Genomic DNA, 53,828 nt, shown 5'->3' with positions numbered 1-53,828 from the left:
TAATTATTAATTATTATTTATAAATTAGATACTACTAATGACTAAGGAAGCAAAAAATATATTAATTTTTAATAGAAAGTATACTTATAATTATACTCACAATTTGAATAGGGTGAGTCTCTTTAAATTTATTTATAAGGTCCACATTATCAATCATCTTCTTAACTTTATAAGAAGGTGAAAAATGTGGATTATCAGATATTTGAACTTCAATGATGAAGAGAAAGGTCTTATCAATTAGGTTGAGCAAAAGTGTAGGTGTATCCGATAGATCTCCTTTCTGCAGGGTATTACATAATATATTAATAATAAATAATATAAAAATTAACATTAAAAATATCTCCACTAATATTTTTAGAAATAAATATTGGTTAGAACTTACCAATAGGGGTGGATCAAGTAAGCTCTTTCCCAAAACGTATTTTGCCTCCTTGTCAAAAACTACGAAACATGCACAGTCAGAGTCACCAATGACACCAAACTTTATTCGGTACCTGCTTAATAAAAAAAAAACATCATAAAAAAAAGCTAAACATAGACTTATTCAATATCTAATCAATTCTGATTAGACTTTAAATTAAAAAAATAAATAAATAACCTTGGAGTTATGGATAAAAGGAGACGGCCACAACTTGAACATTTGAAAATTTTTGTAAAAGCATATGTGGACCTGTTGCATTCACATTGGCCGTACCACCAGTCTGGAGTATCCATAATATGACTTATAGTAGCCAAGACAACACAAATAGAATTCTGAAAAAAAAAATAATGATTTAAATTCCCTAAATTTGGTGAATTTTTTAAATAAATAAGATGAATAAACAAAAATAATCTATGTACAACGGATTTCAAAAACAAATAAAAGAATTTAAAATTTAAAAAACAACAACCTAAGTAAAACAACCCAAACTTAAAATTTGAAAATAACAACCTGAGCAAATAATAATTTATAAATATAAATCTAAAAATTTCTAGTGACGACACCTAAGCAAATAAACTCTCAGACTCAACGTATGAGCGCCACGTCAGCATATGAGCTTCCCATTTGTATACTATAAAGATTAAAAGATAATAACACATATAAAGATTATTTTTTTCTCATTCAAAAATATAAGACATTTTATTGTTTTTATTTCATCGAAAATACAAAACTATCATTCTGATGAACATTTAAAAGAAGGAAAAGAAAAAAAAAATCTTTAACCAAGATTCTATTATAACAAAATTTATTATGGCAATCAATCTAAAAATAAAAATCACAATTTTTAAAATTTTAATTAATTAATACTTCCACTTAAATTAAGTTTACAAACCTGTGAAGGAGTAGCGTGTGTCTTCTCCCCTAAAACTAAGAAAAACATCGTACGCTAATTTATCGGGATCATAGTCGTTGGTAATAATAGTTCTATCTTGATTTGCCATCATCGAAGACGGTAGGAAAATTAAAGTGCTGCAAAATTGTGGACTCTGATCTTATGAACTTGTTAGGATGCTATCTTGAGAATTGGTCACTGGTCAGAATAAGTTAAATAATGAGAACCAAACTTGTACCTTAAGGTATCCCATGTGTTAACAATGATATTCAGTCACTTTCCTCTCACCATCCAAGGCTTTGCGTTGATTAGCATAGAGTAGTTGAAATATAATTAAGAGTTCTAAGTTATATATATTTAATCAATGATGTTACATGCTCAAATTATTTTGATAGCTAAGTTCAACTAAGTTGATTTAATAACTTAAAGATTAATAACAAAAAATTTTAATTAAAAAAAAGAGAAATGCATAAGAAAAAAATAGACTTAATTAGACTTAGTTATAAAAATAATTTATTTACTTAGTAGTTAGTATTGTTTAAAAAAATTATTCATTTAAATATTAATAAAAATTTAAAAATATTCGAATTATTATCCTGTATAGTTAATTAATGAAAGTATGCCGAGGGAAATATAAAGGGATTATATCTAATAGTCATGCTACACATACAAACATTTTTGACTTACAAGTCTTATAAATTGGGCCAAGTCTAACAAAAACTACTCTCACCCAACTCAAGCGTGTTAAACATGCGCATTACCCAACCGTTTCCAAGGCGAGCTACTCACCAGTATGAACGACTCTTTTTCTTCCTCAATCAAATCCACAATTGTCCAGATTCAAAGCACATTCGAAAATACTGAAGAAACTTTCAAACTCCTCGCCAACAGTCAACAAAATCAACAAGCAAACATCAAAATCTCCATAAAAAAATACCAAAAAAAAAGAAGAAACATTATTGAATGTACTATTTCACTGATCTTCTAGGTTTTTCATATTTCTCTTTCTGATTTCAAAGGTGAAGCATTTTATCCTCGTATTTCTCTCTTATTAAGTAGATTCATCATATATTCTTGGTTTAAAGTTGATACTACTGTTTTGGTGAAACTGTTCAAGTCGTTTATACTGTTTTACGTAATTTTGGTGAATGATTTAACATATTTTTTTATCTGTTTTTGTGCATGTTTTGAACTGAGTTTGTATACATATAAACTTTGTACTGTATATATTTGGGTGTATATGGCATATTTTTTGGTGTATATCAATCGAATTCGAATGTGACTGTACTTCTAGTGACATTTTCAACTTAAATTTTATTTTGAACTCATATAATGTCATGTAATCCAAAAAAAATACAGGTGTATGTGACTGGTATATATATATAAAGAGTATTCAAGTGTAACAAGTGATGTTGTGCTTGTGCTGGTGTATTCAAGAGTATGCATATAATATTATTGTATGCATGTTTGGTTGACTTGAATATCATTTTGAACTCATATAATGTCGTGTAATGGAAAAAATAATAAATGTGTATGTGACTGAATTTAGGTGTATGTTGCTGATTTTTTATTCCTTACAGTAAAAATGACAGGTAAGAGCCAAGGTGAAAAAAAAATACAATATATATATATATATATCTTAGACCAAGTCAATTTTTCTTAGTATAAATATAGCTCATTTAAATGACTCTTATTTTGCTTTGTTTACAGCAAACCAAGGATTTGAGGTGCTCCACGCGACTATTGAATGAAAAGTTTGAAAAAATGAGGGAGGCAAAGAAGGACATCATTTGGGAATTGGGATTTGGTGGTCTGATGTATATCCCGTCAATGAATATGTCACATAAACTATTAAAAGAGTTAGCTAATTCCTTTAATTTGGACAAAAACAAATTGGACACAAGGCATGGTTCGTTGAAAATTAAACCCAAAAAAATAGAAGATGCTCTTGGCCTCAATGCATCAGGTAACTGATTATAGAAAACCTCTATACTTACATTCTGTGTAACCTATTCTTTCTAATATATTATTCTGATCTCATGTAATCAAAAAATAAATTTAGCTGTATATAGCTGATATTTGGGTGTATTTTAAGTGATTTGGAGTGTAATTGATTTTTTTTATAGGAGACCTATTTCCTAAAAAAGTGATTTTTAAGGAACTTTCTGAGGAGAACAAAGAGATTTTTAGAAGGTTTCAGGAAAAAACATTAAAAAATCTGACCGATCAGATGATGGGTATCGGTGTTGACAACAATCAAGATCGCATAATGTTCAAGAGGATTTTCATCCTCTATATTCAAATGGCGTTCTTGTTGCCAACTACGATAAACAAAGTTTCTCCTATCCACTTTGCTCCAATTTTTCGAATGGACAACATAACGGAGTGCAAATGGGGCAGCCATGTCCTCAACTTCATCATCAAAGGCCTAACCAATTACCATTTGAAAAAGAAAAATTGATCGATGGCTGCCTCTATGCCTTGATGATAGTCTATTTTCATCTAACAAAACACACAGACAAGAAAGGAGAAACAATCTCTGGACTGTCCTGAGTTAGCCATTGGAATATAAAGCTACTGGTTGTGAGGATCAGAGTAGAAATTGACCATATGGTAACTAAACAAAATACCTTCTCTAATTTGGGTGTATTTTATTTATGTAGATGGTGTAAAATAACGTTTTCGACTGTTTCAGGGCATTGTCAAGAAAGAGGAAGTGAAAAAGAAATTGAAGGAAATGAAAGAGAAAGAAAAGAAAGAAAAAAAGAAAAAGACAAAAAAGAAGAAGGTAAGTTCATCCAAGAGTGATTCATCGGAGAGTGAATTTGCTTTTTCTTCTGAGTCTGAGTCTGAACAAGACTCAGAGGAAGCAACAAAAAGAAGGAAACAACCCACCTGGACAACTAAAAAGTAAGTAATATTTTTTGGTGTATTTTATTATTTTTAGGGTGTTTTTTTCTAATGATTGTTTGCTCTCCAGAATGGTATCCAGAAAAAGGAACCAGATTTTGGAGGATTCCACTTCAGAAAGTGAAAGTGAATCCGATGATGAGTACGATTATGAAATTGTGATTGCATTGCTTTCTTTTCTGCTTGTTATCAAAATTTGATGTATTAACAGAGTGTTTCTAAATTAATTTCAGAAGTGACGAATCGTCACCAATAATTAAACAAAAATCAAAGAAAAAAATTCAGACTCCACCCAAAAAGTATGCACTACTTTCCGAAGTATTTTATCATCAGTTTTATTGTGTTTGTCTGATTCATACTTTTTTTATTTTCAGGATGCAATCTAAAAAAAGAAAGCACATTGTTGATGATTCGTCTTCTAAAGAACAAATTGAATCATATGATGTGTAAGATACGTTATAAAGCTATCTAAACCTTCATCATCAAAATATTATTTGTTAACATACTCTTTTGCATGTACTGTCATAACTGGTGTAAGAACTGAAAAAATAGAAGAATTTTTCAGAGAATCAAAAAAGAAGAAAATCAATGAAAAGGCTGCACAAGGGTATATTGAATTTAGGTGTATATTGCCAATTTTAAGGTGTTTGTTGCTGATGATAATTATTTTTGCTTTCTTAGGATGAAGGAAGGTGGTTAGGTGGACTCCCATCGACGGAAGGTCACTATGACTCATCCGAAATGTAAGATCCTTTATTTGATAGAATTTTGAGATCCTGATTTAATTAAATTGTATTTTTACTGAATGATGTTTATTCTATGCTTAGAATGCCGGAGGTGAACTTAGAAAGCGAAAATGATCCTTTGTTTCAAACACAAACGGATCAAAGCAGTGTAAACAAATTCATGAATAGCATGTAATTTCTGTTTCTAATACCATTTGCTTAATTCTTTGGTTACCATCTACTTCTAATTCTGTACATATTTTTTTTAGAGAAGAAAGCCCTTTAATGTTTTATTCAAGAAAAAAAGGCAAGAAAAAAAAGAAAAATCTATAACTACATAAGTTCTAAAAAAACAGAGCATGTGTTTCTTTTCAATGCTTCAAGTATATGTTGACATTATTTTCGTGGATTTCAAGGTGGGTCTGGAAGAAGAATTGGTCAGTGACCCAACTCAACAAAAGATGATCATTGTTCGGATGGAGACACATTCACCATCTGAACCACTTGATATGTGAGTTTTACAACCAAATTTCAACCTTCTAATAATCTATTTTAAGGGTGTTTTTTTACTTTTTTATTTTTGTCTTGTTTAGAATTTCGATTCAAGTATGCATGCCTCCGTCGCAGTCAACAGCAGCAAGCCCTATACAAGTTGAACCATCCCCACAAAGTCTTCGAGCAAGAAAATTAGCAAAGAAACAATTAAAGGGTGAGGACTAATATTCGGGTGTATTTGATTATTATTTGGGTGTATTATTTTCTTATTTAGGTGTATCTCATCTGGATTGAGGTGAAATTGGTTTTTTTCATAATTTAAATCCTTTTCTCTAACCCTGCAGCACTCCACAACCCCAGCAACCTGCTGAAAGCACACCCACAGTGCCACCAACTCCTTCTAAAATGTAAGTTCTACACAATATAACTCTTTTTCGATATCATTCATCTATTCTTATTCTTATAGTATCTTATATGTCAACACACAGTAATCCACCCCCTAAAGCCACTGCTGCATTGATGATGATCGCCAACACGGTATCCTATGAACCAAAATAATTTTCAATGCCATCATTCAGCCTCGGCTTCACTGATTCAAGTCAAGAAGAAACGCTAACTCAAGAGGGGCGACCAGGATCTGAGAAGGGAAAAAGTTCTGAGACACCAATACTAATTGAAGAATTAGAGGAGCTGGTAGAACAAATTGTAAACACTAGGGTTAAGGCAGCATTGAATTTTGCAGAGGATAAAAGTCTTCCGCTCAAAAAGCAGCCTGCCGACCAAATCTTTGAAAAGTTCAAAACTCCTGCAAGGAGGAAGGAATCGTCGGCCGACTTGAAAGAAAAGTGCTACCTTTGGGCCACACATGTAAAGACCTATGGTGATGGAGGTACTAATGACTGGGAGCCGATGTGCATCCTCAATGCTCAACAACCAATACAATTGTCAAAAATCCACTTCACATCTCTAAAAGCTAGTACACATATCGAAGTTGAGGTAATATTATAAGATTAATGATTTTATTATGAGCTGTGATTGCAATATTGATTGATATAATTAATTTGTGTTTTTTGTTTTCTAGATTGTAACTGCTATGTGTTTGATTCTAAACAAACAAAATAGACTTGAAGAAGAAATTTACTGTCTCCTGCCTACTATTGCAGTAAGGTGTATTGAAATCAATTTTGGGTATATTTATGAAATGTGTTGGGTGTATTAAATATTACGTACACAAATGCTGCAGAACATGGCTATTAGAAATCATGAGGGCGGTGAGTTCTTACATCCAAAAATAAAAAGCCATTTAACATTGAAGACTACAAAATGTTTATACCTTTTTTGGATCTGAAAAAATTGGCATCCCATCCATATGTAAGTTTTTGTTTCTAAAACTTCTTATCGCAATTATTTAGTTATGTGCCAATTAAACTAAAACACTGTTCAATATGGCCATGCTTCAAATATTTGCACATGTTTGCTATGCGAAGCATTGGTGGTTATGGGTAGCTGATGTTAGAAAAAAAAAATTTGTATCCTTGACCCGTATCACAAGACGTGTCCCTCCTAACCCAGAATGAAACTTAATAAATTTGTTGTAAGTTGATTCTGTTGTTTGTATTTTAATATTTGTGTGTATTTCTGTTCAAAATAAGGTGTATTTTGCGATCCTTTGGGTGTATTCAGGTATTAAATTTATTCTTTCTTATATTTTGCTTTATTTTTTATTTTGGGAGTATGTGATTTCTAGAATGAGAGTATATGTCGGGGGCACCTCTCAAAAAAGATGATCGTGAAATTGAACTGCCGTACATCAACATTGCAGGCCAAAAAATGCAGTATAAATCTTTCTCTCTAAAAATTGTGTTTTCTCTTACTGTCCTATTTTAATTTACTAATTTATTTTTGGTTTTCAGCTATGATTGTGCGATTTATGTAATGAAATGGCTTGAAATAATCGAGTCTCAAAACATTAAAAATGGGAGATATAACTGCGAGAATTGGAAACAAGTAATTGTGTTTAAAAGTATATACCTCTCTATTACTTTACTAAATTAACGAAGTTCAGTAAAAGAATATTCATTTATACTGTAGGTGGAGGTGGACCACTTTAGAGTTGAGTATGTTTCAAGGATTTTGTTTCATGAGATGAATCAGAATAGAGATACAACGATCAAGGAAAGCGAAGCAATAAGATTGTCCAAACTATCTGCAGTGTTATTGAGTCCATATTGTCAAATAGATTCAGATGAAATTAACAGTGATTAGTTTGAGTGGTGTATAGTCTTGGGATAGTTTGAACACTTTTTGTAAAGTTTATGTATATTTAATCCAATCTTATTATAAATTGTTTTTGCATAAATAATCTGTCTGTGCTGTATTCAAAAACTGTCAATTACAGGTTCAAAAAAATCTACCAAACATACTAATACGCCAAATTATTTTCATAATACATCCAAAAATAACTGGTATACACCCAAATTGAGTGCTTATATATTTCCATGGAAAAACCAACCAAAAGTTTTGGAAATTTAGAAATTTGAATTGTTAACCTCTTTAGGAATTGAATTGTATATGTATTGTAAATTTAAAACAAACAAATATAACTAGGACACTAATTTCCAACACAAACAGCAGCATATGAAAAATATATATATATAAAAAAGAAAAATGTCAAAAACAAGATAATGCTAAAATACATACAAAAAAATTGATCGTTACACCAAAATACCGTCACTATACACCCAAAAACCTATCCCCTACTGCTGGATCTCTGAATTGATAATTCATAACATGTTTATGATATTGGCTGGAATTTGATTGTACCACTGATACGCCATCAAAAAGGTTCAACTGGAAAAAATAAACTCACATATTAACAAAACTATTAACAAAAAAATAAACTCAATTACCCTCTGTTCAAAGAACATCACTTTTACCTCGCTTAGAGATTTCGTTTTCTTTTTCTTTGAGACATTTGCAATTTGTTTGTCTAACTTTGAACCTAGTCTATTTTTCGGACATCCTCTTGTTCTCACCCTTGGAGGGCTTTGAAGCTCATTAACGGATTCTAAGTTAGCATCTTCGTGAGATAATGAACATATTCCCTTCCTTTTGGCTTTCAGCTCTTGCATCTCAACTACGACGTTATCATAGGCGCGGTACAAAATGGCAGTGAGGTCATCAGATTCTGATGCAAATTTGCATATATTTTGTGAACGAAATACCAATTCATCAAACCTCTAGCTCCTTGGCTCCAACACTGGCTCGTCGTGGCTGCTCTTGATGTGTGTGTGTCTCCTCTTTACGTTCTTGCTCCATCGTTCTAATATGTATCTCGATGACACTTTGTTTACACGTTCAAAGATTAACATGCTTAGGGTGTGACGACACAATATCCCTCTTGACTTGAATTAAAAGCACTGGCATTTCACTTGGGCTGCTACCGAGTCGTATGTAACCACAAACTTGTTAAATGTTAAGTTGGAAATTTGTTCTACAACTTTGTATACCAAATGGCCTAGAGTGGAGTTCATTGATGTTGTGATGCAATTCACATTCCCTCTGAATTGTGCTTGGACTTCCCTAAACTTCTGGTGAGTGTATACCTGTTGAAATTGAGCTTCTATTGAGAATTTTGTTTCACACGGTATGACGGTGTAAAAATCTGTAACATCCGATTCTCTCTCTCTTTGCTCCCTGCTTCCAAGGCAATTATTGTATTGTTTGACTAATTGAATAAGTGAACTATTCCGCGTAATGAACTTATTAAAAAAGGCATGCATGCTCTCGCTCCTTTGTGTGCTTCTCATCCCGACCTAGAAGTGATGATCGAGATAAATTGGAATCCATATATGACGGTCTTCGTAAAGCTCTGCAAAAAACACCTAAATCAGAACTATAATACACCAAAAAACATGCAATTTACACCTCTGCTGCAGATTTTGAAAGACATTACCTAAAAGCCACTTATGTTCCACAAGACCATACTTCATCAGAAAATCATTCCAATTCCTATCAAATGATTATTTGGTATGAGAGTTCCAAACAATATGGCTCATGTCTTGTTCGATTTCTAGGTGTCTCTTGTAGCCGTTTAATTTGCTTGGAATATTCTTCACGATGTGTCAAATACACCAACGGTGAATTATTGTGGCCATACAAGCCTCGACAACCCTTTGCATTGATGCACATTGATCGGCGAGAATCCCTTTCAGAGCATTTCCTCCCATGCAACGAAGCCAACATTCAAATAACCATTTGAATGATTGAATATCTTCCTTTTTCATCAAAGCGCATCCCAGAAGTGTTGACTGACCGTGGTGATTTACCCCGACAAAAGAACCAACAACCATATTATACCTGAAACATATTACGACAAAACAGAATTGAAGTCGTTAAATACACCCAAATAATAACCATCTACACCCAAAAAAGTCCAATATACACCTTTGTTGTAGATTTATAAAATAACATTAATTCAACATCATAAACTAGAATAGCATATTACCTGTTTATATTGTAGGTGGTGTCAAATGAAATAACATCTTCGAAATACTCACAGGCAGCTCTGCTCCTTGCGTCCGCCCAAAAAGCAAGCTTAATCGACTGATCGTCCTCGAGTTCGATCTCGAAAAAGAAATTCTACTTCTTCTCTTTCATTCTTAATAAGTATTTTTCGAATTCTTTTGCATCCTCTAGTTTCGAAACATTCCTCACTTCTCTCGTGATGTAATTTCTCACGTCTTTTTTGATAAAATTTAACTCGTGGTAACCCCCAGCTGTTGCCACAAATGATTGGTGAGTTTTGCTTGGTCGGATACCGGCTTTCTCGTTATTCTCTATTGTACAACGCATGAATATGCTTAGTATCCTGTGCTGTTTAAGCATCTCTGCTTGATTTGTACAGTAAGGATGTGAATGATACAACACAACCTTGGAAATGATCCAAACACCGATGTCCTTCAATTTGTGTATATAAATTCTTGCGGGACAATTTAATCCTGCTGATGGGTTTGTCTTCTCCGTCGAATATTTTTTCGATTTCGATTTTCCATCTCTGCTACATGTAATCAATTGATACTTAATTTTGTTTCCCTTTTTATTTGTGCTCCAAACTCTTGTAGAAAAACCTGCAGGTTTCGAATAATCCTTGTAAAATTTTGCAGCATCTTCAAGGGTATTAAAAGTCATCCCAATCTTGGAAACAAACTGCTCATCACCATTACAAAGGGGCTACAAAATACACCCAAAAAAGTCCAAAATACACCATATTAAAAGAAGCATAAAGTATAGAATGCAAATACAAAAATCAGATTCATGAATCATCATCAAACAGAAACTAAAACAATTCAACTAAAAGAATAAGACAATTCACCCTCAGTCAAATGAAAAGTCAAAACTTGTAAATACACCCAAACTTTTCTAAGGTACACCCAAATATTCCTGATTTACACGCGAAAGTCTGATATAAAATGCATAAAATTCATCAGAACTAGTACATTACATTCAATTCAAACAATGAACAATGAACAGCAAATATCACAGGCAAGGTTCACAAAATTATTCAGCTCCACAATCATAAACTACTAACAAAAATATTAACTGGAATTAAACAACACCTCAGAAACTTCATTGGATTCAAATTCAAAATACACTTCGCTCTGGTTCAGCTGACAATCTGAAGTTGAATCATCTATTATCTTCAAAATGATTTCAGAAACAATGAAAATCGAGAAAATCAAACAAAAAGAACGGAGAGAGAAACGCATGTAAACGCCGAAGGAGAACGCAGAGAGAAACGCACGAAAGAGATCGCAGAGAGAAGGCATGAAAATACAGAAGAACTTCGAAAAAGGAAACGAAATCCTTTCGAAAAAGGAAGTTATATATTCGTGCGTTGATTGATTCAAAATCTGTTAAGAGCCGCGTGGGCTAGACGTGTTAGAAGAGGAGCATTTTAGGAGTAAGTGATTTTTAGGACTTGTAAGACTTGTATAGTAAAAAAGTTTCTATGTGGAGATTAATTTTATACTCTATTATAAGTCTGACCTGTTCTGACGTGTTTTCACTTTTATTTCTGATGATGGAAAAGAAATAGAAAATAAAGGATTTGACAAATTTAAAGATAAAATGATACGATTCACTATGCAGAACTATTGAGTACAATTAGAACATGACAGTTATGTTGCTAAATATAGGAAGGTAACCGAGACCATAATCTATTTTGGAGTTGTAACGAAATCAATGAGACAATTTATTATAATTATTTAACTAGTTACCCATCTAATACCTAATCCCTAAATCCTAAAAAATGAGAATATTTAAATTTTTTAAAAGAATTGATTAATATTGACTAAGTAAAAATTAGTTTTCTTATTTTTTCTTACCTAAAAACATCTTTTATACAATAAATTTATGAATAATGCTAAAAAAATTATTTTTTTAAATTAATATCGGCCATTTTTTTAAATTATTTTGTTTATTTTAAATTATAAACCTTAAATAATAAATTTTTGTTTAGTTAAGGATTAATACGCAGTGAATTTGAGTTCTATTTAAGGATTTATTGCTGGTCAATAAATTATTGCATGGATAAAACAAGATTCGAATAATCAATATTGTTTAAGTAAACTAGTGAATTAATCATTAGATCAACCCAAATTAATTAAATCATAAATAAAAAATCATAGAAAACTAAGTTAGTTTAGGATTAAAGAATTTTAAATCATAAATATTTAATCAGCTAACTTAGTTTCCTATTTCTGTAAATTTATTTATTTATTTATTTTGGTTTCCGCTGTAAATTAAATTTTTTTTTGGACTTGGACTGTAAATTAATTTTTGAAACGTTTTGTTTTTGCTTTTTTTTGGACAGGGTCTTGTTTTTGTTTCGTTTTTTGGACAAGTAGGTCTTGGTTTTGCTTGAAATATTGCATGGGCCTTCAGTGAAGAAAATGGGCCTTTACCCGAGTCCATATTGGCCCATGTTGATTAACACGATAATACCCTAGTAATAAGGTTTGGCTTTTGCTATATCAGAAACCCTGAAACACCCTCCCTTTGCAGCTGCGCAACCAAAAGTATCAGCGTCTTCTCTTCTCTTCTCTTCTCTTCTCTCATCGTTTCTCCCTATCCTTCCAAGATGGTACTCTCTCTCTCTCTCTCTCTCTGCAATAATTTTCTCATGCTCATTGTTGTTTTATTATTTTACACGTGTAGACGAAGAGAACCAAGAAGGCCGGTATCGTTGGGAAATACGGTATGGCAAACATTCGATCTTGTCTCTCTCTTATTTTTTTCCACTTCAATTTTTGGATCTTTTTAGTTTATTTTTCAAGAAGAGAGCTGCTTCTGTTTGTTGTTGTTCTTATTGGACGGTTGGAAATTAAGGAGGGAATAGTTAAATGTGGATATTTGAATGCATTAAGCTTTTGGGGTGGTAAACAATAAGATGGTGTCTGGAAGTGCCAATGCTGCTGGTTGTTTGCGTACATTAAGTATTGCAGTTTTTGTGATTGTTTATCAACTCATTTATAACCACAAATTTCTGCCTTTTTTTATAATATAATTTTTAAACACTATAAATGGAAATGATTGGTTGTGGATTTGCATTGAGCATGCATTGGATGCACTCTGCATGCAACTATTTTTCATTTTTTAACTGTGTTAAAATTGATTGGTGTACTGATTTCAATAATACTGTTTTTCTTACCATTATGGAAGAGGGCTCCGATAGAAAATGCATTTCTTCGGGAATGAAAAAAAATAATCGTACTTTGATTTGGTATTTTGGTTTACATTCTTTGACTCCTTGTTCAAAAGTCATATATTTAGGAATTCCTGAATTTTGTGTTCTCTATTGGAGATTGTCAAAATGAGCAAGAATATTTCTTCAAAAAGTACCATCAATATGTATTTCAGCAGAATACATTAGTTTTTATTAGGGTTAATTGAATGGAAATGGAATGATCAATCTATTCTGTTATCCCTTTGCCAATAAATCCAAAGTTATCGGTTAATAGTGAATTATTTCAACTGTCAATGATACTCTATCTTTATGTGCTTTTTAAGTTTGCTCTTTGTGCTCTTTTATGTGTATATGATGTCATATTATTTTGAGTGACATGCTAATGGTCTCGAATTGCAGGCACTCGATATGGTGCTAGTTTAAGGAAGCAGATTAAGAAGATGGAAGTCAGCCAGCACAGCAAATTTTTCTGTGAGTTTTGCGGAAAGGTAATATTTTATTTCGGTCTTCACGATCATTTTATGATATATATTAACAAAAAACCTAATTCGCTATCAATCATGTGCTCATTCTAAACAGTATGCTGTTAAGAGAAAGGCTGTTGGTATTTGGGGATGCAAAGACTGCGGAAAGGTGAAGGCTGGAGGTGCCTATACTTTGAAGTAAGTTGGTCATACCATAATGTTTTTTTCCTATTGTATTATTTTGCTGGCTTAAATATATCTTTGGTCCCTATAAATATAAGTTATATTGGTTTTGTTTCCTTTGGATTTTATTAAACTTTGGTCTCTAAATGCATACTTTAAAAATACTTTCTAGAAGTAAAATTTAGACATGGACTAAAAAATAACTAAGGGAAAATTAGGGACTGAAATGAAAGCAAAATGTTTATAAAGATCCTAATCAAATGATATATTTGTAGATACTAAATGTATATTTCAGCCCAATAAGCCTATTTTTCTTTATTCAACAATGGTAGACTATATGAGCAGTTGACTATATGATTTGCTCATATTGTTCTTTACAGTACTGCGAGTGCCGTGACTGTTAGGAGCACAATTCGGAGGCTGAGGGAGCAGACTGAGAGTTAAACACTCGATTATGTTCCAACTTGTTTGCAAAATCTATACAACTTTTGGAACTTCTTTATAATTTGTCAATTTGGTTTGGATAGCTGATGGGGGAAAAGGAACTTTGCAGATTTTTCCTAAGGTGTATCAGAACTGTTACTCGAGAGTCTTTAGTGTTATTCACTTTTGTACTATGTTGGTGGATACTGATTTCATTTCTGTTTCAATTTATAATAGGCTAATAGCACCTTTACTATTCAATTTATAATATATGTTTTGTTGATACCTTTACTATTCATTTTTAAGATTAACCTAACTATTATGAGTTGATATATTTGAATTAAACCATATCATTCATAGAACAACTCGTTGCATTTCTTTACTCTTATGCCGTTTAGCACACTGACCTTCATGTTATATTCTAGCCGTGGCGTAAAAGCCACCTTTATACACTAAAGCACACTTTCAATAGTCATTTGAATCATGATTACATGCACATAAATGGCTGAAGGAAACCGAAAAAGACCCAAGACCCATTTACGCCACTCCCAAATTTCTAGGAGCATTATAATTACCAACCCAACAATTCAATTCTATCTCCATGGCCTATTTTCAATGGAAAACCTGTGATGCTTGTTTGGCTGATTTTGGTGCATTGTTGACTAAGTCCACACTAGTTGTGGCAGCAAGAAGGCCTCGAGGTAGATTTAATATATGCAAAGAATAATTAGAAGGTGCAGTAGATCAAAGTGAGTATTTTTTTTTTTTTGTGATCGAACATAACACAAAAAAAAGGACTTAAGAAAAAAGAGCGGTACATTCAATTATGTTAAAGCATTTCTTTACTTTTGTCAGATTAGAGTCATTCCTAATCATGTTAGTTGTGTCTCGCGAAATAAGAAGAAATGCATCAAGATTATCTATTTCACATATGACCTCTTTGCATTTGCAGTCCCAAACCATAGCAAGCCCTCTCCAAATAGCATGAAGCTCATGGCAGAGAACACTAGAAAGAGGTATACTGGCAGAACAACCTTTTATCCAAGTTCCTATGCTGTCTCATTTTCAAAAATGCTTGCTGTCTCATTTTCAAAAATGCTTGCATCACAGTTCACTTTAAAGACATTCATTGGAGGTGATTTCCAGTTATATTGCAAAGAAGAAGGAATAATATATTTTTGGGTAGTAACGATATTGGAAAAATCTCGAGCAGCATGTTTAGCCAAGTGAACAATTTTCTCCTTACTCCATAGATCATCTTGATGGAAGATATCATTGTTCCTATCCTTCCAAATCCACCAAAAGGCCGCTGCAAAGAGGAACTCATTTTTATTGAAGTTAGAACGAATACAAGACGCAAAATCCAAATTAGAATCCACAGCGGTCATTCCCAAGTTTAAACTAATCCAAATTTGACGAGCTTTTTGGCAAGTCCTAAAGCAATGATTAATATCTTTTAGAGTAAGATAACATCTCTGACAAAAATCAGAAGTAACAAGACCTCTTTGAAACCGGTAGCTACCTGTGGGAATTCCGTATTCTCAAGCGCCAAAGCCAAAGCCAATTTTCATTATCATTCCAGCCAAATTTCTTCTTCAATAGCCATTCATACCCGCTTTTAGTCGAGTAGGTGAGAGTATTTGAATTTGTCCAAAACAAACCTGTTTTATCTCCAGCTTGCTTGATAGGATCAAAGAGTCTCAAATCAAGTTTAACTTCTTCCGGAATCATTGTGCAAAGAATATCCCACCGCCAATGTCCATGATGCCAGACATCTTCTAACTTCAAGTGAGAATCAGAAATGTGCACAAAAGGAATCAAAGTAGCTAGTGTTCCACATGATCGCCAAGCATGATACCAAAAGGATTGAGACATCCTGCCTGTACACCAATCAAAACCATCATGAAACTTTTCTATTGTCTTATAAATTGCTCGCCAAGTGCTTGAAACATTATTAGAAAAATTGGGTGAAAAGCAAGAACTCGCAGATAAATATTTTGCTGACATAATTCTTACCAAAAACTTATCTTCATTATGTAGTAATTGCCAAACAAATTTTCCTAATAAAGTAAAATTTACACATTGAGTATCTCTAATTCTCAAGCTTTCCTATTTTTTTGGAGTGACAACTTTGCTCCACTTGACCAAATTTAAGCAACGCTCCCCCACCTTTTCCTTCCACAAGAATTGTCTAAGCACAAAATCAATCTTTTGACAAACCGAAGTAGGAAAAAGAGTCACTTGCATCTGATAAATAAGAAGAGAAGAAGTAATAGATTTAATTAAGTAAAGCCTGCTTACTCTGTTAAGGAGCCTACCTTTCCAACTAGCCAGCCTATTCTTGATCTTCTTTAAAGAGTCCAAAAAAATAGACCCGGCAGCTCGAGGATAATTAAGGTTCTCCTTCAGGTATTTGTCTAGATCACTAGTAAAAGGAATATGAGAAACACCAGACAACATTTCCTTCCTTCTATTAGAGATTTTTTTAGAACAAATACTTTTAGATTTTTCGATGTTAACCTCTTCATACCTGAAGATTTGCAAAATAACTCCAAGGTGTGCACAACATTCTGAACTTGATTTTTCTTCACTTTACAAAAAAGGAGGAGGTCCATCTGTAAACATCAAGTGAGAAACTCTAGATCTCCTTCTAGAAACATCCACATCATTCCAAATATCCTCGTCAACTTGTTTGGAAATGAAGCACGCCAATCTCTCAATGCACAAAACAAATAAATAAGGAGAAATTGGATCTCCTTGCGTGATCCCTCTGCAAGGTTGGAAGCTGTCCAATCTATTCTCATTCCAAAGGATGGAAAGATTTGAGGCCTGAACACAATTCATTACAAGTCGAATAATTAGAGAAGGAAAGCCAAAGAATTCAAGAGTGTGCTGAAGAAAATTCCAATCAACTCTATCATAAGCCTTTTCTAAATCAATCTTAAAAGCCATAACTTCTTTTCTAGACTTTGTCCGCTTAAGAAAGTGAAAAACTTCTTGGGCGATAATAATATTATCAGGCGCTCCTTTACCATGAATAAACCCTCCTTGAGTTGGGCTAACAATCTCATCCAAAAAAGGTCGTAATCTATTAACCAACACTTTAGTCACTAACTTATAAATTACATTACAAAGGCTTATTGGCCGAAAATCCTTCAATCTAGTTAGAGGGTCGCATTTAGGGATAAGAACAATCAAAGTTTCCAACAAAAAATGGCTTAACATCTCCCCTAAGAATGCTTTCTGAACAGTATGCCACACCCCATGACCCACCATATTCCAATATTCCTTAAAGAAAAAAATTTGAAAACCATCCGGCCCAAGAGCTTTGAACGAGCTCATATTATCCAGAGTTTCTTTAACATCCAACATTGTCACTGGTTTAGACAAATTATCACAAGCATATTGGCTAAGAGATGGCATAAGAATTTCTCCTATGCAATTAACCTCAACAGGCTCAGTAGAGCAAAAAATATTTTTGAAGAAATGAACAACCTCTCTTTGTAAAACTTCCAGATCATCGGATTAGTATCCATCACTGACCAGCAACCCATAAACCTTGTTAGATTTTCTTTTAAGGATGGTTTGCATATGAAAAAAGCTAGTATTTCTATCACCATACCGAATCTATTGATCTCTTGACTTCTGGTACCAAAGCAATTCTTTTTGGGCCAACATTAGATTATACTCAGCTCTCAATTCCTCCTCTTTGTGCTTCAAAATCGGATCATCATCAGCTTTCATTTTTCGTTGAATACAATTCAAATAAGCCTCCAATTCCCTCTTTTTAATAAAAATATTGCCGATGAGTATGATAAGAAGAGAATTTTCCATCGAAAAACATGTCTAGGATAATAAAGTTTGCCATTATGACTCAATTAATATAATTTTTTCGAGGTAAATACCAATTCGATATTTAAAAGATTCTTACGCGGATAAAATAGTATCTTAATAATATTATCGACAAAATAGTTTTCGAAAGATTTTAAAAATTGACAAGCGTGTTTCTGAATTTGTGGAAGCACATCTCCAATGGCAATCATATTTTGTTAATATGACATATTTCTTCAACTAATTATTGAGTTGGCTTTTATAATTAATTTTTAACAATTACAAGCTAGATCCCTAAATTTTAACAATTAATTTTAATCCTTTTGTTTCTTCCATCTTTCTCCTTCTCTTCCTCTTTTTTTTTTTATCATTTTTCTTCTTTTCTTATTTGATTTTTTTTATTATTTTTTTCTCCTCTTCCTTGTTATTATCATTATCATTATCATCTTTTTTTTTTAAGTTCAATATCACATAATTAATTTAAGGACAACAAAAATGACCAATAAAAAAGCTCTCATTCTAAAAGTCAACTTGCGTGGCTCGCCGCATTGTCGTCGGCAATGAAGTCGGGTGCAGCTTGGACAAGGATGAAGGGTGCATGTGTTGTGACTCTGGATGTTTGTGTCAAAATCCTAAACCCTATATGGGAAGCAGCTTTTTATTAGTCTAATGCTGCACATTCTCATTCACTATACTTTAATAACATGACAGAAATCCTAGCACGTATGATGTACGAGGATTGAGTTTAACGTGAATGGAGTGAATTAAAGTACCTGCAGTTCGGATTAGTGTTGCTACCTCCACACCTAGTTGGTAGAAGATGGAGCTTAAAGTGTGAACCACCACAATTAATCTGGTGTAGTGGTGTATCACAACCATGCTGTCTTACAACAATGGTAATTCCCACGAAACCAAAGATTATGAAGCCAGACTCACAAGAGTAGAATTTACGATCACCTGGAACTAATTTTTAAGATTCACCTACCTACTACTACTCTATGAGTTGATATGTTTTAATTCCACCGTATCATTCATAGAACAACTCATTACATTTCTTTCCTTTTATGCCATTTAGCACAACACCTTTGCGTAAAAGCAACTTTTATATACTAAAGCACACTTTCAACAGTCATAAGTCATGATTACATAAACACAAATGGCTGAAAGAAACTGAAAAAGATCCAAGACCCATTTACACCACTCCCAAATTTCTAGCAGCATTATACCAACCCAAACTTGAAACCAACTAATATTTATCTGGGAAAAAAACCCATTAAGATAACAGGAAATATACTTGAATAAATCACATTTCATACCAGGGTCATTGAAGCAATTTATATAAAAGTTGTGGGACAAAGAAACATTTTATGGTTCATATTTCTTTTCCCTTTACCAAAAGATTTACAACAACAGTAGCTGGATAAAGGTTTCACCTTCAAACCAGCATTTACATCTACAGACATTTACAAAATGTGGAGAAAGTAAAAGAGGAGATATCTATAGTTTTAGCATATGGAAGCTATTACCCTTCCTTTCTATACAAGACTCATGGCAGATAAGGTAATAAAATCCGCTTGCTGCTTAAACAGCAATCTTATGATTCTCTGCTAATATAAAAGCAGCCTTACACAATGGGGACTCTAATGCTCTCTGTGTTAACATTGGGGTGCATTTGTTTCTGCACAGCCTTGAGCGCAGCTAGCCTAGCTGCATTGGCTGCTCTATTCGCGGCCGCTACTGCTCGATTCACCCTTTCATCTACCTTGGCCACATCGTATGCCTTCTCAGCTGCCCGCCTTGCTTCCTGTGATCAAACAAAGAATTAGTATAGTTTTCCACTACCGGTTTATCATCCACAAATATCATTGAATTCTGTCAAATTCAACCCTTTTTCCCCTGATGTGTAGCTCTAGATACTGTTCTTTCTTTCCTTGTAATTTAAGTCGAAGGATCCTTCATATGTGGTGATTAAAAGCAAATTTGAAAATGTACTTTTAAACAAAATTTGTGGCAGTGCAAATACACACACACACACACATTATATGGGTTACTACTTAGGATCAACTTACCATAGTAAATTTAAGCAGATTTTACACCCTTATAATAATTTTTTATTGCGAATTTTTTACGAAGTTGAAGTTTATATCCTGAAGATTATAGCTAAAGTTTTGATATTAATTTAAAATCATTCATCGTAAAATGCAGCTAATGTAATACATATGTTAACATCTAAATACAACAATTGTTTGATCAGATTGCTTTTTATACTCTTTTTTTTCTCTTTCTCTCAAAATTTGGCATAAATATTTTGCATAGATAACTATAATTCAATAATTGAATTAATAGAAATTTTAATTTCCAGAAACTTATTATATTGCACAACTTCGAATAAAATTATAATGCTGCAACTTGATCTTAACCTTACAAGAAAAATGTAGCAACAAATGCTCACAAGAAAGCACTGCCACACCAATAAGAATTTTTAAAAACCCAAACACAATATGAACACAAATTAATCAGATCAAATCATACAATTAACTGTGGAATGTTAAACAAAGAAAATTGACATCAACCTGCCATTGCCATAACATAATCAAAGAAATTGGGAATGATAATAATTTAGATTGATAATGATAATCAATAATCAAGACCAATGTGTGGACCCAAAAGACAAAGCATTCAAAATCATTCATCTTTATCCTTAAACTATTTAACGAGAAAAGAGCACTTATCAATAAACCGAGGTTAACAAAATCATAAGCAGAGTGTACCTGCACTGCATTAAGTATTCTAGAATGATTGACACCAACGGGAGAAACTGGATACATGGCATTCTGTGTGCTTGGGACATCAAGAACTCCATTTTGCCAATGACCAGATTGGGTTTCCCCATTTCTGAACGTATACATTCCAAGTCCTTGCCTTCTACCCTCATGCCAGGTTCCTTCATAAAGATGGTCGTTCGCGAATCGATATACCCCAAATCCATGCATTTTGTCCGCAAAGTATTCACCAGCATATGTATCCCCATTTCTGATGAAACACACAGTTAGTTCTAAATGTATACATAACCTGCATACTTTTATCGGTGACAAAAAGAAAAAAGATGCTATTAACGCTCTGAGCAGTTCAGCTGACAGGTCTTCCTTAGAAGAGATGGATGCCAAATCTGAGAGAAATCAGAATGATGCATGCACAGTAGGATTAAGCTCCAAGTTTCGTTATAGGCATACCGATTAGGATTGTACTCACTGATACTGACAGCACAGTCTAGTTTGCATTGATAAAGCATATTGTATCTATCTAGATGTGGAAAAGAGTATATAACAAAGTGCAGTGGTCAAAGAAAATATAGTCATTTTGCTTTTCTTAATTGTCTTAATTAAGTAGACCTACAAGGGATAAAAGAGAACAACAAAAGAATAGTCACTGCATTTTATGTGGCAGTGAATAAAATTTCGGTATTATAAACCACAGTGGTATGATGAGATCACATTCTCTAGTCATCAAGTAAGAATATTGCAGTGACATCGTACAACAGACCATGGAGGAACTTTACAGCAGATGGCTGCTGCTATTAACATTGTAAGGGACTTTAAAATGGCAACTGAGGTACATAAATAGTTACAAAGATCTAATATGACATGAAATCAAAAAGAAATCAATCCCAAATGGATTACAATAAGCCATGATGTAAGGAACATAATAGATCATTTTCCTTTTAGGCATATCCTAAAGAGTTTTCAAGCTTTGATGTGATATAAGGCAGGCTACGCCGATATGAAATTAAAATTTGGTAAGTACTAAAACCATAAATATTAAAAACTGGGGTATATAAATCTTCACTTTATAATTTTATTGTTTCATTTTCTATACTTACTGATTCTATTTGTCAGCTATGTTCTTAATGAACAGAATAAAAAATGGCCACGTTTATCAATCAAGTGACCAAAACCAGCAAGGAATTGGCAAAATATCTGAATCCAATGACACTCAAAAGAACGATCAAAAGGCTATTAACATGATTTACTTGGTCAGTTTCTGCCTTAATTCATCATGTTTATGCTTATATTCAGCTGATTACTAACCAGTCAAAAGACAAGGAAACCAACCCCTTCTATATCTAAAATATAACAATCAGTAGCACAAAATGCTTTATAATCTCTATAGCCTTCATTTCCTTTCTTTTTGCTACCCTTTATTCAACACAAATAGACAACAAGCACACATAGGAGTACAAACACTAGTATGGCATATCCATCAATTTTGTTTCACTCCGATTTTATGGATCTTAACAAGTTCTGAAATTATAGCTCAAAATCAAACAATTCAAATTTTCTTCCCACGATGAGTAAATTGAATGGTTTGAATTTATGAAGGATCAGTTGTTGAATTTCAAGTTCAAAATTTGGTAAGGTGAATATCAAGGAGTTACTGCTCTGTTTGTCCCTAGGAATTTGTTCGTAAGTAAGTGGAATATGGAATTCCAAAGGAGGTAAAGAGGAATTTCTTAAGCTTGCACTATTGAAACTAAGCCTCGGATTAGTATGGGGAGTCTATTCTGAGTTTCCTCTTTTCCCATTTGTTACACAACAAGATTCAGCCAATGGCTGTGTTCGCCATTCTTCCCAGAAACCTTCTCCATTACTGGTAGAATTGTAGCTAGACTCTATGTCCTACATCTTGAAGTAGGTCTTAAAACTCCTGTTTATTTTAAGGCCTGATATCATTCACATGTTTTCTTTTCGGATCTCTTAGCGTATCTCTACATATGTTGTCAGATTAAATATTGTATTAATCCACTTTAAGTTTATTCCTACATCTCATTCCTAGAATGGAAATGCTTAAGACAGGTTAAAGTTCAAACAAAAATCATCCTGAAAAAGAAATCAAAACACTATCTCTGCAACAACCTGCACAAAATTCCTCACAATTCTGTGTGCCTATATCGAATTACATGATCTAAGCAATCAACAAGAAAAACTAACTAACAAAACCAATCATCAAACATATGCAATTTGTCCTCCTAATCCTTATGCCCTATAAAAGAATTTTACACTATCAGTCCATCGAAATTAAATCCTCCAGAATTAAAATCAAGAAACACGACAAGGAATTACCTGAAATGGTAGTGTCCAAGACCATGCTTAACCCCCCACTTGAACTCCCCAACATACTTGCTCCCATCATCACAAGTATGAACTCCACAGCCATGGCTCTGCCCACTCGACCACTCCCCGGCATAAACATCCCCAGTGTAGAATCTATAAACCCCGAAACCGTGCCTCAATCCCATCTTAAACTGCCCTTTATACCTGCTCCCTCTGGCCCATGTCTCCACCCCAAAACCCTCATACTTCCCATCCACCCAATCCCCTTCATACCTCCCACTCATACTATAATAATAAACCCCACTCCCCCAACACTTCCCCTTCCTTATCTCCCCCTGGTAAACGTCGCCGTTCGAGAACACCTGCTCCCGAAAACCCGTGGATCCACCGTAGGAGGAGCCCTGCTGTTTCTGTTTCTTTCTCCCCACGGCCCAGAAGACCGGCAGCAGCGGCCGCGGCCTGAATCGGCGGATGGAGGATGGGAGGCGTGGGAGGGCTAATTGAAGGGAAAAGAGCAAGGCCCCGGCGGCAGAGACGGCGGAAACGAACTCAAGAAGGAGCAAGAAGCTGTCGGGAAAGAAAACGATAATCAGATAGAACACAAAGAACGAGAGGATAACGATGGTGACGTGGAACCTCAGGCCGCGAATCGAAGGTAACTGAAACTGAATTCTGTTAGCGACTAACTGAATCCTGTTAAGCAATAACTGAATTCTGTTATTGTTATCACTTTTGGATGACGACGACGATGACGAGGAGGCCGCCGCCGAAGACGTTGCTAGTTGGTAGAGGGTTGGGGATTTGGAGAGGGATTGGGTCAAGAGAGACGCCACTGCTTTCTTTTCCGATCTGAACTTCGGATTTCTTATGATGCATTACATAATAATGAACGGATTCACTTCTAGGGTTGATTTCTTCAGTTTTGGGGCTAGTACAGTAGTTGTTCAAGTACAGTATAATAATAATAATGTGGGGTTTATTTGTGTGATTTTGTTTGTGCCAATGGGAGGGAGGAGTGACTTGTATTTATTGTTGTTGAGTTTGTTTTGTGTTTGTATTGATGCCGTACATCAAAAGCGGCGTGTGCGAAGAGTTTAAGATTAGGGGAGTGAATGGATATTTAATGCTAGGTTTGTTTCTTGCTGTACCTTCTTAGCGAAGGTGCAATACGCCCTTAACTTCTTCTGAACCGTTCATGCAAATGCAATTCACTCGGTCCTTGAATAAGAAGAATAATATTGTTCTAGATTTGGCTTGTCTAAAAATGCATGAATTTGTAGGGGTTTTGGACGGGGATTCGGATCATCTGATATCCGATTAAATCCAACTCAATCTGATTATATTAGGAATTCTATCTTGGCCAATAATTGGACAAAATCTGGTTATACTTAATTTTAATCGATTTGAGTAGTGAATTTGGAATTACGAAGTTCAAATCTATTGTGTCCTAATAACACATGTTAGCAAAATTTAAAAAAAAAATATAGTATTTATATAATATTTACTAACCTGATCTCAGTTTAATTATCATATCTTTTCTTAGGCCTAGTTTGAATAAACAACTTGAAAATTACAGAGGACTTAGAGAATGAGAGGTTAAATCTATGGTCCTCTTTTACATTAATGAATTAAGCCTTTAATACAAATCTTACACTTAAAATCTATTTGAATAGTGCAGTAAAAAATTTAAGAGATAATTTTATTTTGTTTCATAAATATCAGAAACAGAACAGTAGGAGAAAAGAAAAAGATGACACAGTCATGTATTCTGTTTCAGTTGGTTTGTGCAATGCAACCTACATTTAGTTTCCACCATAACAGAGGTGAAATTTCCACTAGAATCAAAATATTACATACACTAATTTGTTAGGATTCACACAATCCCTTCTAGACTCTCAAGTTTTTTTCCTAAATTTGATTTGTTTATGCTAATACCTAAACTCTTTACGTTAAGTGCTTACCCAACTTAGCAAGGGATACCTCATCGGTACTTGACACAACACAGAAAATTACAAACAAAGAAAATCAGAATCCACTCTTTGTTTTTCTTTCAAGTGTTTCACTTAGCCTTTTTCACTTTTAGGCTTTTTCTCAATGTCTCTCTTTCAACCTTTTACCTCTCAAAGACAATACAGAAAGATATACATTTTAAATGAAATACAAACTGTAAAACATGAAGGAGAATAATGCATTAATAGCCTCTGTTGCTATAAGTTGAACCAGATTCAGCTAACCCTAAATGAGTTCTTCATTTTGGCAGAATGCTTCTTTAACTTAGAAAATACTGTCCAAAATGTTGAACTCTTCTCAAGGAAGCTCTCAAAACAAAACCCATATTTTTGTTCCCTCTTCTTGCTTTTTTACCAGAAACATTTTTCTTTTTGTATCTTGTGCTGTGTCACGGTTAAGGTTTCTCTGAAGTCAACATCTTTGATTTTGAGCTCTGATAAAACCAAGGTGATATTTTTGCTTGACCGTGGTCAACAGAGCAGCAGAAATGATCTTATTCAGTGATAATCCCAAATCTAAACCCTTGAAAATGTGCTTTGACTCCAAATAACTTTGTAAGCTATTAATTTTCAGCAGAAGTAATCAGACATTACTTTTTTCATTAATCCAGAAATGGTATAGCAGAAAGTTAGAGAAAGAATAAAGAAAATAAATTGCATGCAAATGAAACTAAATTACCTTTATCTTTTGACTTAGCTTGGCTTACTTTGATTAGAGTGATTAGACATTTGTTTTTGTGATTTATTATTTCTCTCTTTTTTTTTTCTCTGGTGAATGAACAAGAAGAACGAAGCTTTCTATTTCTTTCTGATTACTTGTGAGCATTGGCTTTGGAAGGCTTCAACTTGGTGGAATCTTTTTGGACTTGGGTTGAATATATTTTTCATTCGGCCCAGCTGATTTCTTTGCTTTATTTCTTTGGGTTTTGAGAGTTAGAGAGCCTACTGAGATCTCTTTGGACTGCAGCTATTTTGGTCTACAATCATTAACCAAGACAATCAAAACTAATTGGGTGTTTGACCCATTAGATCAATGTTTGTCATTATTAATTGAGTTAGTTAATTTTTTAACTCATCACAATTTAATTAAGCTCCTTTTGAAAAAAGAGTTTAAATAATAAATATTTATATTAAAAGTAGCTTATAAATAAATTATTTTGTATTTGATTTTTTAGTTTTAAAAATATTTATTTTAAAATAAGAGTGATAAAAAAATTTAAATTATAAAAAGAGTCATTTGTTTTTAACTTCTCTATGAAAAAAATTTTATTATAAGAGAAGTTATTTTTTTTTAACTTTTCCATAAACACTTCAATAGTTTTTTAAAAAGTTATATAATTTGATTTTAAAAATTATACCAAATATTAATGTTATAACTTTTCATAAATTAAAAATTAAAAAAAATTACTTATAAACCTATCCAAACGCGTTATTATAGTTCTTGCAAAGCAAAGAAAAAGAAAAAGAGAGTGCACTGAGAGGAGACCGCTTCGATGAAGATACTAAAAATATCTCTTTTTTTAAAATGTTTTTTTTTTCAAAGGCGTTATTATTGGACATCTTTATTAAAAACTGGTTAATAATTTATTTTTTAATAAACCATAACAAAATCGATTTATTATAGCAACAATAATAAACTCAATTGTCCTCATTGTAATTATTAGACTCGATTTGATCCGATCGATTTACACAATTTAAACCGAATCATGTTTAAACTTTTTTATAAAAAGACAAATATGTCCTTAATTTTTGTTTTAAAAAAAATGATACAGTGGGTTATGTAAATTGATTGATTCGGCCTGATCTAATAATAATTAGGTTTATTGTTATTGTTATAAAAAAATCAATTTTATTCTAATTTGTTAAGAAATTTAAAAATAATTAATTAATTAATATGTCTAATAATAATGCGATAAAGTGTCTTTATAAAAAGACATTTTAGGCATGTTTATGGGAGGATCCTCCGCACTGAAAATGTAAAAGCTAAGAATGATAGATTGTATTGCAGTGGTTTATGTTATCTGAGCACGAGATATATAGAGTTCTCATGCACATATATGATCATGCACAATAAAAGACTCTGGCTCGTAACAACTATATCAACCCACGAATTCTAACAAATTTCACTCACTAACCAACTCTTCTTTACTAATAAATTTTTGACCCAAACTATGACTCTCCACAACACTCTCACCTTCAAATTTAGATGGGAATTGTCACTAATCCTAATAAGTTTACTGCAAAACCTCTCAAACAATCTAATTGAAAGTGGCTTTGTCAATATATCTATCACTTGATCATTTGCACGAATCATGTGATAATGCTTCGGGTCCTTATAAGGTTCTGAGCCGTTCGTTGATAATTTCAACGAGCTCATCATTGAAGTTGGCATGGAATTGGAGGAGCTCATTCCCGACTTTGCAAGAAGATCTTGAGCATACTTTGTTTGATTTAACATATCCCCTGTTAAAAAATGAAAACTCTAATCCAAGAAAAAAAAAAATCTGCCAAACTCTTGAGAGGAAAAGTAGTGTTCAAATATTTAATTAAAGTTTCAATTTCTGAAGCATTACTTTCAACGACCAAGATATCATCTACATAAGTTAGAAGATATATAATAGAAGAAGAAAATTTTTTAATGAAAAGAGATACATCTAATCGAGTATTTTGAAATCCAAACATGTAGAGGGTTGCTGCCAAAGTTTGAAACCAAGTTCTTGGAGCTTGTTTCAAACCATAAATAACCTTGTGTAACTCACATACCATTGTAGAATCAGATGCAACAAATCCCTCTAGTTGTGACATATACACTTTTTTGTCGGACAATCCATTGAAGAATGCAATCAATGCAATCAATGGGAAACTTGTGATGCTTGTTTTGCTGATTTTGGTGCATTGTTGACTAAGTCCACACTAGTTGTGGCAGCAAGAAGGCCTCGAGGCTTGGTGGTTTTGGTTTTAGAGCGAGTGATCATTGGGTGTGAATTTTTTATTGAATGTTATGAGGACTCAAAAGGTTGTTGAATCTCTATGCCTCCAATTGGAAAAGAGTTAGCAGGTACGGTATGAGTATTATTAGTCTCTATTAGTAGCAACTAGCAACATTATTGTTAGACAAAAGAAAATTGTTATAAGCAATGAATTTAAAGTAGGCTGCAATAGAGGAATAGAAGTTAGTGGATGTAATATATACAAAGAATAATTAGAAGGTGCGGAAGAATTTTTCATCGAAAATCATGTTTAGAATAATAAAGTTTGCCATTATGACTTAATTAATATAATTTTTTAATGTTACATAACAGGTAAATACTAATTCGATAATCAAAATATTTTTACTCTAATAAAATAGTATCTTTATAATAATATCAATATAATAACTCTTGAAAGATTTTTTAAAAAATTGACAAGTGTGTTTTTAAATTTGTAATAAGAACATATTTCTGACAAAAAGATTATTAAGGTATCCATTATATTTTAATAATATGACATATTTCTTTAACTAATTACTGAGTTGGCTTTTATAATTAATTTTTAACAATTACAAGCTAAATTCCTAATTTTTAACAATTAATTTTAGATTTTTTTTTTCTTTCTCCTCCTTCTTCTTTACGGTTAAAAATTAAGAAATTTTTGTGTCACGGTTAAAAAATTTCAGTGCTATTTCTATTAAATTATTCACAATTCAAAACTTTCTATCCTCATCACCTTGTTTCACATTCTTAAGATTTTTTTTTTTATTTCACACTCTTAATAAAAATATGTTATAATTAAGAAATTTTGGTGCCAAATTTAAAAAACTTCTTATCTCATGGTTAAAAATTTCTAGTGCTACTTTCTGAACAAATTTTGCATATTCAAAATTTTTTATCATTGTCTTTTTTTTTTGTCATTTTTTTTTCTTCTTCATCTTTTCCTTTGTGTTTTATTTATTCATAATTCTTCTTGTTTCACTTGACAAGAAAAAAAGAGAAAAAATAAAGCAAAGAAGAAGAAAAATAAGAAATACTACAATAACTAAGGTAACATTTGATTGATGTCCATGGACACATGCCTATTATTTGGTTTGGTGAGACATAAATTTTTTAAGGATACGAATGGACATGAAAGTATTAAATTTGTGTACTTCTAATTTGGTGAGATACAGAAACACAAATTGTGATACACTAATTTTTTATTCTTTTATCTTTATTCAATTTTTTAATTTTTAAATTTTGTCCTCTTATCTTCCCAAACCTTTTTTGAATAAAGAGTAATTTAGTTTTTTTTTCAAATATTTGTGTGTTTTATTCATTATTTTTGTCAAACACAATACATAGATATATTTCTATCGCTCTATGTCTTTAATATTTGTGTCTTTGTGTTCATGTCGCATCTTATACATCAACTAAACAGAGATTAAGAAGAAGAGAAAAAATAAAAAAATACAACAATAGCCATAACAACAAAAGAATGACAACAAAAAGAAAAGATACGAACAAAAAATAATATAAAAAGAAGAAGCATGTGATTCACATATTTATTGTGCTAATTATTTTTGTTGAATTTAAACCAATTTAATTTAATTTAATTGATAAAAATATTTAAATATATAATAAAACCGTTAATTAATATATTTTTGAACTAAATAATCAAGTTTCTAAAATAACTAAATTTATCATTGTAGAATAATAAAATTTATAATAAATAAATAATACAACTTATTTACAATTAATACAATAAAACCTTTTTTATCACATGTTAAATATATTTTTTTTATATCAACAGGTAATTGATAGCAGATTGTTTATTTATTGGTAGCATGATTAGTAAAAATGTAATATATAAAAATTGAGTAAAATAAACATCACTCGTACTATCTAAAATAATCATTCCAGCACTAATGGATAATAAATATTTTTACAAAAAATTCGAACCTTAACCATTCGGATCTAAAATTCTAATATTATGTCATGGTTATACTTAGTTCAAAAACTTCAGCTGATGAAAAAAAAAATAATACTAATAACTATATCTCTAATATTCCTTAAATTTTCATTGTATTCATTGTACAAATATTTTATCAACTCCTTATACTTTCTCATAAAAATTTGGTAATTCAATCTAGGCATCGTGAAATATCTTGCCTTAACCCAGTGCTGCGGCAGTGCTGCTACCTTTCTCTTCTTCTCTTTTTCTTCTCTGCTCTCTCACTCCGCCGCGCCGGCATCGCTGCTCCATTTAGTCCGCTCAACTCCTGCACCGCCGCCGTTCTCCATTTCCCCCTGCATCGCTGCTCAGCGACCCGCATCGTTGCCACCACCCCGCCGTCTCTTCCACTCGCTTCGCCGTCGTCCCTCGCCTCTGCAGCCGCTTCTCCCTCGTCCCTGCCTCCTGGTAAGATTCACTGCTCTCTCATTTTCTGCTTGGATTTTGGCATTTTGTTTCATGGATTTGATTTTATCCCAATTAATAATAAGTTTCTGATCATGTAATTTATTTTTATATTTAAAAGTATATTTTGCTTCAGAATTTGATTTTGATTTTGTGATGTTGTTGGCTGTAACAGGCTGTTGGTGTTTGTTAATATATGCAGATATGCGGTTCTGATTTATCAAATTGTTCTAATTTTTTGTTTTGTTATTATATTATTGTCTACTTTTCTTATTGCTTGGTTAATGGTTATTGTACAATAAATTCCGATTAGTGTTTTTTTTTCCATGATTGGTTTGCTGTGTTTTTTGTATTTATATTGTACATTTAGATTTGTGTGGAGTTGCAAATTGTATTTCAATAACAATATTATATTTATTAATCAATTAGTAAGGAGACTCATTTTTGGCATTTCACAAAGAGTAGTTTTTTTGCTGCTCATTATATTTGCTTCTTTTTTCATAACTTAACTTGTCATTTACACTTGGATCAAGATCCTCTATAGTTTGGGAAGGAATTGGTAAAATGATAAAATGAGCACTCTTAAATTAAGTAGTGGGGCTCACATGTGATGGAAGTTACAAATTCAATGATGATTAAACCCTTACTTTATTATTTTACCAATTTTCTCACTTTAGAGAATCTAGATTCTTTATACTTAACCTTCTTATATATATATATATATTGAAAAAATGTTGTTTTTTTTTTCTTTTTTTTTTGAGGTTATTTTTGGGCCTTTTAAAAAGTTGCCAATGTATTAGTTTTACTTTCAACAGAGGTAACACAGAATTTCTAGCTTCAATTGAGTGTGTGAATTTTAAGAGAACTACTTTTTGTTTATGTTTATTTATCTCTTGTTTCAGCAGAAGTGATAAAGGAGAGTTAAGGACTCAAGGCCTTTGTTGTTGAACACAATGAGTACCATTCACATTTGTCTGAACCATTCAATTTCTCAATCATCTTACAACATTAGGAAACTATTCAATTTGGAGAGAGAAAAAGCTTCGGCCAGAGGAAGAGCAGCAGTTATTCGAACGAATTGCAAAAGCGTTGTTCCGAAGGCATGCCTTAATGTGGATGTTGAAGCAGCTAGTGCCGGGAAGGTAGGATCAGCAAAGGCTAATGCAGTGATTGAGATGGAAGGGAAGTATTTAGTGGGAACGTATGCTAGAGCACCTGTGGTTCTTGAGAGGGGGCAAGGTTGTAAGGTATATGATGTCGAGGGGCGAGAGTATTTGGATTTGAGTGCCGGGATTGCTGTCAATGCACTTGGGCATGGGGATGCAGAATGGTTGAAAGCAGTCGTATCACAAGCCGGCACCCTTACTCATGTCAGCAATATGTATTATACAATTCCTCAGGTGTGTGGATGCCATGATTTTCTAAGCTATGGGCCTATAAATTAACTTCAATACCTTAGAAATCATAGAACATTTTATAATTTAGAACTCAATTTTTCTGGTGTGAGGTATGCGATTATTTATCTGTCTGTCTGTGTTATGTCTACATTATGAAATTGCCATCAATTTCTTAGAAATTATGGGGAAAAGAATTTAATCAATGACTCTGATTTTCATGGTTTGTTACTTTGTTTGAAAACACTAGTCTTCTTAGAACACATAGAAGCAACTGCAGGGGAACAAATACCGATTTGTTTCATTTGTTGTTTATTATAAGATAATACATGATTTTGCAGAGACAGCAAATTTGAAATTTGTTAGTAATTTTTTTTTTTCAACCCCAAGTTTGGATCGTTGGACATGGGAATGACTATTAAATTGTTTATTGGTTCCTTCATCTAGTGCATGCCAATCATTGTCTTAATGGATGAAGAATTGAGTGCAATTAAATTTTTCTAGAAATGTTTGGAAGAGAGAGGATTTTAGGACTTGATTGATAGAAGTTTGGTTAGCTTAATTGTGATCTACCACAATTTGTGAGAAAAAGAAAAATTTCAGGATTGAAGCTGTCTTTTTCATAGTGGAAGTTGCTAAATCTTGAGAAACTGAGTTATTGTTGTCAAACATCTGTAAACTAAAGAGTAGGAAGTGCTTATAAAACTTCTGAAAACCTAGAACTATTGCAAGGAAAGAAAAAAAGGTACAACAATTAAAAAACGGAAAAACAAAATATCAGATGAAGCATGGTGTACATTACATTGTTTAAAGCTTTCTATGGCTAATTTGTCATACATATTGAAATAAGTTTATTAGTAGTGCATAATAGAAGCAATCCAAAAGGTAGTTAAATTGCTCCTTGCGTTTTAGACCCTACTTTTCAAGTGTTTATAGAAACTAATGCACTGCATTTTATTTACCTAATAAAAATAATGAAGTTCATTATCCCATTGTCTATCTTAATTATAACTGAATATAGTCTTAATTATGCTTTACTTCATGTCATGTTCTGCATGTGTTTCCATGCAGCATCGCATTAAACCTTTATCCATTTCTACGTTTCTTTTGTCATTGATGCAGATAGAACTAGCAAAGCGTCTAGTGGCTTGTTCTTTTGCTGATCGTGTATTTTTTGCTAATTCCGGAACCGAAGCTAACGAAGCAGCTATTAAATTTGCAAGAAAGTATCAGAGGCATACATGTACTGACGGAAAAGCACCGGCAACAGAATTTATAGCTTTTAGCAATTGTTTCCATGGGAGAACAATGGGAGCACTTGCTTTGACTAGTAAAGTGCATTACAGAGCACCTTTTGAACCTGTTATGCCTGGGGTGACATTTTTAGAGTATGGAAATGCAGATGCTGCAATAGAACGGATTAAGCAGGGGAATATTGCTGCAGTTTTTGTCGAGCCAATCCAAGGAGAAGGTGGAATATACAGTGCCACAAGAGAATTTTTAGAGTCTCTACGCCGAGCTTGTGATGAAACTGGGGCACTTCTTGTGTTTGATGAGGTATGCACCACTATCTAATCTTTAAGTTTAATTGCATTTGTGTAGTAGACAGATGCCTTATGTTGGTGAATCTCTTTCAAATCAGAAATTTGTGCAAGTAAACCAAAGATCGAAGGGTTTTATTTTGATCGGTTTCACTTGCATTATGATTCCTGGAAAAAGATTGTCTAACATCCCTCTATTGTTGATGATTTTGTCATTCAAAATGGTTAGTTGACTTGTTTTCTCTTTTTCATTTTGTTGATCTTGTATTGATTGAAACATTGTGAGAATAAAATTGTGAGTAATTCTTTTATATTTCCAATGCATTAAGTACATTAAAACTTCAAAAAAAATTCATTGTTATCTTCTTAATGTGTTCTCAGAGCATCTTTTAGCTAAATTCAAAACTTATTTAACTCTAAAAATTAATGAATTAGCACATTTGATTATTCTTTTTGATTTTGTAGGTCCAATGTGGTCTAGGTCGATCTGGGTATCTTTGGGCACATGAGGCATATGGTGTCTTCCCAGATATCATGACCCTTGCCAAGCCTCTCGCTGGCGGTCTGCCCATTGGAACGGTCCTAGTGACCGAGAGAGTCGCGTCTGCTATAAATTATGGTGACCATGGAAGTACTTTTGCAGGAAACCCTCTAGTGTGTAATGCTGCTCTTGCTGTTTTGGATAAAATCTCAAAACCTGAGTTCCTCTCTTCTGTATGCAAGAAAGGCCTATATTTCAAAGACCTACTTAAGCAGAAGTTAGGAGGAAACAGACATGTCAGAGAAATCCGTGGTCTTGGCCTAATCATAGGGATTGATCTAGATGTACCTGCCTCACCCCTTGTCGACGCGTGCCGAAATTCTGGCCTCCTGGTATTAACGGCTGGAAAAGGAAATGTTATTAGGCTTGTTCCACCATTGATCATAACTGAGCAGGAGATTGAGCAAGCAGCTGAAATTCTATCCCAAGCTTTGCCAGTTCTTGATGAGGATAATCAAAAGTAAGAAATTATGAGAAAGAGGGAATTGGCCTTTTATTTGTAACTTCATTGGTTCTATATCTGTCGACTAGGTTGAAGTCCATGGACTTTTCTGCATGAATGTAATCTCCATCATAAGAATATTGTAGCAATGATGAATAATATGTCTTGAATAAGGAGAAATAGTTGGTCTAAGATTAACAAATGAATCTAAATTTGACAATCATATAGTAATAGTTAATGTGAAAAACAAACAATCTTATTAAATTTGACAGAATATTATTTTACATGCAATCCCTAAATATAATTAATAAATAAAAAAAATATTTTTATATGAGATATCCTTACTTTTTTTTTTAAATAAGACCATTAATTTTTTTCTTGAAAAAAGAAGAGAGTTCATTCAAATAACCTCATAGCATTTATGGACAAAGGGGGCATATCTGTATATACGAGTTCCAAAAACAAAATCAAGTCAACTACTCAATGAGTTCTCAGAAACTTAAGGATAATGGATAGATTTCCTTAATGTATATAAAAATTTAAACAGATTCACATTTTTTATATTTTCTTTAAAAAACTTTGTTTTTGTAATATTTTAAGCAATCATTAATTAACAATACCCTTATTTAATTTGAGTAAGTTTGAACGGGTAGAATAATCTTAGAAGTTTGAACAACCTTACAACCCCATTAACTGAGTGGAGAAAGCATTATGTAAAAAACCATGTAATTAATAAGTCCATAACTCTCTTTGGCACTAAGACCATCTCCAGTAGGGAACTCATCTCAGTCCCTATTTATGGTCCACCTGTCATAAAAAGTAACTCCACATCAGCTTTTGCGTTATAAACGGTAAATAGGAACTCAAAGTATCTCTCTCTTCTCCATTAGGAGGAACTAACTTTAGTCCCTATTGTGGTCCCACTTAATTAATTAATTAAAATACTTAAAATTAATGTAATTGATTTTTTTAATAATATTATTTAAATTTATAAATTTAAAAATAATTAACTATTAAAAGATATTAATATTAAATAAATTCATATATGACAATAATACACAATATATAATTGTGGATTACACTAATTTATAATTTTGTGTTTACAACTGCTAATTTTAATAATATTGTTAACATTTTAAATTTTAAAAATAAAAATAACTAACTCAACTAAGAATTATTTTGTAAGGTGTAAAAATTAAATTTATTTTTTAATGTAAGTAAATTTAATTAATTATAATTTAATATAATAATATAAATAATATTCAATATTAATTATGATATCAATAATTAATATAAATTATTAATTAAATAAAAATATGATTATTTAATATAATTTTTATTATAATTATTACTAATTTAATTATTATTTTATTATTTAATATAATTATTTAATTATTTTAGATTTTATATTTTTTTTTTAAATAATTTTCCAAATGGTAAATTATTATTAGTTAATTTGAGTCCCTGTTTAGAGGGACTCTCTCATCTTGAGACTCGTGCAGGAACTCATTCCTTCTCTCCTCCAATGGTTAGAGTTCCTATGTGTCAGAAAAAAGTGAAAGAGGAACTCACCATTGTAGGTGCTCTAAAGAAACACTCATTTTGCTTTCTTAAACCAAAGAAGCAGTGATAGGATCATAGAGAAGGTGTTGAAGAAGATGATGCTGATGAACATAAAGGGTGTTGTCTTAGCAGGGTTGTCGTTGGTGTTGTTGCATGTTGTGAATGAGTTGTTGTTGAAGCCAAGATCATTGAGATCAAAGCTTCAGAAGCAGGGTATTCATGGACCTTCTCCTCACTTCTACTTTGGTAACATCCCAGAAAAGAAGAAGATTCTAGAACAACATCAAGTTCATAATGTTGCATCTTCACACCAAGACAAAGACAAAGGTGTTTCTTCTTCTATATCTCACAGGTGGTATTACAATTTGTTTCCTCATGTTGAAAAATGGAGAAGACAATATGGTATGTAACTACTTTAATTGTCCTTTTTCTCATTATTATTTTGTAGGCTTTGTTAGTTTTGGTTTTCTCGAAAAGAATTAATAAAGATGGAAACTCACATGCAGATGTTTTCGTCTTAAGTTGATAGTTAAGAATCATTAGAACACATCATCATAATTTAGTCAAATCTGTCGACAGTTCTTAACTATTAACTTCGCATGAACACAACTGCGCTTGAGTCTCCACTATTAATAAAATAAAATAAAATAAAATAAATTGCATGCATGCAGGTCCCATATACTTGTTTTCTTCTGGGAGTGTAGAGTGGTTGGTGGTGTCTGATATAGAAATGGTGAAAGAAATCACCCTTTACACATCTGTGAATCTAGGGAAGCCTTCTCTTCAATCCAGAGAATTAGGGCCACTCTTAGGGCAAGGTATATTGTCATCAAGTGGACCAATTTGGGTTCATCAGAGGAAGATCATTGCTCCTTCATTATACCTTGATAAGGTCAAGGTAACTTCATTAAAACCACTAATAATTTTCTAAATATGATCAGAGTAAATAGCTATTTTGTATCCTATTACTATTTTGACAAAATAGTCTCCAAAAGATGTAAATGACAAAATGACACTCCAAAAATATGCTCTGTTTGACAAATGAACCAAACTAATATAAGTATATCATTAAATTGAGTGAAAGTTTGGTTCGATTTGTCAAACGGAAGATATATTTGGGGGTTATTTTGTCATTACATCTTTCAAGGTTTTTTTCGCCAAATTCGTAATTTGTGAGGGGTTAAATATATGCTCATGTTGATTAAGATTTGATTAAATGAATAATATGTAATTGGAAAGATTCATAGGGTCATTATCTTATGGTTTTAGGCTAATTAAGATTGACATTCGACCCGATTTGTGATTTTTCACTTAATTGATAAATTTAGATCTCTTGTCTTTGGTTTTTCCTTGATCATCATTTAGTTTGAGTAAGCCTACTATTTAAAATTCCTTGCACTAGTCACTTCAATCAAGAAAAATGGACTAGTACATAGAGAAGAAACTTACATGTAGTATTTTGAGATTGCAAATCAAACTAAAAACTAGAGCTATAGTGTTCAATATTGATTTAGAATTGCTATCTAATAAATTTTGTTTTGTTACAATATAATGATGAAGGAAATGGTTAACTTGATTGTTCACTCCACCAATATAACACTGAAGTCTTGGGAAAGTAGACTCAATAATGAAGGAGAGGCTTTGGACCTTAGAATCGACGACGATTTGCGAAGCTTGTCAGCAGACATAATCGCAAGAGCTTGTTTTGGGATCAATTATGTTGAAGGAAATGAAATATTTTCAAAGCTTAGGGATCTTCAAAACCTCTTGTCTGCAAAGGATGCTGGAATTCCAGGCTTTAGGTATGTATATGGTTACAAAAAAGACTTGTATGGTTCATGAAAAGTTTTTGCATAGTGTTCTTGTTTCCATATCTTGAAAAATTGTGTTATAATCTCTGGTTTAGATGCCTGCCAATTAAAAGAAACAGAGAGATATGGAGATTGGAGAAAGAGGTAAACTCAATGATATCAAAGATCATAGACGAGCGGTTGAAGCAGGATGCAGAAGAGCAAGATCTTTTACAAATGATACTTGAAGGTGCAAAGAGTTGTGAGGGAAGTGATGGAATCTTATCAGATTCGATATCTCGTGACAGGTTCATAATAGATAACTGCAAGAACATATTCTTTGCTGGACATGAGAGTACTGCAATTACAGCATCATGGTGCTTGATGTTGCTAGCCATACACCAGGATTGGCAAGATCGAGTTAGGGCCGAGGTTCTTCAAGTTTGTGGCAACAATCCTCCAGATGCAAGTATGCTTAGAAAAATGAAGATGGTATGTTCATGTGTTAAAAGAGTTTATTGTTTCCAATTTCCATGATGCTGCATTTTATTGCATTGACACTTGGATCATTAGTTATTTTGAATCTTTTTTTGTATTTGATTTCAACCAAATGGCATGGAAGTATTGTTTAAATTATTCAAGATTAAGAGAAACTTGACACATTTTTTTGTCCAATTGCATGCTATTCTCCATGCAAGGATGAACATGCAAAAACTTATTCAAATGCCATTCTAACAAGTGGCTACTCACATGAAAATATCTTCATATGAAGATGATAACTGAGAATTGTTAAAATGTTTAACATGTTTAACTAAACTACTTAACATAATATGTGCACGTCAATATTTTAACTATCATCTTTGCGTGAAGATTAGCCACCTTCTAGCAATCAATATATTAGTTTTGTACATAGTTTGAAGGTGAAAACTCAGGTGCAGTCGACTTCACGTGAAGTTGATAGTTGAGAGCCGTTAGATGAAAATTTAGTCAAATCAATCAAATCATCTATCGACTTTGAGTTATTAACTTCACGTGAAGTCAACTGCACCTGAATTTTCACCATATCGATATATTAGCTATCATTATCACATGATTTTCTATTGAAAATTTGAAAATGCTATCCTTGCAGCTGACCATGGTGATTCAAGAGACAATGCGGCTTTATCCGGTGGCGGCGTTTGTGTCGAGATCAGAATTGGAAGACATTCATTTGAAAGGTATCCTAATTCCAAAAGGAATGAACATTGAGATTTCAGTCCCAATACTAATGCAAGACCCTGAGATTTGGGGTCATGATTCACACGAGTTCAATCCAGAAAGATTCTCAAATGGGATTGTGGGAGCTTGCAAATTCCCACAAGCATATGTTCCATTTGGATTAGGGGCTAGGATTTGTGCTGGACAACACTTAGCCATGACAGAATTGAAGGTGATTTTGTGTCTCATTTTGAACAAGTTTAGGATCTCTTTGTCTCAGAGTTATTGCCATTCACCTATCTTCCGTTTGGTTATAGAACCTGGCCATGGTGTTATTCTAAATATCACAAGAATTTAGAAAATATATGTATAATTCAAAGATTTTTCTTCTTGTATCATCTTTGGGAAAGTTGATATATGCATAAACTCATACTAATATAATTTGAACATTATCAACGGATTATTTACTGTACCCATTGATATTTGGTGGTGTTACTTCTGATAGGAAATTTATATAAATTTATATAAGAGATTATTATTTTTTTTTAATCAAAGATAAGTTTTTTATTGATACAAATAAAAATTACGGAAGAATGGAAGAATAGACAAAAGTAGACATAAATTTTCACATGGTGAATAGATGCACATTCAAATTTTTTAATGAATTATTTGTACACACAAATATCAAGCTTTGTTATCATTTTTATTTTTTTGTCGCCTGATTTGGCAATAGTGGTTGCCAAATGACTTTGTACATAGTGACATGACTATTTTGATGACATAGTAAAAATTAAATAATAAATTATTAAATTTGTATAATAAAAAAATTTGCAAGTGATTTAGAATCTTCCTTCTCTCTTTTCTTTCTCTAAAATTTACTAAAATTTACTTCGAACATAATCCTTTCATTCTCTTTCTTCTTTCTCCAGAATTTACTTCAAACATAATCCTAGCACCTATTTCTGGATCCGCATCTACTTTTTTGAGAAGGAAGGAAAAAAACGAAAATTCTAAATCACTTGTAAAATTTATTTTATTCAAATTTAACAAATTCAATAATTTATCATTTAGTTTTCAACATGTCATTATCAAAAGGGTCACGTCACACAATGCACAGAGTCACCTGACAGTCACTACTTCTAGAAAATGACGCATTAAAAAATTAGAATATATATCTATCCATCTAGTAAAAATTCATGTGTATTTTTGTCCATTCTTCCTAAAAATTACACATATGACAATTTGGATTAACAATTAAAAAAAGTAGAATTTTCAAATTAAAAAATACTAGAAAATATAAATCTCATAAAAATAAATAAATAAAACACCAAAAATGGGATGTTCTAAAGAGATTGAACTTAGTCCAAGCTAGAGAACACAAAATTCAAGAGTTTAGGAAATCTACCAATTTTAACTGGCTCTTTGTGACCAACTTGGGAATTGGAACTGTATTTTTGTCTTTTCAATGTATCTAGGTCTTGAAAATGCAAATTCTTCCTTTCCTGTGAATTCCAATTTAAATCAAACAACGACCATTTCCCTGTCATTGTTAAGCCAGTAGTTATCTTTTGAGATTAATGGTTAAAATGATTCTTAAAGAAATATCTATATTACAAATTTACAATTCTATATTAATGGTGAAAAGATATAACACAATTAAATTAAGAGTTTCATTAGTTGGATAACAAAACTTAAATTTATGTATTAAAATTTAGTACTCTTTTATTATAATGTTTTAGTATTTTTTAATTTAATTTAGTCTTCTCACTGAAATCAATAATTGAAATTATAAAAAGTATATTTTTATTTTTTAAGTTAAAATTTAAATAGATATAATTTAAATTAAAATATTTTAAATAAAAGCATTGGCGGAGCTTTGTTAGGGCAAGGGAAGCCATGGTCCCAAAATTTTGTAAAAATATTAGTAATTCTACTCTAAAAAAAATAAAATTAATTTTTACAAATTTAATGGCATTATAGTATCAACACTGTTTACATTAATAAATTTTGATATTTTTATTTTATTAAAAATTTAAGACTTTGTTTTGTTGTATTATATTATTTAATTTGTAATAAAAATAATAATTAAAATAATTAATCTTGAGACTTTTGAGAGATAAATATTATCAAAAATAAAATTAATTTTTAAAATATTAAAAAATAATTTATAAAATAAAATTAATTTTATATAATTTAAATAAAAAATCAATTTTTTAAAAAGAAAAATAAATTTTTAGATAAAAAATTAGTTTTCTAAATAAAAATAGTTTTTTATATGCAAAAATTAATTTTTTTCATATAAAAACTGATTTTTTTATAATTAATTTTTTATTTAAAATCAAATTGGCTTATTAATCTAAACAAAAAAATTTATTAATCAAAATCAGAATTATTTTTTATTAATCTTAACCATATATAATCCTACATATTAATAATAAATTTAAAAATAAAATAATTTTATTTATAAATTTTATTTAATATAAATACTATTATATAATTTTTTATTAAAATTTTTGGTCCCTCTAAAAAAATTTTTCAAGCTCCGCCACTGAATAAAAGTACCCTATTATACAACTATCACTCTATAATAAGAATGTTAACTAAACTATTAAGAAGCTTGATTTCTATCGTCTTATGGTAAACTACATACACTCTAAATCATTAAACCCACCATCGTCTTCATTCAAAATTATTCTGAATTGCATACTAAGCATATACTATATGATCCAACACACTATATGATATAATTAATTTTGCCATGCAATTAACTCAACAACATTGCAAATAAATCGTCTCAGCCCAGTTTGTGTTACCAAGTAATACGTGAATCGCGCCAGGGTGAGTAAGGTCTTCTTTGTGTATAAATCGTGGCAGCCCAATGAAATTTAGCCCAACATGTTAAACCTACCAGCCTGGAACGATTTAAATTCTCCTTTTAACTCTAGGGACTCTGGCACAATTTACCTTTTGTTTTCCTTACTAGATTATGCATTAATCGTTCCATGCTGAAATGGTTTACGTTTTATTTAATCCTATACAGCCTAGGACGATTTATATAATAATAGAAAGAGGGTAATCACGTTGCAGATCTTATTTCAGGGAAATCCAGTAAATTTGGGTTCTATAAAATTTATTTAAGTAAAAAACCCTATAGTATATATTATTATTAAAACAAAAAATATTTTAAATATTTATTTATTAAAACAAAAAGATATTTTAAATACTTGATATATTTAAAATAAGACATTAAAAATAATTTAAAAAATTAATTTATATTTTAATATCAATAAAATATTAAAATATCATTATGATTTATCTAAAAAATACTTTATATTTTATATGTATGCGTGTCCCGTATCATGTAAGATTTTAAAATTCGCATATCGTGTCGTGTCTCGTGTCCGTGCATTATAGGTCTCAACATGTCACTAATAATTTTATAACTAAAATAAAATTAAAGACTAATATCAATCACAAATAAGATAAAATTAAATACATTAAAGTTTTGTAGAATATATTAAAATATGAAATGTAACATCATGACTAATTTGAGAAATAATTATAAAATGATTCATGTATTATTATCTAATTGATAAAAAGATCAAATTCACAATTATATCTTTTGTAAATTAATAATCACATATTAAACGTACTAATCTTTTGAAGACTAAATTAACATATGCATAATTTTTTAAAAATCATTTTAACCGATTAATTTTTATCTCGTGAGTTTTGTTAGTCTATGATAAAGTCCTTTAAATCTCACTAAGTTATTCATTTTCTACTTACATCTGGTCTTCAGACAAAAATAAAAACATCGATTTAATCTTATCTAAAATTTACCCAAACATAAATTACCTATTCCAAAAGTAGTTTTATCATTAAAAATATATTTTTCTACCTTATTAAAAAATAAGAAATTTCGTTAACAAAACCTTCTTTTAAGATTATCAATTAAATTCCTTTATGAAAAATTACAAAATTTGAATTTTTAGTGATTTATTATATATTTATTAAAAGAATTTAAAATCTTGTATTTATGTTAGTAAATGCCCTTAGTTGAGTTGTTAACAAGATCCCTAAGATTAATTCAAGCAAAGTGCCACAAAAAATTATACACACATAACACAAATATGATAAAACAATAATATTTAAAAGACATAAATATTATAATAAATATATAACTATAAATATTATATATATAATTATAGACAACTTATGGACTTGTTTGGATAAACTTCTAAGAAAATATCTTTTTTTGAGTTGTCTTTTTTTAAAAGATCTTATAGAAAAGTAAAAGTAATTTTATATTTAGATATCTCATGCAAAAAATATTTTTTTCTATCAATTATGTTCGGATATAACAATATAAAAGTATTTTTTGTTTATTTATTATATAAAAAACATATTTTTTTAAAGAAAAAATCTTTAAAAAAAAAAGATGTAACTTATAGCTTCTCAAAAAAGATGTTTTTTTCTAATATTTTTATTTTTACTATTAGAAATTTGCTAAATACACTAAAAAAAATATTTTTTTATCAAAATATTGATGCCCAAACAATCACTATGTCATTTAAACTATAACTTATTAATGACATAGGGTCCACTTGAGAAGTTTTAAAAGTAATTTTTTTAAACTTTTGACTTATAAAAACTAAAAAATAATAGTATTAATGTCTGGTACAATTTTTAAAATCGGCTTTTTAAGAAGTTATTTAAGAGTTTATAGAGAAGTTAAAAAAATTACTTCTCTCATGATATTACTACTTTTTACCATATTTCTATAAAATAAATACTTTTAGAATTAAAAATTCAAATACAAAATAACTTATCTATAAATTATTTTTAATATAATTATTTATTATTTAAATTATTTTTTTAAATTTAATTAGACTATTTATTCAAACTGGACCATAATCTCTATATCCACTTAAAAATTACGAATTTCAATCTCACTTCTAACTTCAAAAAAAAAATCGCATTAGCGAGGATAGAAATTTTCCAAGGATGCCAAAAATTTGAGCCTTGTTGTCACGAAGTCATTGTTGTCTTAATGAATGAATTTAAGGTCACAGCGGCGCACCTACTCTCTCTTCTAGAACCATCCACGCCACGAAGGTTCTTAACCACAAGCAAAGTGTTGAGAAACACCGAATAAGAATCGTTCCACAATGGGTTGGGTCACTCGCTTCTTAACCGCGGTGGTTTTCTTGGCCGTCGGAGTCATTTTCTCACCTGAAACCTTCCGATCCAACTCCGACTCAGCCGCAAGTAGAATCTCCACTTACCTCAAACTCTCTCATCTTCTCTGCTTCTCCACCGCCTTCGGTGCTGCTTTATGGGTCACCTTCATCGGCGGCATCATCATGTTCAAGTAAGAATCCGTTATCCCCGTACAATGAACAATTTGGTACTACTCTTCGAATGTAGTGTTTTCTTCCTATAAAGTGTACTAGTTATGGTTAAAGTTTTTCCACCATTAGAAATGTAAATCAATGCCCTAGGACATTGGTTAGCAAAACCCTATGAAATGTTACTTTGTTGCTTTGATCAGATGACACTAATGGAGTGTTAATTAAGATGCAAGGTGATGATATGTTTTGTTTATCGAGTGATGTAGCTCACGTAAGATGCTAACAAAGAAATTGGAAAAAAAAAGTACATTAATGATATTTTCGTGCTCCTAGTTTGCATGGTCAATTTGTTAGTGGGAGATATTTATGTTACCGATTTAGTTTACCTATGACTGTACTCTTATCATGCAGAAATTTGAATCATGATATATTTTTGTATTATAGACATTCGGGTACTAATTTACTGCCATGAATTGTATTGAAGACTAAGATGATGACTATTATAACTTTAGATATAATTACTAATTTGTCTTGGTTTGAATCGTGTATGGGTGTTTTGATTCAGGAACCTGCCAAGGCATCAGTTTGGGAACCTGCAGAGCAAGATGTTCCCGGCGTACTTCTCGATGGTGGGCGTGTGTTGCGCCATATCAGTGGCATCTTTTGGGTATCTTCACCCTTGGAAGTCTTCCTCCACTACTGAAAAGTACCAGCTTGGGTTCTTGCTGTCGTCCTTTGCCTTCAACCTTACAAACTTGTTTGTCTTTACACCTATGACCATTGAGGTAATTTTTGGTCCTTACGTCTTTCCAATATATTAAACAATGTTGCTGTTCATAGTGGAAAATGGCATGTTATAATCTTTTATGGAGGAGAAAAATGATCTTATTTAATATTCTGCATATATGTTAAAATCTTTTTTCATATCAATCATCAATCATGCACTTTATTATGTCATTAGCATTGATGATACTAAATAATGGAACAGTGCAACCATAGATGAGAACAGCCTCATAAATGGCCAAAAAATGCTCCTTCAGCACCTGTTAATATGGTTTTCCCCCACTCCACTAGTTTATCAAATTAAGCTCATGATACTTTCTGCACATTCAAGCTGAGTTTGTCAGAATATTGTTATGTCATAAGCTTAAAGGAGGATATGTTATCCTCTGAGTTCTACATACCACCCTTCTCTTGTTAATGTTGTGTCCTCTTTTAACCGCTGCCCCCAAAAAAAAGAGACAGAAATAGTAAATCAAGAATTGGTGTTCATCCTAAACTAAGTTGACCTGTGGGTTGTTTGTTGCTTTGAATCTAGGAATTATTTCCAATTAACTTAATGTTCATTCTTACTTTTAGGTGTTACTCTTTCTTTTTTCTAATTTTGTATGGAAAATTGCATCTGCTTTGTATAATATCCTATGCATTGTCTTTATTCCTTCCGTGCTTCCTCAATTCCTCTATTGCTTGATTTACTCTTATAATTTCTAATAAATACTTGTACTTTGCAGTCCTCTTCCTAACTTCCAACTAATTTTTAAGTCATAATTGTATTTCTGTGCCAGTAAGCTGCCAACAATTACTGCTATGCCTTTCAAAAGTTCATAATACATTAGATCTGCTATTCTGTTAACAGATGATGAAGCAAAGACATAAAGTGGAGAGAGAAAACAATATTGGGGAGGAAGTTGGGTGGTCAAAGAATGTGGAAGTTGCAAAGAAGAACCCAAAGCTTGCAGCCATGAACAAGAAGTTTGGTATGATTCACGGGTTATCTTCGCTTGCGAATATCATGTCATTTGGAAGCCTGGCGATGCACTCTTGGTACCTGGCTGGTAAACTTAATCTCTGATTAGTTGCTTCTTCCACTCTTATGAAAGTTGGTTGAGTTCCTTGTGAAGAGTTGGTTAAGTCTGCGATATCTGTATTCAACTTATCTTCCAATTTTACATTGCTTGTTTCTAAATGCAAAATCAAAAGGAATGTAGAATGCAGTTTATTTAGTATATGCTGTCAAAGGTACTGCAGGGTATTGGTTCGACCAGTCTTGTGACTTACCATGGCAACACTTTGTAATTGTCCTACTTCACATTAATAAATAAGCAGCATCTATAGTAGCAAAAACATAGTGATATCTTGCTAGCATAATTTACTTAACTCTAACCCATTGGTATGGTCACAATATTATAGATGTGTTTGGAAGGGGGTGAGAAAAATATACAGTAAACTTGTATGTCTGATATTATATATAGAGCATATAGAGAAAGCTTGTTTACATTTCATGCTTAAACTTCTCTTTATTTTGAATGAGATATGATAAAATTAACGATAAAATAAGGTTTTGTTTTTGGCATATTGTTATAGAATAAGTATAAGGAATTAACTTTTAATTAACTAACGTTAGTCAACTTTCTTTCTTCTTTATTTAAAAAAAAAAACTTTTTAACTCTTACTTTTTGAAAGGTTTAGGGATTAGAATTTAGGATTTAGAGTTTAGAGTGGCGGCAACAGTTTACGGTGGCAGTGGGTGATCGGTAGTGAGGGTGTTGGGAGGAAGAAAAACAAAGAGGTGAACATGAGTAAAGGGGTAATTCAAAAGAATTAGCAAATGTTGAAAAGTACTCTATTTTTGGATTGATTATTATTAATGAATTTAGTAGGTTTTTTTGTTTCTAATGTTTTTGGAATTTTTTAAAATTATTTTTAATTTTTATTTTGATTCAATTTTGTAGGCTAAAAAATTATTGGTGATAGATAAAATCTAAATTTTCTTGTGAACAATAACTGTGAGTGCTAACAACAGATCACACCTTTTGTAAAATTTTTCCGCAAGTTTTCTTGCTACAAACCAATGAAATGATGGCATTGCCAAATCTAGGTTTCAAACGAATTACTTTATCTTGCTAGTGGCTATATCATTATTGGGTCCACCGCTAACCATCGATAATGAATTAATCATGTTGATGTTGCAATTTTTGGTCAATTTCATCTGTTATTTCAACTACTTGCTTGACGCCACTGATTTAAGAAAATAAAATAAAATTACAAAAACAAAGCAATCAGGAATTCACGATACTGGTATTTGCCCACTAGCTACCCTATGCATATGCATCTAGGCTGGCAATAAAGAGGGTAGGGTAGAGTTTGGATACTATTCTAGTCTTATTTGCGAGTTAAAATTTTCACTAAAATTTTATCCTATATTACTAGCACGTTGAGAATTTCTCAATCTTAACTCTATTTGCACCTTAAAGTTCTAAACCCTATCATATTTTACTTTACCTGTAAAAATATTAATTTTTTTTAAAATAAATATAAAATTCAATCATTTCAAATTTTATACATATTAATAAAATTAAAAAAATTAATGCTTTAAATTACTAAATTAACTAACTAATTTAGTAGTTACTCATTTATTGCAAGTCATTACATGAGGGAGATTGTGGGTTTAATTTTCACCTTTTTCACCCGGACCAATCACTACTCTACCCGCAGCAAGTTGAGTAGCCTACCCTATCTACATCGGTAAACCAAAGAACAAGAACAAAACATGTATGCTGGAAAGTGCAATCATACAAAATATCTACAAAGCAATTCATTAGAGTAGCTGTAAGTAAGTGATTCAAGTGTGTTTCATGATGTCATGAGCTACCTACTTGCTGTTGGTTGGGTGAAGCCTTCCATTGAGATTTTTTAGAGCTTATTAGTAAACATGTCTTTTTGAGGGGAAAAAAAAGGTCATCAGCATTTTACTAATAAGTGTTGTAAAGAATTAAAGACATTAAAAAAAAAAAGAAATGATTTTAAAAGTTTTCATTTATGTTGTCAAAAGTTCAAAAGTTTTTTTTTTTTTACTTTTTCAATAAAAATATTTGTTTTCTGTTTATATATATTATCGTTTGTGTTGAGGTTTTTGATAAAATATTTCACGTACTTTAGAAATAGAAGAAAATGTACTTTTCCCAATAAATTTCTAACCTTTCATTACTTGTCAACTCTTAGAAGCTTTTATTTCATAAGTTCATTCATGTTTATGCTTTGCGCTTTGTGACATAAGAAAAAGGATACAAGCAAAAGTGATTTTCTTTTAATTTATTAATTTATATTTGGTCCTGGGGAAAAGGAGTTATATCCAAATCCAAATATAAATCCAAGTCCAAGTCCACGTACTCATAAGTAATGCCGACAAATTCTGAGAAATTAGAAAATTATGACTGAGATTTTCATTTTGAGAATGCTTTGTTGGATGGATAGGCAATGAGACATAGCCACTTGGACTGTTTCTTCTTTTCTTTTCTTTTTAAATTTTTCAAATATTTTCTTTAATTTGTCTGAGAGTGGCAACCGAGCCATCCATAGAACACAGATGAGAACTTGTTGAGTAGACGAAAGAGAATCTTGTTCCAACTTTGTCGGCTATATCTTCTATGGTTCCACATGTGAATCATCAACATGTGTTTCAATATGAGAAAAATCCATAGGGAAATCATGGATTCCAACTCTCTCATTTTCATCAAATTTGGCGCTATATTCCCTTATTATCATGCTTATCTTGCAAAGCTAGAAGCTCTTTCATCTTCCACCTTTTCAAGTAACGTTATTAAAACTAATGGTGATGCTACATAATTAAGTTATTGAACTATATTATATTTACGCTAAAATTAGCCACCAAAATCAGTAATTGATATAAAATATATGGTACACTTTGAAAATAAATTAAATCACAAAGTTAGCTACCAATATAAAATACATGTTAAAATATAAATATATATTAAAAATAAATTAAATCACACATGTATTTACACACAAACATGTTGATGGTTGATTTTATGACTGATTTTAATGTATAAATAATATTTTTATAATTTATTTTATAATTAAATTTAATTAAATTAATTAAATATTTATTAGTATAATAAAATTAATTGAAAAAAGAAATGTACAAAAAAGTTTAGTTAAATTTGATTACAAAAATAATTTATTTATCTAACATTTTTCTAGAACTAAATGTTCAGGTAACAAAAATATCCTAAATTAAATATAAAATACTTAAATTCAATGCATCCTAAACTTTTAATTATTATTTTTAAAAAATATATTAAATATCTTAGCAACTAATTATAACTAAACCCTAAATATTTCAATGTATTAAAAACTTAAGAAATTATATTTTCTATCTATAATATCTTGAAAAAATATTGTTAGGAAAACTATTAATAAGACTCTATAAACTGCGAAACAAAAATACATTATTTAATATTTATATATGCATAAAACACAGTACATTTTTGGAATACACAGTTACGCACGTAATGCACGAGTCATTGCATCTTGCCAACAACTCATTATTATTGCTGAAAAAGTTTGGTTATTAATTTAAGAGAAGGCAGAAGCCATTAATTACGCAAACCATCTTTTTCTCTTTACGACAATTGGAGAAAAGAGAGAGAAGAAAATCAGTCTAACCTAATGCTTCGTCTAACCAAGTTGTTGAATGCTAAACCATTCTCTTCTAAATTGTGTTAAAAACACTTAAATTCTATATCTATCTATATCTATATCTATATTCTATATATACAACTAAAATAAGTTCTAAATCAATTAATATATATTTATATATAAATACAGGTATTATTTAATTTATTTTATATTTTTAATATATATTCTATAAAAATAACTAATTTTTTATATAAACATAATATATTTAAAAATAAAAATTCACATATAGTTGTATATTTTTATGTAAATTGATATTTGAGAATCATTAAAAAAAAATAATCAAATATATCAAATCATTTAACATATTTCGATAACAACTTTACACAAAAATAATTGCATGTGAATTTTTATCATATTTAAAACACTTATCACTTTTTTATAAAAAATACCTTTTCTTTTCTTTTCTTTTAATTTTTAAATTCAATAATTTAAAAAATTAATACATCTAGATAGGAAAATATCGAAAAATCTTAATTATTTTTAATGAGCCCAAAAAAATTTATCTTAAAAAAGAAAAGGTACTAGGCTACTAGCTAATTCCTTTTTTAAAGAAGTAATTCTTAACCAAAAGTTTCCCCAAAAGACTGAAATAAAATACAAGTCCCATTTGAGTTAAAGACTAATCCCTATCAAAGTGAAATTCTCCATTTCGTTCTTTATCTCATTTGTAAGACTCCAATTGAAAAATTGCCTAAAAGAAAAATAAAAGAAGCAAAATCATTTAAACCAATCAAACATTGGTAAATAATAAACCAATTGGATTTGTGAGTTTTATATTTGAGCAATATTTTACAAGTACCTTTTTTTCATGAGACACAATCAAGACCTTTCTTTCTTTCTTTCTTTCTTTCTTTTTTTTTTTGGGACTTTTGACGTGACGATGAAGACATTTCTTTTATGAAACGTCAATGAATAAAGAATCACCTAACTGCCCTACCCATGTGCCCTCTAGCTATACAACTGTGAATTGTCCCCAAAAACAAATAATGAATGTTCTATTAATTTATCTGAACCTAATCACGTTGAATGCCCCTAATAGTAGCAACCTTGCAGGGAACAAAAGTACCACAAACAAGTGCATGTGTTGTGATGCAACTAGCCTACTGAACCTTTTCAATGACTCTCTTCCAGTTTGGAAAATGCCTGAGAAAGGGGACTGGTTCTCTCCCAAGTTCACCGATACCATGGACCTCCCAACAACAATGCTGCCACTGTCAATTCCCCGGTCCGGTAACACGAGAGACCACCACACCTTGCGACGTTGCTCTCTCCTTGACCTTCGGATCTGGCTGAGTTCTTGGCGGATAACAGATCTCACTGACCTTAAATACGAGTTCATGTCATGATCTCGCTGTATGGATCCCCCAGATCCATACGCGGATCGATCACTCAGTATCTCTAGTGGATGAGGTGAGTTCAGGAATACAAGCTTTGCGGCGCGAAGATGCTTGTCTGTGTTGTTGGATTCGGACAAAGGACAACTCAAGAGATATAGACCACTGCCTGAAGGCAAGAGATGATGGCTTGGTGAAAATTTCTCATCTGGCTGTAGAATCAGAAGTTCGCCCATTGGTGCATATAGCAGCTTCTGCAGTTAACAAAAAGATCAAATTCATTAACAAATAACTCAGAGGCCTATAATAAGAATGCAATTTCTTTGTTTACTTAGAACTAAAGATTCGGATAAGTGGAACTTACTTGGTTATTGAGACAAGGATGATGACGGAAATTTCCATTAACAGCTTTTAATAGTTCCGCAACATGGTTGGGGTATTTGCACGAAAATGCTCGAGGAACTATGTCTCTGTGCATCATGATAGCCTGAACATGACTCCGAGGCAATCCTAGCTTCTTTAGCAGACTATCACCTCCGCACAAGATGCATGGGGAGCCGAATGTTATCACAGGAAGCAGAGAGGACAATGGAACTTCCTTCCTTATCAAGAGCATTAGATTTATAAGTAATGCTAAGCTTCCCCCAAGAGAATGACCGGTGAAGCGGAAATTTGCACGGGAACCATGAGCCTTCAAGTGAGCATGAACTTCTGGTAGCATCTGTTGATACATCCCTTTAGCAGCCTCATATATCCCTCTATGCACAAGGAAATCCAAACCCTGAAGAAGAACGATGTATATCATTTTCTTGATTTCGGTGCAGATGAACATTGGGGACACTCAACAAGAAGAATGACACAACGAAATTACTTCATTCTACAACTTTAAACAATTACCTCAAATTGAATTGGCTCGAAAAGTAGGTTTGCTTGCCATGATGCCAATGTCTCAGAACCCTATAAATTCGAAATTGGCAATGTATTACACAAAAATATCATAAACTAAATAAAAGCTGATTTTGGGAACAATAATTTTTAGTGTTCACAAACTAAACTAAAAACTCAATCCAAGAGGTATAGTTCCTACTCCGAAAAACAAAACGATTTCCGAGATTAGTTTTTCCCTACCTGAATAACAAAATATCTTGTGTGGCTTTGGTCATTATCACAGATGAACCATTCACAAGGTGATGAATGCGTTGAGTTTAGATCATCTGCAACAGCCTGCTTTACCTCCTCTTTTGCCGCAACCACAGCTGTCACTGAATCAGTTGTTGCCATCAAAGATGCCATCTCTGCATCCGTCATGCCAATGTCAACACTTTTCTTCATTCCTTCAGGCGAATCTTGACTGGCCGCATGATTTGAAGATTTGAATGGAAGTATGCTCCGTGTCTGAGCATGCAGATAGGAGGCAGCAGAGGCAGCAATGTTAAAAGCAGCAGACGCACTTATCCTGTATCCGCCATTCTTCTGCTCCTTTCTTTGCTCATCTTCCTTTTTAATTCCTTCCTCTTCCGGAGGATTTTTCTCAGCAGCTGCTGCTGCCGCCAGTTCCCTCTTCTCTATGGAGGAAGTTATAAAACGCAGACCATAATGTTTCAAGAGTTTCCCTGGCTAAAATTATCAAAAGCCAAACTACAACTCAGTTCTACATGTAAAAATCTGGACTCCTAGATCTTTCAATCCATTTAATAATGATCAATCAATCATCATAAGGATGCATATTTTTAATTACACAACAGAGTTTAAACTTAATCATATAACAACCGTTAAAAGAGATTCCTTTCTATATATGCCAAAGTACATGCAACAATAAATAATGCAATGCAACCAAAACGTTGAGATCAATCCACCAAGGGGTTTATCAAACAAAATTATACTTTCTAAATCTTCATGAAATGTATCCATAGATATCAAACAATATAGGAACAAAACAAGGTAGATCTGAGGCTCAAATCAAATCTCACAAAACCCCATACACATGTAAGATTCTAAAACTTGCAAAATCACCATAATTCCCAAATGCTGATTCATATATGTACCTTGATATTGGGAATATTGTAAGCCAAATTTCCCAAATGTGACATCTGTGCGTATACCCTTGCCTCCGTTAACGACACTTTCCTTAGCATTCTCGAAAACGAGTGTCTATCGAATTCAACATTCGCTAATTCTTCTTCATCATCATTATCAACCCTGCAAACATCACAAACGTCGTCATCTTCTTCATCGTCATCATCGTCATCATCTTCGTCTTTTTCATCTTCTTCCTTGTTCCCCACGCACTCTTCTTCGTTTCTTCTCTTCCACGTGGACCTCACGTCCAGGATCTTGAGAACCCAATTATTACCGTTTTGCCCTTCCCCTTCTTCTCCTTCGTTTTCTTCATCTGGAATGGCCTTTTCTTCTTTTCTCGAATCTCTCTCGTCCAAAACGGCGTCGTCGAGTGCCAAACCCTTGTACCGGCTATTACCGGTTGTCGTTGCTGCTGCTCCACCCGGCCACCGGAAGGAGAATCTGGAGAACACGGAGGATTTCTGCGGCGGCGGTTTGAGCTGAGAAGAGATTGAGTTAGCGGCGGCGCGTGAG

General features: G+C 32.0%; 7 protein-coding genes across 8 annotated transcripts in view; 4 read left to right on the top strand and 3 right to left on the bottom strand.

Annotated features, from left to right (window-relative positions):
• Window positions 1-1,504, bottom strand: part of LOC110275528 (disease resistance protein RUN1-like) — a 16,719-nt gene extending 15,215 nt beyond the window's left edge. The window contains exon 1 of the mRNA XM_052254170.1: window positions 1,314-1,504. Within this exon, the coding sequence (XP_052110130.1) occupies window positions 1,314-1,425 (112 nt within the window). The 5' untranslated portion in view covers window positions 1,426-1,504. The remainder of the gene's footprint in view (window positions 1-1,313) is intronic.
• Window positions 1,505-12,479: 10,975 nt separating this feature from the next.
• Window positions 12,480-14,516, top strand: LOC107464517 (60S ribosomal protein L37a). Its single transcript, XM_016083447.3, has 5 exons — window positions 12,480-12,587; window positions 12,662-12,701; window positions 13,590-13,678; window positions 13,770-13,852; window positions 14,218-14,516. The coding sequence occupies exons 1-5, from the start codon at window positions 12,585-12,587 to the stop codon at window positions 14,279-14,281; spliced, it is 279 nt and encodes a 92-aa protein (XP_015938933.1). The 5' UTR covers window positions 12,480-12,584; the 3' UTR covers window positions 14,282-14,516.
• Window positions 14,517-19,370: 4,854 nt separating this feature from the next.
• Window positions 19,371-30,498, bottom strand: LOC107464337 (uncharacterized). Its single transcript, XM_021131787.2, has 4 exons — window positions 30,365-30,498; window positions 23,212-24,051; window positions 20,863-21,124; window positions 19,371-19,895 (listed from the first exon to the last, which is right to left on the bottom strand). The coding sequence occupies exons 1-4, from the start codon at window positions 30,496-30,498 to the stop codon at window positions 19,716-19,718; spliced, it is 1,416 nt and encodes a 471-aa protein (XP_020987446.2). The 3' UTR covers window positions 19,371-19,715.
• On the top strand, window positions 30,306-34,679 carry LOC107464472 (acetylornithine aminotransferase, mitochondrial). Of its 2 annotated transcripts, none has more exons than XM_016083392.3 (4): window positions 30,306-30,584; window positions 31,487-31,981; window positions 33,098-33,532; window positions 33,982-34,679. In XM_016083392.3, exons 2-4 carry the CDS (start codon window positions 31,535-31,537, stop codon window positions 34,519-34,521), a joined length of 1,422 nt encoding a protein of 473 aa, XP_015938878.1. In that variant the 5' UTR covers window positions 30,306-30,584; window positions 31,487-31,534; the 3' UTR covers window positions 34,522-34,679. The 2 variants fall into 2 exon arrangements, with proteins under 2 accessions (XP_015938878.1, XP_015938877.1); XM_016083391.3 differs by having other exon boundaries at window positions 31,484-31,981.
• A 1,413-nt stretch (window positions 34,680-36,092) lies between these two features.
• Window positions 36,093-39,521, top strand: LOC107464389 (cytochrome P450 714C2-like). The gene is made up of 5 exons (XM_016083308.3): window positions 36,093-36,464; window positions 36,734-36,960; window positions 37,623-37,864; window positions 37,969-38,344; window positions 38,982-39,521. The coding sequence occupies exons 1-5, from the start codon at window positions 36,158-36,160 to the stop codon at window positions 39,405-39,407; spliced, it is 1,578 nt and encodes a 525-aa protein (XP_015938794.1). The 5' UTR covers window positions 36,093-36,157; the 3' UTR covers window positions 39,408-39,521.
• Window positions 39,522-44,054: 4,533 nt separating this feature from the next.
• Window positions 44,055-46,527, top strand: LOC107464483 (uncharacterized). Its single transcript, XM_016083404.3, has 3 exons — window positions 44,055-44,423; window positions 44,969-45,188; window positions 46,040-46,527. Exons 1-3 carry the CDS (start codon window positions 44,221-44,223, stop codon window positions 46,253-46,255), a joined length of 639 nt encoding a protein of 212 aa, XP_015938890.1. The 5' UTR covers window positions 44,055-44,220; the 3' UTR covers window positions 46,256-46,527.
• Window positions 46,528-50,643: 4,116 nt separating this feature from the next.
• On the bottom strand, window positions 50,644-53,828 carry LOC107464443 (phospholipase A1 PLIP2, chloroplastic; the record flags this gene model as incomplete). The annotated part of the gene is given in 5 exon segments (XM_016083358.3): window positions 50,644-51,490; window positions 51,601-52,017; window positions 52,134-52,193; window positions 52,365-52,853; window positions 53,282-53,828. Coding segments are annotated over 5 exon segments (2,098 nt in total), but the record flags the coding sequence as incomplete, so codon positions are not given.

Source organism: Arachis duranensis, chromosome 9 (assembly GCF_000817695.3).
Source record: "Arachis duranensis cultivar V14167 chromosome 9, aradu.V14167.gnm2.J7QH, whole genome shotgun sequence".
NCBI classification, from domain to species: domain Eukaryota; kingdom Viridiplantae; phylum Streptophyta; class Magnoliopsida; order Fabales; family Fabaceae; genus Arachis; species Arachis duranensis.
This window is presented reverse-complemented; position numbering and strand designations above follow the sequence as displayed.

What these genes read in the sequence shown, in the direction of transcription:
- LOC107464517 (XM_016083447.3), top strand. An exon ending in CGGTATCGTTGGGAAATACG is followed by an intron (nt 12,702 to 13,589) that starts GTATGGCAAACA and finishes CTCGAATTGCAG; the next exon opens with GCACTCGATATGGTGCTAGT. An exon ending in GGAGGTGCCTATACTTTGAA is followed by an intron (nt 13,853 to 14,217) that starts GTAAGTTGGTCA and finishes TGTTCTTTACAG; the next exon opens with TACTGCGAGTGCCGTGACTG.
- LOC107464337 (XM_021131787.2), bottom strand. Translation starts at nt 30,498, where the DNA reads ATGCGGGTCGCTGAGCAGCGATGCAGGGGGAAATGGAGAACGGCGGCG. An exon ending in CTTGGACACTACCATTTCAG is followed by an intron (nt 21,125 to 23,211) that starts GTAATTCCTTGT and finishes GTGTTTCATCAG; the next exon opens with AAATGGGGATACATATGCTG. An exon ending in GAATACTTAATGCAGTGCAG is followed by an intron (nt 19,896 to 20,862) that starts GTACACTCTGCT and finishes GTTTGATCACAG; the next exon opens with GAAGCAAGGCGGGCAGCTGA.
- LOC107464483 (XM_016083404.3), top strand. Translation starts at nt 44,221, where the DNA reads ATGGGTTGGGTCACTCGCTTCTTAACCGCGGTGGTTTTCTTGGCCGTC. An exon ending in GGCGGCATCATCATGTTCAA is followed by an intron (nt 44,424 to 44,968) that starts GTAAGAATCCGT and finishes GTTTTGATTCAG; the next exon opens with GAACCTGCCAAGGCATCAGT. An exon ending in TTACACCTATGACCATTGAG is followed by an intron (nt 45,189 to 46,039) that starts GTAATTTTTGGT and finishes TTCTGTTAACAG; the next exon opens with ATGATGAAGCAAAGACATAA.
- LOC107464472 (XM_016083392.3), top strand. Translation starts at nt 31,535, where the DNA reads ATGAGTACCATTCACATTTGTCTGAACCATTCAATTTCTCAATCATCT. An exon ending in TGTATTATACAATTCCTCAG is followed by an intron (nt 31,982 to 33,097) that starts GTGTGTGGATGC and finishes TCATTGATGCAG; the next exon opens with ATAGAACTAGCAAAGCGTCT. An exon ending in CACTTCTTGTGTTTGATGAG is followed by an intron (nt 33,533 to 33,981) that starts GTATGCACCACT and finishes TTGATTTTGTAG; the next exon opens with GTCCAATGTGGTCTAGGTCG.
- LOC107464389 (XM_016083308.3), top strand. Translation starts at nt 36,158, where the DNA reads ATGATGCTGATGAACATAAAGGGTGTTGTCTTAGCAGGGTTGTCGTTG. An exon ending in GCTGGAATTCCAGGCTTTAG is followed by an intron (nt 37,865 to 37,968) that starts GTATGTATATGG and finishes TCTCTGGTTTAG; the next exon opens with ATGCCTGCCAATTAAAAGAA. An exon ending in TGCTTAGAAAAATGAAGATG is followed by an intron (nt 38,345 to 38,981) that starts GTATGTTCATGT and finishes CTATCCTTGCAG; the next exon opens with CTGACCATGGTGATTCAAGA.